Genomic DNA, 60,948 nt, shown 5'->3' with positions numbered 1-60,948 from the left:
AGCACCCTGGTCTAGTGAAGGTGTCCTTGCCCATGGCAGGGGTGGGACTGGATGGTCTTTAAGGTCCCCTACAAACCATTCTGGGATTCTGTAATTTTGTTCACAGCGTGCACAGGGTGACCCATGTGTTTCCAAATTTTGTGGAGCTTCTTTCTGCCACACTTGAGGGAGTGTCCATCCATCCACACTGGCTGGTGCGGTCCCTGAGCTCCTGCGGGTGGCAACCAGAGAACAAAAGAGGGCGACATTGGCTTGTGAAACAGCCCAGCCCTGCTCAGCACCAGCTGCTGCACCGATGGCTTTGGAGGGACCTGGTACCTGGGGGATTTAACTGCACATGGGTGTGACATGCCTGTAGTGGCACTGCCAGCATTGCTTTTGCAGAGCAGATGGCAGCCGTGCAGATGCTTTTGGATGTGCAAAGATACAAAGCTTTTCTGGAAATCTCATCTTGGGGCCCCTGTATTTTGTGTATGTTGTCATATAAGGCACAAATATCCCAGTAGAGAGGGGCACTTCCCTCTCTATACCACAGAGGCAACTCTCCTGATAATCTGAAACAATTCTCTAGGGCAGAGCTGCCAACTGTGCCCATTTCCCAAATACTTTGAGGTGGAGGATTCCTCTGGTAATCGAAGCTGCCTGAGTAATCTTTCCTAAGGGCTGAAGAGGAGGAGAGTGGTCAGAGCTGTGACTGAGTCGTGTCCTGCTTTCACAGAGCTCAAAGGGAGCAGAGATCCCACAGCCTTGAGAAGATCTGGACAAGTTATGCCATGGGGATCCATCCCCATTTTTCGCAGTGCTGGTCAGGTATCTGGCAGAGAGGACAAGTCCCTGCAGTTTATCATTAGCCAGAAAAGGTAAGGTCGACTCCTTCTGTGTCCCATCTGGTAAGAGAAGAGCTTGGCCTCTGCTCTTGTAGCAAGGAACATCTGGAACAAACTGGAAAAAGGGAAAAAGTGAGAATCTAGACTAAATTCATGAGCACAAATCCCCATTGTAGCATGATGCCTCTGGAGGTACAAAAATACGGTACTAAACCCTGCTGAGACAGGGGAGGATGATTTTACTGCTGGAGGAGCCATCAGTCCCTCACCACCAGACTTGCTTCCATGTTTGTCCCATGTGGGTGGGAACCACTGCACGATTTTAAGGTAATCAGTTGCCTTGTGTCAACATCACATCCTTGTCATCTGACCAGAGCCAGTACAGGCATGCAGGAGGCTTTTAACTAATCTGTTGGTTTCTAGAGATTTTTAGGTCTCCTCCAAGGAGAAAGACCTTAGATACCTAGCCTTACCTTCCTCTGTCCTAAGGCTTCCTTGCTGCTCAGGTGAACCCTGCTGGCTGTGGAGCCCAGGGTGGAGTTGAAGTCCTGGGTGTCACCTTTGTGCCCTAGGGAAGGGCCCAGGCAGTGTTTGAATGGAGCAGGGAGTGTTGCCAGCAGCAGGGACAAGCTCTCCAGGGAGATTTCAGGCTTTGGGAGTAACGGCAAAAGGACAGCTGGAGAGACTCCAGCTACAGAATCCAGACTTGACACCTCCCATGGCTCTGGGGTCAACGGAGTCTCTTCTGTGACCAGCTCAGAGCCCAAATTATCCACAATGGCTGTGCCCTCTGTAACAAGAAAGTGTTGGAAACCTCCCCTGGCTGCTGGCAGTCAGCGCAGAGAGACTTGCCAAAAAGAGATTATTAATAATAATAATAGTGACTCCTTTGCCTTTCACCCACTCCTTCCATCTCAGGATCTGAAGAAATGTAGCCACAATAATGCAGTGAAAATCCCTCCCCCCAGCAGGGTTGGATGCTGAGGCCAAGGAGGATTAAATTACCTTTCCATAGCCACTCATCACCCATCATCTCCTTCAATGCTCCACCAAGTGTACAGACACAGCCCCTTCTCCTGTGCCCCGCTGAGGGATGGCACTGCTGAGACACGACGAGTTCACACTGTGCCTCTCTGCCATGTGATGCAAAGCAAAAATTCAACCCAAGATTAAGGGGAGTGTGGAAATAGAGAGAATTTAAGCTGTGCTGAGTGCATAGCGTGTCCCACGCCAGAGTGACCCAAAGAGAGTTGCAGAGACCCAGCAGCCTCCCTGTGCTCCTGTTGCTGGGGTGCTGAAGGAGAGGCCAGGTAGGAGCAGAGAGCAAGGAGGGCAATGCCAGTCCCCTCCTGTGGTGTGTCCTGGGCTTCTTGCAGCTCCTCGCTGGCTAAGGGGATAGCTGGAATCTACAGTGTGGATGTCAACCATGTGCTGTGGGGGAAGGTGGAGTTAGTCAGTGGGGAGATAGCACAGAGTCATGGAATGGCTGGGGTTGGAAGGGACCTTAAAGACCATCTCATTCCACCCCCGGCCATGGGCAGGGACACCTTCCACTCTCCCAGGTTGCTCCAAGCCCCGCCCAACCTGACCTTGAACCCTTCCAGGGATGGGACAGCCTCAGTTTCTCTGGGCACCACCACCCTCACAGGGAAGAATTTCTCACAATATCCCATCTATCCCTGCCCTCTGACAGTGGGAAGCCATTCCCTGTGTCCTGTCCCTCCAGGCTCTTGTAAAAGAATCTCTCTCCACCTTTCCTGTCAGCTCCTTCAGATACTGCAAGGCCACGATTAGGTCATTCTGAAGCTTCTTTTCTCCAGGCTGAACAATGCCAATTCTCTCAGCAAATATGTTTGAGGAAGGGCAGCCCAAAATACAGCAACCTCAATTATTCTGTGATTTTGCGCTGAGGGAAATGCAGCATTTTGGCTTTTTGTTTTTAATTCCAGCTCTTTCTTCTCTTCTTCTCCAAATCTTAAGTTTTCTGCCCAGCAGATGCTCCAGATCCTGAACTATCCCGAAATGCCAATGTACTCACCATCCACAGCCATGTCCTTCAGTACCTCCTGGAGATTCTGTTCTGGAAAGTGGATTTCCCTTGAGAGTGTTGGGACTTCACCACTCCAACATTGACCTGCTTCCCTGAAATGAATGGGGAGATGTGCTTCATTGCAGAAAATTCCCTAGGGACCTAGAAAACCCAGTTCTGGGTTGTGAATCAGACGAAACACACCTTAAATCATCTTCTGTCTGCATCGGAAGTGCTTTGCTCATTGTTTGGGTTTATTAGCAGAAAACAGTTTACAAAAGGAGTTGATGGCATCCAAGGAAAGAGAGCACTTCAGCGCTTCCAGGAATTAAAGTAGGAGTAAAAATAATCGTGGACTTCAGTGTTGCTGTAGGAGCTGTGTTTGTGGGATGGGTTTCAGGGTGTCCCCACTCCCTGGAAACCTCCGTGGGGGAAATGTCCCTGTCCGATGCGGGAGATGATCATTAAGCAGCCCAGAAGGTGGAAAGCTTGGGCCGAGCACGTACAGACACCACCATCTAGTGGTGCCGGGCTCCAACAGCCTCCGTGCAGCACGGAATTGGCACGTTCCGCAGGGTTGGAGCTACTACCGCTCCCAAATGGCTTCTCCCAGGGAGCTGAGAGCAACCACGAAGTCCACGCCCTGCCCCAGGAGGGACCTCCGGCTGCTCACTCTCCTCTACTCCGGCCGGCACAGCGACACTGCCTTGATTTTGGGGAGAAGAAACTACTCCAGACTCCCAACAGCTGCTCCTTGTGGTCATGGGCTTGATCCTGCAAATAGCCATGTCCCCTGGCACCTAGGGGCAGCGAACTGGGATAAACTGGGGTCTCGTCTCATCCCACAGCTCCCTGGGAAATGGAAGTCTCATGCCTAAAAGGTGTATGTGGAATCGTTGGGGTTTCTCCAGTAGAAGCAGCCCCAGGCAGCCTGGGGGCCTCATCCTGCTTCTTCATGTTGCAGCCAGGCTCTGCCTTTGCCTTTCTCTTTCCCTCTTCCTCAGCTCACCGGCAGACAAAATGCTCCTCTGGGGCCAAACCCAGCTGGGCCCACCTCAGCCCAAGCCCAGATCCTGCCTGGGTGCTGCAATCACCCACTGAGCCCTGCCTGGCACAGCTGGGGACACCGAGCACTGCCCCAGGTGCCCGAATACATTGTGGGCTGGGGGCACCTGGTACCCCGGGATGTGTAGGGGGTGTCAGAGACCCAAGAAAACAGGATGTGGGGTGCTGGGGTTCACTCCACTTGCAAAGGAGTGAGGTGCTGCCAGTACCATAGTCTGCAGTGGGCTTTGGCCCACCCTGTGCCCCCCCCCAACTTGTTATTGACCCTGAGGAGGGAACCAGAAACAGAGCAGAGACCCCCGTGGGAGGCCCACAGCCCTGCTTGCCCCAGTTCTGCCATCCCTCAACCCATCTCATCTCAAACCAGCTTCCCTAGTTGTGCTGGGGTGTCAGGGGCTGCCCTCAGGGCAGAAGTCTGGGCACAGGCTGTGGACACTCGCACTGTTAGTAGTCTTGAGGTTTCTTTTTTTATTATTATTTTTATTTTTGTGATGTGAATCACTGACACTCTGGTGCTACCCATCCATCCCCGGCCCCCCTCCAGGGCTCAGCCCCAGATCCCACCCAGCACCAACCCCTGCCCCTGCTCCCACTCTGCGGGGACAGGCCAGCCAGGGAACAGGGACTTAGGGCCACCACCAGCTCAGTCAACAGCTGCTGGGGCCATTGGGGCCAACCCCACGCTGGGAACAAGGTCACTGCTGCTTTTGGAGCAACGGAGGGGAATTGAGCCGTTGTGCTCTGGCAGGGCAGGGACCAGGCAGCAGCACTGTTACAGCCCAGTACTGCCCCTAGGACAGCTCTTTGTTTTCCTCCACGGGTGACACACAGCCCAGGCAGCAGGACATAGCCTGAGCCCTGCCTGCTCTTCGGGAACCCCAAGCTACACAGAAGCCCAGGGGTGGTGCAGTTACACAGTCCAAAAAACAGAGGAAGGGGAGAGGGGTGGCCAGGCTCAAGGGATATCGGGTGTCATGACCCTCCCGAAGCAGCTGCTTGCACAACCATGTGTGCTGTGGCATGGGGACAGTGGAGGTGGACAGGAGGAACTCAGCACCAATACAGGGGCTGAGCCAGGCTGCAGCTGGGACCAGCACAGCTGATGCTACACAGAGTTGGCAGGTGGTATAAAGTGAATGCACTGGAGGGAGTGAGGGAGGGCACTGCCATGTGGGGCACAGCTTTTTACCACCCCGGGTCACAGTAGCACCAGTGACATATGGCTGCAAGAAGAAAGGAGCTGCTGGGCTGCTCGAGCAGTGTCCTGAACCCCCAAAGCCAGCGATGGCTCCTGCCTGCTGGCAGCTGCCCTGTCCCCAAGGAGAAGGTCCCTGTGCCCAGAGGGACCGAGGCCAGTGCAGAAGGAGACTCCAAGTGGGCAGAGCTTCACCAGCACAGGCTGTGGAGGAGAGCACAGCTCAGCATGTGGTTCAAGCAGCTGCTACTGAAATGCCCTTGGCCCGATGAGCACCGAAGAGTTCGCAGACTGACAGAGATCATCCCATTTCTCTGTGTTCAGTGTATGGGGGGCCACTGGCTCTGCGAGCGACCCGCTGAGGTAAGGACCGAGGTTTGCCATGGAAAGCACGTCCCTGCAGTTACAGTGGGGTGACAGACAACAGGGGTTGGAGGCAGTCAGGGACTTGTTAAATTACATGCAGTCATTCACACAGGCGGACACAAACAAGCTCTTCTGTAAACTGGGTTCCAGGAGATCCCATGGATCCTCAGCTGATCCCACGGCCAGTGCTGGATGTGGCATCCTTACATGTTCCCACGGTATGTGATGTTGGTGAAGGTAGATGTGGCCTCTTTATATAAAGGGTTGTGGGTCTGGAGGAAGGAGGAGGGTGAAAAAGAGCATCATCACTTTGTGCTTAGCATCAGCATTTTTTCTACTTAACATCCAGGGTAACTGAGGCACTGTCTCAGCATGGAGTGGTGGATCCCTTTCTCCACCCAAGGCTTTGGATGCCAGTTTCATGGCTCCCCATAAGGTTTCATGGGGGAGAATAGGGAAAAGCTGCTGTGGAGGAAAGGAGAAGCAGCAGGAGCTCAGGAGGAGAGAGACCTCTTGAAAGAACTCCCCATCCCATCCCACACCATCCCTTCACTTTGTAGGGGGTTGGGAGATGGAGGAGAGGTGGGGGAGAGGTACCAGTGCTGTCCCAGCCCCCTCCCTTGTGCTCTGGGTTCTTCAGTGCTTTCCAGCACCCTGTGGCAGGAGGGACCTTCTGCCTTACTCATGGGATGGAAACACTGATGTGAGCAGTGAGTAAGGGGGTCATGCTGCTGACAAGTGCTTGGGATATGCTGGAGGTGGGAAAATCATCTAGGACATTTCCTATCACCTGTGCACCCCTGGGACCACAGCGGGCTCCAGGAAGGGGTGTCCTGGCTGGCAGTGTCATCTTGAGTCCTGCCTGGGGCTCTGTCTCAGGCTTTAGAGAGGAATGGGACAAGCTGGTCCTTAAGGACCATGTCATGGGACCACAGAAAGCAGCTGGGCTCTCATGCTGGGAACACTGGGACCTGGATCCCTCAAGCCAGGGGCTGTGGGGTTTTGGGGCTCCTGCCCAGCACACCCAACCCACTGTTCCTCACCGTGTCCCACTTGGCCCTGGCCTTCTCCTCCTCGAAACGGGCGAATTCACGGCGGTCGTGGATGGTGATGAGGAGCTTCCAGATGAGCAGGGCAGCGAGGCCGATGAGCAGGATGGCACCTGTCACTGAGAGCAGGACCACCAGGACGTCTGGCCCCTTTGGACAGTCTGGAGCAGAGAGGAGGGCAGGGCTGAGGGGGGCTCAGCACCCCCAGGGCAACTAACAGCAGCTCTGGGGCTACCTGGCCATGGGCACATGGAGCTCCTTTGGTCTCAGGAGAGCATCATCCTCCTCTGCCAGCAAGCAGGAGCCTCCACCCAGAGCACAGCAGGCTCTGTGAAGGAGGATCCCATCCATGGGGCACCTGTGCCAAAATACTTGAGCACGTGTCTGTAGGGTGGGGGTCTGCACCCAAGCCTGGAGCCAGATCAGGGGCATCACAGGTCCCACCCACAGTGGGGGATGACAGCGGAGACCAAATCCTTGTGCTGGTGGAAGTTCGCCCCAAACCACCAGCCCACTTGACCCCCCACCCCGGCCTCGCCCTCTGGCCATGTGTCAACACTGAGTTGGCAAATGGGGGCAGCAAGATCCGCTGTGAGCCTCTGCAGCTCCTGCTCCCCCTGCACACTGCCCAGGGCTGTGTGGCCACTCCAGCCCTTGCCTGCCTCTTCTCTCCCCTCTGGCTGTGGGGCTGGGGAGTGTGGGCTGTACCCTGCCCATGGCAGACAGCTGCAGTGAGAGCTGGTGACTGCCTTCATGGCCCTGCTTCCAAGGGATCTGCAGCCACACAGCCCCAGGCTCAGCTGAGGTCAGTGGAGAACCCGGGGCTGCTGATGGGAGCCTCCTCCTATTTGCTTCCCAAGAAAAATCACCCCCACAAAGTCAGACACAGGATCGGGGCAGTGGGAAGGTTGAACCCCCATCCTTGGCCTCAGTGAGGGGTGAAATAACTTTGGAAACGTGATACTTGAGAGGCAGGAAATCACGGCCGTGGTGGCACTGAGCAGGGAACAAAGAAGTTCTTTAATCCCTCTCAGTCCCCAGCCATGGTGCCCTGTGAGCCTGGCTGGAGTGGGAGGTACAAAGAGCACTCAAAATTCCCCCTGTTCGGCACAGAAATCCAGCACAGCACATTCTGCAGCCCCCAGCCTGAGTGTGGCAGCTGGCTCTTACCAGGCTCCTCGATGATGTAGAGAATGGACTTGCCACTGGAGTCCTCGTAGTACTGGAACCTCATCACACAGTCATTCTCGTCCTTATAGGTGCAGTTCACGGCATCCTTGCCCCTGTCACCTGCCAGAGTGAGAGGCTCAGAGCCCCCATGCTGAGGGGTGCACACACAGAGGGAAAGCGTGTGGCATACACAACCCCCTGGATTTCCACGTGTTAGGGCAGGGGTTGGGTCTCCTCTTACTCAGCTCCTGCACCGTCTCGATCTCGTCACGGCACACGCGGCTGCAGGACTGCTGCTCCACTAGCTTTCCCCGCTCAAACTTCTTGCACTCCACGCAATCCCTGTGGAAGAGGGGGGAGGTACCATGAGCTTCTCCATGCTCTCCTCAGGGAACTGTCACACCTTTCAGTCTCAGGTTGTGGAAATCACCAGAGTCCCAACCCTACCAGGCTGCAGATAGTGAGAGCTCCTGCCACCAGTGCTGCCAGCTCCACGATGGGATATGACCCTTCCAAGCTCTCTGCCAGCCCCCAATGTGGTATGACCTGTCCCAGCCCTCTGCTCTCTCTCACTTTTTGATGGTGCAGGCGTCCGGGCAGGTGGGGCACTTCTCACAGGTGTCTCCGTAGGAGCCGGGCTGGGTGCACTCGCAGCGGCCGCACACACACGAGCCGTGGCCACTGCACACCAGCCCATTGCTGGACATGCAGGTGTCAGTGCGTGTGGTGCAGTTGCAGTAGTCGCCTGTCCAGTCTGAGTCGCACAGACAGTCCCCACAGCTGCACTGCCCGTGGCCTGGGGACAACCAGAAGGCATCTAAGTGTCTCCACAGATCCCGTCAGCAATTCCCCACATGGATGCCCATGACCCAGAGTGGCAGTTCACCCTCTGTGGGCACGGCAAGGCAGACCAGCCACCTAGGACAACTCCTTTGCACTGTCCTTGGGGTGGGACACAGAGCAGCTCACACCTTCACCATGTCCCCAACTCTCCTCTTATCCCACTCAAGCAAGAACAAACTCCCACATTTCAGGATGAGCTGCCCCAGCTCCAGCAGCAGCAATGGGAGATGCTCCATCAGACCTGTCTCTGAGAAAGTCAAGTTCTGGCTGTGGCTTTGAATTTCAGATTGAGTCAGGACATCTGGTCGAAGCTCCCAAGTCTCACTCCTTTCTCAGCCCTGGACCAGGCAGGGAAAGCTGACTGCTGGGAAAAGCCCAATGCATGCTCACCGAGACTGGTTTAATCAGACAGACAGACAGGCATGCTCAAATCCTGCCAAAGCCTGGAGCTATTTGGATTGTGGTTTGATTCCAGCTCAAAGATGAGACACAGTAAGTGGTGGAAACACTGCGGAGCTGCACGCACTGACCCGTCCTAAGCCCTGAGCACAGCGGAACATGTTGGGAATGCTGCTCCCGGCGGGGGATCGGCTGGGCACCGTCCCAGCCATGGCCTTGGAGGCACCAGCATGTGAAATAAATGTGTAACCCCGTTAATGAGGAACTAGGGCTGAGTCACAGGAAAATAGTGCCAGGCTGGGTGACAAGGCGTGGAAACAGATGGGTAGGCTGGGGAGGCTCAGTGGGATGGGATCGATGCCATCGGGGTCAGAGAGTTCAGGTTAATTAACAGCCCACCCTGGCTGGGGGCAGCTCTTCATCATTGCCCTTCACCCATCCTGGGGACCTGCAGCCCTTGTTCAAACAGACACAGGCTCCTTGAGGACACTGACTACTCAGGGTGGGGGAAACCCAGCGTTTCCACCTCCATTATCAGCAGGCTGTTAAGACAAAGGATCAGTCTGAGCAGCACAGAGGCAGTGTGAGCCATGAAGTTGGCCTGAGGGGCAGGTGGGGCCCCAAAAACTCCATTTGGGGACACCAGGGAGCAAGAATCGAGTGTCATCTGGCCCCAGGTTTCAGCTCACTCAGGCTGGGCTCCAGTGGAGTGGAATCAGCTTTGGCCACGGATGTTTTCCTGGGGATTTTTGGGATTTCAGCAGGAAAGTGGTGGCTTTTTCTGGCACTCTGTTAGCAGCTACCTATCCTGGGCTTACAGAGGGAGGCTGGGGCTACGAAAGGGGGTGGCTACTCCTCTCCCATTCCCCCCTTGAATCAGTTTTGGGGTGCTCTGATCCTGGAGAGGATGTGCCACAGTTTCATGTCACCTCTCTCACTTCCCTTAACTACAGGAGATGGGCAGAGCACTGCGATTCACTCAGACCTTCAGTGTTTACTGGAGATCTGGGTGGAAGGAACCTTAAATGAAGGTTCCTGGTGGGTAAGAGGCCCTGGCATATCAGGACATTTGGAACTGCTGTTGGGATGGGAGTTTTGCAAGAGGGCTTCTTCTGTGGGAGGAGAACCAGAGAACCCAAGGACCTGGTCCTCTCTTCCCAGTACTGAGAGGAGCTGGACTGGAGAGAGAGGGGGAGTCTGGGAGCACGTGGAAGAGATGAATATTCAGGAGGGGAGATGCTGTAAGGCCAGCGAGGAGGGAGGATTTACTTCCCCAACACTTTTGCCAACAGGAAGTCTTCCAGAACTGGGTGGAGGATAAAACCCACCTCTCCCATCCCCTCCCCTCCCCCTCCACCCTGGGGAGTACTGCAGAGCAGTACTTCTGATGTATTTGAGCTGTGGTTCGAGCGAAGTCCCTGGCCTGTGCACCCCAGAGCTGCTTTGTCTGGTCCCCACCAGCCCTACCAGGCCTTCTTTTTAACCTTCTAGCTCATCCCCGCTCCCAGCTCTCAGGCACAGGAGGTGATACCGGCGCCCAAAAAGGAAGTAATTCCCGTGGCATCACTTCAGACCTGGGCTGGTCCGTGGAAATCCATGGCTGAACAAGCCAGAGGTGGGGACAATACACAGGAAAAGTCCCAAAATGACTGGTGTCTCCCTTGCCCATGATCTCAGGCAGCCTAAACAGCCCCAAGCTGCCTCCCTGCCAAGTCCAGAACTCACCCGAGCACATCTGGCCCTTGAAGCGAACGCAGGAGAAGTCGTCGCACTCGCAGTACTTGCCCGTCACCTTCCCGAAGTCGCTGCTGTGGCACACGCACTGCCCGCAGATGCACTCGCCACGCTGGCTGCACAGGGGCTGGCCTGGCCGGGGGCTGCAGTTGTCCTGCTGTGAGGGGTTGTACTCCTCCTCCGAGCACTCGCAGTGCGAGCCCAGGCGCCCGGGGTTACAGCGGCACACGCCGCACTCCAGCGTGCCGTTGCCGCGGCTGCAGGACGGGCTATTGGCCTCGGCGTGGCTCTCACAGGAGCACTCGCAGTCGAAGTTCACCAGAACCATCAGGCTGTCCTTGAAGCCCACGGGTTTGATGGTGAAGGATTTCTGTTGCTCCTGGGGGCAGCCCCGCACTTTGGCCTCAATGCTGAAGCTCACCTGGAGGGCAAAGGTGTGTGTCTGGATGTCAGTACCTGCTCCAGTCCGTGCCCCAGCTTAAGGAGCTCAGGTCTCTTTGGGCTCATCAAAGCTTATCAAAGCTGTCCCAGCACAATGTGGGCCAGAGAATGTGCCTGCCACAGCAACCAGGGAAATTTTAGATTCAATATTAGGAAAAATTTCTTCACTGAAAGGTTTGTCAGTTACTGGCACAGGCTGCCCAGTGGAACCACCGTCCCTGGAAGTATTCAAAAAACCTGTAGATATGGTGCTTAGGGACATGGTTTAGTGGTGGACCTGTGAGAGATCAGTTAGTAGTTGGACTCGATGGTCTTAGAGGGCTTTTCCAACCCAAATGATTCCAGGTTCCCATGCCCTGTGGGCAGCAGCCCAGGCTGAGCTAGAGAGATCACAGAGTTTGCATCCAGCAGATTCAAAAAAGCATTTTCCTCCTTGCACCCACCCTGCTGGACCTCTCTCTCTTGTGCTGAGGTTCCAGGGTCTGTGTCACCTGGGAGGTCATGGGACAAGCAGATGGTGCTGGTGCAGAGCAACAGATGACCTGGCAGTGCTGCTACGTAGAGGGGAGAAAAGCCAAGCCCACGAGCAGGATCCTCACCGTGTCCCCGATCTTGAGCCCCACGCAAGACTTGAGCCCAGGGATGACCTCGTTGTTGAGGCACGTGGCATTGAAGGCCAGGGACAGCTCTTCAGGGAGGTCACGCACCTCCAGCTCCACTTTGGAGCGGATTTTCTAGGGGAGGAGAGAGGAGTGATGAAGACACAGCACACGCTGGACAGGGCTCAGCCCTGGGAGGGTCCTCCCCTGCCCCCAGCACCACAGTGATGCTCCCACACACATGGGAAAGGAGCCAAGTGCCCGGAGTCTTTCTCAAGACTCAGCTGTGTCATTCTCTACAGGGAAAAGTCTTCAAGATAGTCAGGGAGAGGCGGTGAACACCCCCGGGGTGCCTGCACACATGGGTGGAGGCAGATGCTCACAGCTGGTCCAGGGAGGATGCTCAGGGCGGGGGGAGCTCACAAATCTGTGGGGGTTGTTGGCAGTGGGAAGCAGTGGCTGTTTTGGGAGGGAGAGGGCTGCTGTGGGGCCATTACACTGCACACTCACCCCATAGGAGTCCACTATGAGCTGCAGAACATTGCTGGAGTCTCTGGACAAGGTGCCCACGGTTGTGCCTGGGATCAGCTCACTGTAGTTCTGGGAGAATATCATAAACAGGGTCTGTTTGTGATGGGTAAATGTGCCATGGCTGGGCCAAACCCCGTCCAGGCACACGGGAGCTTTGATAGGACAGGAGACCAACAAGCCATGTCCAGCCACCCATGGCCCACCAGCCCCTGAGGAAGGTGGCTCTGCACAGCAGCTGGTACCTGGTAGAGGCCAACAACTGTATCCGTCACAGCAAAGATCAAGTTGATGTTCTTCTGTGAGAGTTTCTCAGTCATCAGGCCCAGAGAGGGATAGTCCTGGGGAAGAGGAGAGGTATAGCCTAGGAACATGTACGCCCCCACCTTGGTCCCCATCGTGCTCTCCAACCATGGCTGGAACACCTGTCCCATCCCATGGGAACCCAACAGGAGCTCTGAGCCCCACAGCCCCATGCCTGGGTCAGGCTTTACCAGCGTGGTGGTGGCAGAGTAGAAATTATCCTTGTCGATGTGGCACTGGGCGTCATTGGGCTGCACGATGCCAGCCAGCCGCCCGTCCAGCGCGATGTGGGTCTTGGCGTCCGTGGTGAAGACGAGCAGGTGGGAAGCGTCATTCCTCCAGCCAATTTTTTCCTGCAGTGAAAGGCAGCTCCCAGTCATGTGTCAGCACATGCTGAGGGCAGCCCCGTGTGCCAGCACCCCATTGCTGCCTTTGTGCCGGGGGTCACGGCTTGGCCTTAGAGACCAACCTCTGCACAGGGAACCAAGGCAATTGCTCTCCCAGGGAAGTGCTGTGGGAGTGGGCTCTGGAAGGTGGGCATGGGATGCTTGTAGGTGGAAGATGAGTTTTAATTGGTTAGAGTGTTAATCAAGGGGCTAATGACTCAGGGATGCAACACCTCCAGCAAAAACAAGGTGCAGGCACAGGACGGTGTTGTCCCTTCTGGACTGGTCACTGTAGGGCTGACATGGGATTGTTCCCAAGCACCTGCTCCACTCTTCTCCCCTACCATGATCCCATGAGAGTCCTGCTCTTCCCTTGGCTATTGGGCTAGAAATGTTTCACTTGAATGTTCACCCTCTCCAGAAATGAGTCACACAACAGCTCAACAAGGCTTGTGATCACATCCTGGAGGGGTGGGTTGGTCCCTGCCAACCCACCTGGCCCAGCCTGATGACCCTGTCCTGACCCCAGCCAGGCCTTCCTGCCCCTTACATCACACACGGTGGCCTGGATGATGGCATCGAAGCCGCCCTCAGGTGCGTCGCGGTTCCGGGAGACATTCTGCTTCCGCACCTCCTCGTTGAAGCGAGTCACCTCATCCGTGAGCGACAGGACGTGTTTGTACCCAAACATGGGCAGGCAGGTCTCCCCGATCCTGCAGGAGGACAGCAGGGGAACAGGGCTCAGGGCTCACTGGCTCTTCCAGTTCCCATCCCTGCCCTACAGCCATCCCACATCCCATGGTCTGCCCAGGATATGCTGGAGGGACCCAATCCCCCCAAGAGCCTGAGTCCGGTGAAGGACCTTTTAAATACAATTCATGTTCTAGGGATGCTGGGCTCAGGTCAGCTCCCAGCCTCAGTCCTGCTGGGATTTTTAGGAGTAATTTTCTTCCAGCCTCAACATTTCTTTTGAAAAAATGATGCAAAATTTTTCCCTCAAGAGCTTTCCAGTGATAATTATATTTCTGGATTAGATCTGCTCCTCTTCCCTGTGCCAGCAGAACACAGGTTGCAGCAAGGTTTAAACCCTGTCCAGAATCATGCACCCACTTTCTCCACTTCCCTCCTTTCTTCCCAGGCTCAACTTCACTCCTGAATTCTCTGCCTACCCCCCTCCTAGGAGCACAGGGGAACAGGGAATGGGGGATGAATTCAGTTCCAACACCTCTGTCATTCCTTCCTCCTCACACTTTCCCTTCTCCAGCCTGTTGTCCTTCCCATGGGAGACAACCTTTCAAGAAGCTCTCAAACACAGGTCCTTTCTATGGGCTGCAGGTCTTCAGAAACTGATGTGGATTTCCAGCCACATTCCGGTGGTGTCCCATCAACTTCTAGCCCTTAGAGGACTCCCTCAACCTGGACTTACTCATAGCAAGGGTTCTTGACGGCTTCTGGAGGAGATATGTACATGTAGGGGGAAATGGGTTTGTCCACAAAGGCCCCGAAGCCGATGCGTAGGTTGCTGGTGAGCTTACGCATCTCACTGGCCAGCTTTGTGCCCAGGTTCTGGATGTTCCTCAGGTCGTCTTTCATTGAGTTGGACAGGTCCATCAGGTAGTAGATGTCCACGGGGTAATCTTCCACTTGACGCACTTGGACATGAAAGACCTGCGAGTCATCTGCAAAGTGACAGGGCAGTAGAGTGAGAGCTCCTCTCCTGGAAGGGGCAGGGGGCCTCACCACAGGGTTAGGGAGAAGAGGTCAGCATCAGCCCAAAGGGATGGTTAAAGCTTCTAGGAGGAGAACATCACCCTTAGACAAAGGGGCAAAGCCCTTAATCAGGTGCTTGCACAGGAGATGTGCTGTGCACCCCTTGGAAGTGTCCAAGGCCAAGTTGGATTGAACTTGGAGCAACCTGGGATAGTGGAAAGAGTCCCTGCCCATGGCAGGGAATGGAACTGCATCGTCTTCAAGGTCCCTTCCAACCCAAAAACCATTCTGGAATTCTCTGGCAGGTGGGGATTATGGCTCCTGTTCTCCTAACCTCTCAGTGCCAGGACATGAGCAGAGCTTCCTTTTCCAGGGCTGACCTCCCAAGATATCCTACAGGAACATCTGGATGGAGTGAGGGAAACCCTCAGCCCTCAAGCAGGTCTTACAGGGATCACCAGGCGTGCTGCAAGGCTGCTTTGGACTTCTCTGAGCTTCCAAGGACTCTGACCATTTTCTGTGCCCTCCCCCATCCCCATTACTTTCCTCTCTTCTTGGCTCTCCCAGCCCCTTCTGAGAAGATTTTGGTGAAACATTTTCCATTGAAACAAAAACCTCCTTAGAAAGAGCCTTCTGGGAAACAGCCCAGTTTTGATGACTTTTGCACTTAAAAAAAAAGGGCTGAAAACACTTTGAGTCGACCTTTTCTTTCCACCTTTTTAAGAGACATGGGTCCTTTTTTCTGATCTTTGAAATGGTTTCTTTGAAACATAAGCCAGGGCACAGCTGCAGCCTTGTCAGAACACCTCAAACGTTGAGAAAAAAGGCCTGAACTGAGCTTAAATTATTATTGTTTTCACATTTCCCTCCAAATCTGCATGCCACATTCTTTCAGGATGAAGAATGTTTTAAAATTTATGACAGCCCAAAAAGCTCCATCCCCTCTCCAGCTGTGCTGGGACCCGACCGTGGAGCCAGGGGTCCCATCTTTGTGCTCAGAGAACAGCTGTTTGTCCTCATTGAGCTAAAACCATGAGGATTCTGAGCTTGTGGGACATGAGCTGTGACCTGTCCTGCTTATATCCTTTGTGATTTGGTCTTGGTTCCTGAGTCAAGGCAGATGGCTTATGCCAAACCTTCTTGGTTCGGCAGAGATGGTCTCTCCTCTTTATTCCAAAGAACAGGGATTTACAGCACTCAGAGCAGCACACTCACCTGACTTCTGACAACTACTTTTAGACCTGAAGAGAACCTAAGTGCCACTTAGTGGCTCCATGTCCCCATTGCGTGAGGACACCTCTGCCTGCTGTCCTTCCAACGGGGCAGGACTCCTCCTGGCCATGCCCAGCGATGTGCATAGAGGCTGTGTGCCCGATAGTTTTGCCTCCTGCCTGGCATCCGTGAAACTCCTGGATGCTGGCAAAGGACCAGAGCAGTTAATTGGCTCCAGCCTGCCTGGCTGAGCAGAGCCTGGGAAATTACAGGGATCTGGTGGCAGCCCAACCCTGCCAGCTGCTCTGCGGCTCGTTAGATATGAGCTGACTTCCACCCAGGCATTCTGAGCACAGCAGCAGTACCTCAGGTGTGAATGGCTTTATAAATACCCCACGTGTTGTTGAAGTCCCATCCTGTCCTGCCCCTCAAATACCTCAGGACTGAGGCAAGAGAACGAACACAGTGACAGACAGCTTCCCACCAGAGATGTTCTGGAGGATTCTGTGCAGCCGCCAGCCTGGCCTTGCCCCTGAAGGACACGAGACCACCTTGGCCAGCAAGGCAGAGTGACGGCTCACTCAGTGCCTGAGCCCTTTGGGTTATTCCCACTGCATCCTCCCCTTCCTGCAGCAGTCTGGGGGCTCCTACCTGGCCGCAGGTTCAGCTGTATTTTCTGGGGGCTCATCTGGGTGGTGGCGGACCCCCCCGAGCCCTTGTTGCTGAGGGGCCGGTCCTCCAGGATGGTGACGCTGCTTCTGGGGGACTCGATGTGGTCCTGCCCACAGCCGCTGCGCAGGAGGTTGGCACGTAGGTCACAGCGAGGGGTCGACTGAGCCCAGACCTGCGGGGGAGGGATGCGGTCAGGAGCCTCCCAGGACTACGCTGGGAGAAGGAGAAGGGCCCCTCCCTTTTCCCTGGAGAGCTCCTGCTTTATCACACCTAACTCCAGACCAGGATCAGAGGCTTCTTGGGGCACATGGTCTCTGCCTGAGGAAGGCAGCAGACAGAGGGGATTTGGGATCAGCAAGTCCTGCTGGGGTTCAGACCAGGACCCCATCAGCCCTTGCCAAGGAACGATGGATAACACATCCCTGCCAGCCTCCTCCTGACTCCTGGCAGCCGGAGCCTTAGGTTTGGGTTTTGGCAGAACTAAAAGGAAATCCTGTCTCTCTGGGATGGCTAGAGGAGGGTGCGGCAGGATGTGAACATGGCAAGCTGGGTAGAGGCAGTGTGGGACTTTTAAAATTATTTATTACTTTGACAAAAGACAAATCAACTTTCCCTCCCATTTTTCCAACACAGGCCCTTAGAAATCCCGCCGTGAGCAAGGAGCATGTGCTCTGTGGTTGAGCTCATTGCACAGAGCAGTGCTCAGTTCCTGTCAGGAAGTGGATCAGACCTATCTCCAGCTCTCCAGCTTCCTAACGGATGGAGCTGACCAGGGAAAGGAGCACCAAAAAAGGAGTGAAAGAGTGCAAAGGCAGTGGGGCTGTGGGAGAAGCCTTGAAGAGCCTGTCCGGGGCAGGAAGCACCAAGTGTAGAGTCATGGTGAGCACCAGCCCTGTGCCTCCTTTCCTAGAAAGCTCCTGGCTCCTCATTCTTATCACAGAACATTCAGGAGGGTTCATATTCCTTTGGTTGCTTATGAAGACAAATATGGGAAGAATTTCTCTCCCAGCCCAACACTGCTGCGATCTGCTGCCACATGTTCCTGCTCAGGCAGCACCCACCCTCCCCTCCAAAAGGATTCTGCATCTCCCTCCCCCAGCCCAAATCTTTCTACATTGGAGTCCTCCAGCAGAGGACCAGCACAGCCTCTTCCTGCAGCAAAGGGAGGTGGCAGAAGTCCTGGTGGGGCTGGTCCAGTGTCCTCCCTGCTCCTGGGATGCTGGAATCCAATGCTGAGCCTTCCAGCACTGGAGAGATTCCCATGCAGGATATCAACTGCCCTGGGTTCAGGCTGGTTGAACTCAGGGATGAATTTGTATGTTTTATGCAAATGAGTAGAAAAACACAAATGGTGTCAGGAGGCCCTGGCTGGCCCACGGCCCTCTGGAGACAGTGGCCAAGCAATAGCCAAAAAATACATCAACAGGCCCTGCCCCTGCCTGGACAGTGTTCTGACAGAGAGGACGACGAGTCATCCCTCCAAATTAGCTCCCTCACACCCACCACCCACAAGCTCACTCCACGGGGCTCCCTGCTGCGGGAAGGGGTGGCTGGTTCACTCCAGATCCCATCAATCATCATGTATATTCCTGTCCCAGTCAGGGAAATCACTGGAAAAATATGTGGGTGAAAAGCAAGCTGGGCAGGTGGGTTTTAACCATGGTGCTTGGTGACACCTGGAGATCCTAGGGAGCTCCCAGGACCTCAGAGGCCTGATGGCGCCTTATGGGATTAGCAGCATCACTCCTGCTGTGAGATTTCCATGGAGAAGCTGTTTAACCCCGGGGCTGCATCCTTCCCCTTTCTCTGGAGCCCTAAATATAGTGACCGACTCACAGGAGCCTCCCCAACAACAAAAACTACCACAAAAGTGTGACATTTGGATACGAGGCCCTGGCAGCCCCTAGTCTGTTTCTGAGCCCAGGCTCTGCCACTTTGCAGACTCAACACCTGGGGCACAGCCCTAGTTAGGAGGGACTCAGAGGCAGCCCAAGCTTGCTGATGACAAACTCACAGCACAGGGATTTCATGCATGAGAAAACCATTCCCTGTCAGCACAGCCCTGATGGCATCAGCTCCCTACACGGAGGTGTGGGGAGACGTGTGCCCCCTCTCTATCCCAGCCATCCCACAGCCCTTCCCAGAGATGCTCTCCCTGCCCTCTGTCCCACTGCAGAGTGGACATCTGCTCATGCTCCCTTCAGAATGGGAAACCTGATGATTTTATCCCAATTGCTGCCTCCAGAGCTGATTAGTGAGGGCAGGGTCAGGCAGGGCTCTGTCAGGGCCAGTTCCATCCCTGAGCTCCCAGGGTGGGAGCCCGAGGGAATTTGCATATTCCCCAGGGCACCTCTGTTTTCATCTCGGTGCAGCATCACCTTCTCTGCAGGAGAGCTCCTGGGAGTGCTCAGAGCACAGATACCTCCACAAATTAAGCTAAAACCTTCCAGCAGCTTCTCTAAAATCCAAATCTGGTCCAGTGTGGCCTCCAAGAGTGGGTGGGTGACATTTTGGGTGGGTGAGACCCTGGAAGATCTGTCACAACGATTTCCAAAGGGAATTTAGAGATACATATCTGTGTTACAGCTTGGCTGGCTTTTTCTAAAAAAGCAGATGAGAACATCTGTTTGTTGCTAAGAGTGGTCAAGGTTTCTGAAAAATAAATAAAACTCAACTCTCCTCTGCATCAGTGCTCCGGGGGGGGGGGGGGGGGTCAGTGATCACAAGAAACCACAACGAAATCCTTCTCCAATCCCAAACCAGGATGGAGCAGGAATAACTCATCACCCCAGGCTCCTTGGGAAGGCAGCGTGAGCGGAAAAGGGCTGTAGTGGGAGCTGAAGGAGCACAAATATGGGCACTGTCCCTTTAAAAACGGGGATTGGGGGGGGGGGGGTGTGCAGTATCAGAGACCTCCCCCACTCCAGGGAAATTAAACAAACCCACAGAAAAAAAACCTCATTTGCTAAATTGAGACAATGTGGTCCAGATGTTGGAGGCAGAGTTGCTGAGCAGAGCGCACAGCCGGGCTCTCCGGGGGCCGGCTCTGGCAGCAGGACGGCTCCCTCGCTCTTGCCGTGTCTGCCCGGGAGCACAGCTCGGAGCAGCACTGGAAAGATTTCCTTTTTTGGAAACCTTTGCTGATCTGGAGGAAAAAAAGCCCATCACGGCTTCCACTGCAGTGTCAAGCCACCAGCGCAGCCCAGGATCGGTGGCTGGGAAGGAGGAGCCCAGCCCAGCACCATCCCCACCCCGAGAGGGGATGGAGAGGGAAGCCAGGCGCCTTATCAAGCTGCACGGTTCAGCCACTCCTTGCGGGAGATAAGACGGGCGCAAACGTCTTTATTCACACCACAAGCCAAGAGTCAGATCTGACAGGCACAGCAAGCCAGAGGCCTCCCCTCCGGGTATGCATTGATCCCAAAGCATCAGACCATGCTGGCATGATCCAACAGCGCATTTTCCAGCTTGGATCACTTTTCCCAGGTCATTTCCAAGTCCCAGTGGGCACTGTGGGCACAGTTGTAGCTGATAGAAGTGGGACTTCAAGGATAGAGAAGGAGAAAGCAAGGAAAGCCTTGAAGAAGGTTTCATCACCTCTCCCCATCCCAGCCTCACCTCCCCTGGCTCTGCCCTGGCACTCCTTTCTCATCCCCTTGGGAAACTCCCTCCTCTTACCCAATGGATTAACCTCCAGGGCAGCATTTTTGGAGGGGAATGTGGCAGATCTGCTTGGCTCTCACCTACCCAAACAGGGTGATTTGAGAGCCACAGCTCAGCACTCACGTCCACTTCAGCACCTTGCCTTCTTCTCCCCTTATTTCTAATGAAAAAAGGCTTTTAAACCCAGGCCTTAACTTCTAATGAGTATTTTCAGTTCCTCCTTCCAGGCCTTCCAGGCCCCCTTCCCTTTTCAGCCCTTCCAGGAATTAGGCTCGTTCAGCCAGAGCTTTACAACAGGTTTCCAAAAAGCAAACCAAAAGTAAACTAAGTTTTTAAATGTACATTATTTGAAAGATAAAGTGAATCCCTAGTGGAAACACTACTGTTTCCCATCCAGCTCAGTGTAGCTCCCACCAACACACCCAGATAAGGGGCATATTTCTGGAGCAGGGCAGCAGCAGTGCCCACTGACCAAGTGCCTTGAGCTGAGGTCTGAGCCAGGTGCCACCAAGGAATGTGTTTAGATACGGTGGGAACAGATGGAGACTGAGCTTGTGGCTGTGACCTGGACTCATCCCAAAGGTTCTTCCCTTCCTTTACATCCCCTGCCCTTCTCAGGGATGTGCTTCAGCCCTGCTTGGCCCCCAGCTCTTACCTCAGCAGAGCACCAGGTGCAGAGGGGACTGACAGCCAGGCACTGCTTGCAGGAGTTCACCCCACGGGTGGTGCAGATGTTGCCCCCTGAAACAGCAAAACAGAGCGATTACAGCCCACAGAACCCAAACTCACATGTGTGCTCAGCCACCAGCTTCTTGAGCAGCCAGAGCCCCACCAGGGCCCTTCTCTATCCCCTTTGCCACCTACAAACCCTGGATGTTGCCTCCGTGCTCTCCCCAGCCTGATATGGGCTGGGCTTCATCCTGCCCAAGGCTGAGCATCATTCCCTACCTGCCTGCTCCTCAAAGGGTCCTCTCAGCCCTGCAGCATCACATGGGTGTTGGAGCGAAGCCCCCACTGCTGGCAGAGGGTGCATCTACCCTTGTGCCTCCCTGCAGACACTTTGGGGCAGCAGGAGGGGAAGGGGTGAATTCCCAGGGGTGCAGGGTGGTACCCACAGCCCTGCCGGGGACCGGCTGCCTCTTCCCACCATCCCGACTCAGGGCGGTTGGTGTCACCTTGTGCAGACACTAAACTCAGTGGCTGGTCTTGGCTTGGCTTCAAATCCGGGGAAAGGAGGGGAGGGAAAGGGCACAAGTCCAGAAATGTGCTGGTGGTGGTTGGCACCAATGTCCCAAGCAAAGGTTGGGCTCTGTCAGTGGCCGTGGGGACTCTGGGAGACACACTCTGGCACCAGTCCTGAAGGTCAGAGGCCGGTGAGTCCATGGGGGGAATTAAAGGTCCACAAAATGCCTGTGGGGCCCAGGGGCAGGAGGAGCTCCTCGGGCACAGACCAGACTGGTTCCTGCGGTTCCTGCTCTTCCTGCTGCCAACGGCTGATGTGACAAGTGGCTGGGACATGGCTGCTGTGGTGCCACCCTTGGCTCTTCCTCCCTCCTGGGCACAAGCATATCAGCAGTTTTAGGATTCCCCAGGCAGAGCAAACTGCAGCCAAGTGCCCACTTGGTTGGGACACACTGCAGCTTGGGGAGCCTGGGAGATGCCGGCAGGGAGCAGGTGGCACTAGGGCCTCCCCTCTGCCCTGTGTGCCCCCATCCCTGCCCAGAGCTGTCCCAGCATGTCCCACAACCACAGGAAATGCAACACGAAGCAGAAAGAGGAAATGGTGAAACACCATCAGACCTTTGAGCAGAACCACAGCCACAGCACCGTGCACTCCTGCCTGGTGGCATGTAGCCAGGAAGTGAGTGTGCACACGTGTTAACACCTGTGTGAGTGTGTGTCTGCGTGTTTGTCTATTCAAGGGTGGTGTCACAGGCTGTGGGTGTCCCAAGGGCCAGTGGCTGCTTGGGGATATGCCCCAGGGTGTCCCCATGGCACCTCTGACACCTGCAGTTCCCACTTGTCCGAAACGAAACTAAAGGCTGAGCCAGCTTAGCACCAGCTTTGGGGTGGCACCCACACCCAGAGCTCTCATCATACCCTGAAATACCTGGCTCCGGGTGATTTTAAATGTAACATTGCCCAAAAGAGTGACAGGTTGGTCTCCTGTGCTTCCTGCACCTCAGCAATGTGCCAGCAGCAATACTGATCTTGGGTGGACCGGGCTGGGAAGAGGGGAGGCAAAGAGCTCTCTGAAAACAACTCTGCCAACACCACCTCCCATGTCTCACACCGGCTCCTGCTGTGTCCTTCAGCCGGACCGCGGGAGTGAAATTCCTCCTGCCCTGCCAAATGCCGGTGGCCACAGCCGTGGCACGTGCCATGGATTTGTGCTGTGCTGTGCAGCTGGGAGCCAGCTCAGCCCTCCAGGAAGGAGGCACTGCCCAGACAGCCCTCAGGGACAGGGACAGTCCTGGCAGGTGCTCCGGATTAAATGCTCAGAGCTGCCAAACCCAGGGCCACTTGCCTGAACATGGAAACAGCTTCCAAGCCTGCAGGTCCCTGGGGAGCCGTGGTGCTTTGATACCTGGACCAGGATGGTGGCCCCTCACTCAGGGATCGGGAGAGCTGCCACATGCCAGGGGTTTCCCTGCTTTCTACTCTCACGTTCCTCATGTAGTGGCCATGTCCAGCTGCTGGCTCACGGCTGTGGTGGCTCGGGCAGAGTTATAGCACCGAGTGCCACCAGCAACACTCCTGGTCCAGGCTCCTGTTCAATGCCAGGGTGGGGTTTGTCCCCTCATGGTGGGTTTTAGCTGGTTTAGTCACCTGGCTCTGCCCCAGCACCCACCTTGCTGGGGAAGGGCAGAGCTGACAAGAGCTCCACGAGGGCTCTGGGACATGAGACACACCAGTCCAAATCCTGCCTCAAACAGGTTTCCCTGTTTTGACCCAGTCCCTCAGCCACTCCCTGCCTCAGTTTCCCCTGTGCAGTGTTAAGCTGGTCTCAGTGACACCAGGTTCCGCTGAAACTCCATGTGGAGGATTCCAGGGTCACGTCTGCCGGATGCCTCCTCATGCCATGAAATCTGAGCTTGGGGCTAAGGAGCCCCAGGACTGTCCCTCTGAATTCACCTGCTCCTCACCATTTGCTACAAATTACCTCCTGCCTGTGTGCAGCCCCTGGACCCTGGTGGTTTCCTTTCCTCTCCTTCTGCTGCCACCCGAAAGCCCAGGGATCATTTATCTGGTGTCCCCCCTCTTCGCTGGGGATGTAAATCCAGTTTTCTGGTGGATTTTGGAATGAAGGCCACAGACCCAGGCAGAGCTGCACATAGGCTCAGGTGGGGCTGCAGCTGGCAAGTCCCTGTGGGAGGGATGCTGCCATTCCCAAGGCTGCTTTGGGGTCTGATGTCCCATCATGGCACCGTGCCATTGCTTGTGGCTTTGCCTGGGGAGTCCCTGGAGGCCTGTATCTGCCCCCAGACTCACACAGCCTGGTGGCCCCCATGGTGTCCATCACTCCATGACAAAGACACATTCCTGGGGATGGAGGGCCCTTCCCTTCCCTGGAACCAGTCTCCAGCACTGTTCAGGGCCATTTGTGGCTGCATTTCTATGGGGCTGGATGGAGCAGGGCCTGGGCAGTTATGACCATCCAAACAGGCTGGTCCTGCTGTGAGCAGGCAACTACACCCCCCACCATAGGGAAATGTCCCTTTTTTGGCATTCCCAGCACTGATTGCATGGCTGGATGCAGGGATGCAGCATTGGGAGGGTTTTGTGGGAGCAGGGACCTTGCGAGGATGTCAGAACAAAAGCACAGATGGGGAAAGTAGAGGATGTGGAGGAGGTGGAGGATGTGAAAGATAGGGAGGATGCTGCAGCTGGAATCCCCTCAGGTTTTGGCCCTGTGAGTGCTGGGCAGTCCTTCCCAGACTCGGACACTGCCTGGCTGTGAGCAGGTTAACACAGTTCCAGTACAGTCTATACTAACAAATTCTGTATTTTTTAAGTGACCTTTTTTTTTTTTTTTTTTCTTTGGAGCTTATTTTCCCAGCCATAAAAACTAATAAACCCAAGTACAAAACCTGCATTTTTAAACTATGTTAGCAGCTGCTCTCACACAATGAGCTGATCCTAAAGACTCCAGCTTTTGAAAAAAAGCAATCCTGAAATATAGGGAAATGGGAGACAAACTGTGCAGAATGATGGGAACCACCCAGCTGGGGCTGGGCAGTGCTGTGGCCCTGAGAGAGGTGAAAGCAGGGAATCCCAGCCTGGTTTGGGTTGGAAGTGACATTAAAGCCCACCCGGTGCCACCCCTTGCCATGGGCAGGGACATCTTCCACTATCCCAGGCTGCTCCAAGCCCCGTCCAACCTGGGATTGAATTTAGAGAAGTAATGCACTTGAAACACCCCAGACGTCTGTGGCTCAGCATCACCCTGTCCTGACTGGAGAAAATTACTCAGTCCCAGTCTGCACTCAGAGTAACCTCTGTGTAGTGCAGGAGCACCCACACACTTCGTTTTCCCCTCTGCCAATTTAAGCAAGAATGAGCACAGAGAAAACCTGATAAAAACATTTGAGGAAGCTTGATAAAGGTACAAACCACATCCTCTCCGGCCTTTCTGCTTGACTCAGTGATAAGGATCTGGGCTTTCTTGGCTGATCCCCACCCTACCATTCTGGGGGCGTTTCTTCTCTCGAGCCTCTCCCTTCCTGCCAGCATCTTCCTGGGAATGGGATGCCCCAAACTGAGCACAGGCACCAGAGATATCACCTGCACAGCCCCAAACTGCAGCTCTAGGAACTCAAACTCTTCCAGGGGTTATCCCATGTCCTGTACTGATGACAGCTCCATCCGGCAGCAGATCGGAGCCTCGGGCTGTTCCTGGGAATTCACCATTGTTTAGACAGAACAATGTTGCCCCAAACCCCCTGAGTCTGGCCTTGAAAACAATGTGATCAGTTTATAAATCACCATTGTGCAGTTTCAAGATTTACTTGAACTAGGAACACACCTGGGGAGGAGATAATGCTTTTCCAGGCTTTTCTGTACTTCTGACATGCGAAAACTTTTCAAAAATACAAACTACATTTGTCCCAAGATCATCTGATGCCAGAAATCAGTTTTCTTAAAGAAAAGCATCAAAATAACATGAGAAAAATAACACAGGACAGCAATGCTGACATAAATGCCCCCCCCTAAAACGCATGGTCACAGGGAGGGATTACCTGACCTGTGATTTCTCCCAGTGAATGTTCTGTTTCTATAGGAAAAGGATGGAGCCTTTTTCCAAAGGATGGAGCCCAAGGCACACCCCAGTCCTTCCATTACAAACCAGTACCCAGAGCCAAACACAGAGTAGGTAGAAATATAAACTCACCACACCCAGTAAGAATAACCCACCAAAGTATGTCTTGACCCTGTAACATCCTTGAGAACTTGCTGGCCCTGACCCAGCCCAAGCTCAGCCAGCCTAAGCTGCGCTTTGTATGTGGGAACACGCTGCAGTTCAGGCTGCCAGCTCCCCCTCCGAGTGATTTTCCCGTGAAATCACAGACTCTGGGAATGCAGAAAGTCCTGGGATTCGTAGAAATAACAGGCAACATCTTCACTAAATGGCTTTAAGCAGTGACAGAAGCGACCGAGTAAACCTACCCCGGCTGCCCGTAGCGCAGAGCAGGAGGATCCCGAGTGTCACGGAGAGTTGTCCCATCTTCTCTGAGCCCCAGGCTGGGGGGACTGCCTGGACCAGCCCCAGCACGAGTGATGGGCAGCGGCTCTGGGATAGCTGGAGGTTTTTAGCGGCCGAGGAGATGAATCATGGGGCTGGGTGAATGACACACATGGCGAGTGGGGCGGCCAGAGGAAACTCTGCTGCCTCGTCACTCCGCAGTCCGGAGTGTCCCCGCCCGCTCTGCCGCCAGCTCCTTCGGAGGTTTTCACTCTCTTGGCTTAAACAAGGACCTAATAAACCCTGGCAGAGAGTCCTCAGCACTGGTGACCTGCAGCCCAGGGGCTTGTAACAGGCTCTTTCCCATAGGCTCTTCCGCCTGGCTTTAATTCCTTACAAAATCTGGCTCACTCCTTCCTTTTATTAACTCTTGAAAGGCAGCTGTTTTTAAACCCTGTCTGAGCTGCTGGATTCAAGGATTTAAGGAGAAATAGAGCAAATACACACTAACATGAAAGTGTGGGTTCTCAGCTCCCTCACCAGAGAGGGAATATCCCTGCTAAAGCAGAGCTGGGGGCTGAGGGAGACCCAGCCAGGAACTGGACCTGGTGGAACCAGCAGTTTGGGTATAAACCCGGACATCTCAAAGGGAGGGAAGCTCAGCTTGGGGTCACATAATTTGGACCTGATTTTCTTCTCACTTGTATTGTTTTTGCCCCTCTGTGTCCTCAGGAACCGATCCCTCAGGATTGGGATCTGCATAGGGATTGTGCCCACTGAAACATGGGAACTGCCTGTGGGTGTCTCTTGAAAGGGTTTTAGAAACCTCTTGTTCCTCTGCAATATCAGGGTCCTAGTCAGAGCTGTGGAAACTGAGGCACTTGGAATACACCTTAGGAGCAAAAGGGAGAGGAGGGCTGGAGCCATTTCCCTGGGATGCTCTCTCCCACTGGGTGACAGGGGTTGGGGACAGTAATGACACAACCCTGGGTCAAGACAACCCAGCACTCAGTCCAATGCAAGACAACCCACAGAAATACCAAGCTGTGGAATACAAGTTTTGTGGGTGCCAAGAGCTGCAGCCACATCCTGGAGGTGATGGAGGCTACAGACTAGGTGCACAGAGCTGTACAAGAGCCACAGCCCCAGGGGCTTGGGAGATGGGGATAACAGCACTTGTCCCAGAGCTGGCAGCTGTCCACAAAAGATGATGTTTTTGTGAGGATGAGATAGAGATACGGACTCTGTCTTGGGACCTGGGGACTTTCCTTGGCTTTAAAGGAAGTTTTGGTGCCTCTCTGCTTCCCCACATAGCCCCACCAACCTTGGGGATGCTGCTGTCCTCCTCAGTGAGGATCACTGTCTGCCTGGGATTCAATTCCCTCCCCAGGGGTTGTTAATGAGGATTTCACAAAGGGGAGTAGGAGAAGCCCATCAACCCTCATGCAGTATCAAAAAGGGCTGTGCCTTGCCTGAGACATCAGTACAAACCCTGAACCTGTTTTTGGGCAGCTCCAGTCTTGCCCTGTTTCAGATCCCGGAGCCATGTCTCCCTGCAGACCCCATCAGCCAGTTTTAGGGCATCCAAATTCCTTATTTTCCTGCCTGGACATGCTGCCTACATGGCCTTTCCCATCATGTGGGGCTTTCAGCCCACACAGTTGCCTGTCCCCATGTGCTGTGCTGTGTCATCCCGCGACCGTGTCTGAATGTTTCATGGAAAGGAAGATTAGTCTTAACTGTCTAGAGAGGACTATGGGACCCTGTTTGGCTCTGCACACCTCCAGACCCAACCTGCCACCCATCTCCCAGGCCCTCTTCGCCATGGACTCATCCCGCTCAGCACCTGGCTCCCCAAACTGGCAAGTGCTGCTGCTCCCAAAGGACATGCAGCTGCGTGTGTCCTGGAAACCCCTGCCCAGTGTGGGCTGTGGTACTCCCAGCATGGTGCAAAAACTCTAAAGAAAAAGGAAAAAAGTAGCAAAATGAAGTATTTGACCTGCCTTCACTTTCCTGGACTGGTCCTGCCTGAGGACAAAGATGGCATGAACTCCAACATGTTTGGGTGGAACTTCTCTGCAAACTGCAAGAAGGCGCTGCTTGTCCTGAAAATATTGGTGGGATGTGAATGTCCCATCCCTGGGAGTGTTCAAGGTCAGTCTGGACAGGTCTAGCAGAAGGTGTCCTTGCCCATGACAGGGGGTTAGAATGACATGAGGTCCCTTCCAACCAAAACCATTCCAAGATGCCACAATGTTACCTCCAGGATGCTCCAGATCTTGGGTTCCCTGGTGGGATGAAGGCAGGAGCTGGCAGGGGAGTGTTTGGGAACCCTGGCTGCTCCATCACCACAGGCTGTGGCCCAGCGATGGGTGCAGCCCAAATCCATGCTGAGGAGTGCTGGGAGAAGAGCTGCTGGAGCTGGAGCCACCAGAGGGAGCAGAAACTCCTTCAGTCTGGGTGCATGCAGGGAGAGGAGCTCCCACCCGGGCTGGGGCACTGGCGATGCTCTGATTTCCTGTGGGATTTTTCCTGGCCCTCAGGTTAAACACAAGCAGATGCTCGTTGGATCAGGGTTTTCCCCTCCTTCCTGCACAACTTCTGCTGCAACTGCCATACCAAAGTGGGCAGAAACTCAGAGAGAAATGCCAAGTGCAGAACAAGGAGGAAAATGCAACAAGTAAACCCTGAGCTGAATGGTTCTGAGCCCCTAAAGTCACAGTAGCAGAGCAGGGGCACAGGTCCCAGCTGCCCAAAAGGAAGATCACTTGACACTGTCCCTACCAAGCTGCCCTCCACCCTCAGCCAGCCATGCTCCTACCTTTGGCTACAAATCATCAATCCTCATTTTTGTTTTATTAAAATCCCCTTGAGGGCTGGGCAAAGGAAACAAGCCAGTATGTACATGGATAAACCAGGACAAGGTCCTCACACTGTGCTTTGGGGGGATCTGCTGCTCTGGACCATCCAGACAGCAACTGGTGATGGTGCAGACTGCATCCATTTCCAGGCAAATGCCAACGGGCGAAGCTAGGAAGCTGGGACATGGCAGTCCCATGAGCAGAAGCAGAAGTAAGCCTGATATGCTTGCTGGGCACCCTGACTCCTGCTGTCACTTTGGGAGCTTATTCAGACACAGAGAGGGGAGCGATGGTGAAACTTCCCCTGGGATTGCCTTAGTGGGGCTGAGGGGCCTGTGATGCTCTGGGCCTGGATGCTGTGGTGATGCTGCTGTGGGACCCAGAGCTGGGGACAGGGCAGAGATCAGGGTGCAGCACTACAGAGCTCCCCTCTGAAGTGGGGAGGGGAGGAGAGGGAGACCATGTGCCCTGAGGAAGAAGCCCCCAGCCAGAGGAACAGGATGCAGAGAGGGGCTGGATCCAGCTTTTCTCTGGAGGCACAGGACAGGCATCACCAAGCAAAGCTGGGGGGGCACTGGCTGGATTGGGCCACGCTGCTCGGAGGAGTGGGTGGCACAGAGCAGCAAGCGGAGATCGGTGACAGCAGCACTGACCTGAGGCTTACAGGAGCCTTCGGGGGAACAGGGACCTGCCAGCAGCCCAGGATGAACAGTGACCATGCAGGATGCTTTTGGGAGCAGGTGGGAGGGCTGGAGGGAGGGATGAGTTAGGTACTGCTCTGCAGGGCCTTAGGGGTCAGCCCCCACCTGGGGGTGGCACAGGGGTGGGTGCAGGAACCTGTGGCAGGGCAGAGACGGGGTGCACAGCGTGGGGAAGGGGTGGGCAGCAGGGTGAACGTGGAGGAGGAGGAAGGCGGGCCTGGGGGGAGGCTGGAAGGGGGTGGAGTTGCTGTTTTTTCTTTGAACACGGTGAAGACTTTTAGCTTGTAACTTGCATTTGTGGAGCTCCCAGCCGGCAGGCACCAGCTCTCCCTCCCACGGGAGAACTCCCGGGATCTGGCAGCACTGCTCCGCTGCTTTGGGGGCAGGCTGGGAGGGCAGGGGGCATGGGGTGATCCCCAGCTGCCGTCCTCTCTCCCAAGTCCCTCTCTCTTTTTCTCTCTCTCTCTCCTTTTGCTTGTTTGGGGGCTCGTGCTAACGCTCTGCCAGGAGGGATCTGGGATCCAGCCATCCCTCAGCTGCATGGACTGGCTTCCCACCTGCATGAAGACTTGAGGAAGTTCTCTCTCCATCTTTCCTCTTCCAGAGGAAAGGCAGGAGGTGGCTTGGAGCTGCCGAGCCCTGGCCTGTGAAGGGCGGACAGGGGGACAACAAGCTCTCCTGTTACCTTTCCCGAAGATTTGGGGTCACACATAGACCATGAATGGATCCTTTTTCAACCAGACTCTCCTGGAGCAGGGAGCTGACCCCAACAGGACCCAGGGCTTGGGGATGCTCATGGCCTGCTGCAATGGGACCAGCGCGGTGCTGGCGACTGATGGTGGCTCCTTGGTGCTGGCACCTGACGAGAGGAGCCTTTTCATCACGAGGGTGGTGCAGATTGCTGTCCTCTGTGTCCTCTCCTTGACTGTGATGTTTGGCATCTTCTTTTTGGGCTGCAACTTGCTCATCAAATCAGAGAGCATGATTAACTTTCTGGTCAAGGACCGAAGACCTTCTAAGGACGTGGGCGCTGCAATCATGGGACTTTACTGAAGCCACTGGGCTCTTGTAGGCAAGTGAACTGTCTGGACCTGGTGTTGAGATGCACATTCCCATGTGTTTGGGGCAACTGGGGGGAGTGGGAAAGGGGGGAGGGGGGAGGGTCTGTGTCCATGGGAAAACAAACCTGTTCTTCCCAGTCAAGAAACTGTGGTAGTGAGTGGGGAAACCACCCCAGAGCTGTGTGAAGCACAATACATGACCAGCATCGTGTTGCATGCAGAAATGGCTTAAGTTTTGCATGAAACTTGCAGAAACAGTGATTATGTGGAGATCTGGATTCTTTACTGCTGTTACCTTGGATACCACTACCTGGGATTTAGGGCTAAGAAAAAAAAAAAAGTCATCACAAAAAGAAAACAAAAGAACAAACTAAAGAGAGAGCAAAATGCAGGGCACAGACCGCGTCTTTGAGAGGGGCAGGGGAAAGGAAGCACTGTGTGGGTCTTCATAAAACAAAGTCTGCATGCTACAAAATGTGTCAGTCTGTTGTGTTTTGGATGTCGAGCATGCATCTTCTGGTTGTTTTGTAACAGGGAAAGCATGTTCTTCCTTTTTTTCCTGATCTATCCTGTTAAATAAACTGGTACTTTCTTCTTTCACACTATGCTGGAGGAAGAAAAGGACCCAGATAAATACAAATCCCTCCCCACCCCTAAAACAAAAGCATGCTTGTTTTTGTACACATGAGCCTCTTTTTTCCAAGTGCTACATTGTTACAGTCCTTGAGGTTTTGTAATTTTTGAAACCCGGTGAACATTCAGGAAAAAAAACCAACCTGTTTCAACAGAATTTTGTGTTGTCTTTATTCTTTCTGTGTGTATGTGTAGTTCAGGAATTTCAATCCTAGTTCTAGATGTAATCATCTCACCTTGAAGTGAAGTGTAATTGGAGGTATTTCTTTAAAGCAGAAACCACCATCATTTTTCACAAGCGAGTATCACTTTCCACTAGCAAATAAATCCATCAAGAACTGTGTATTCCAGGCTTGTGTTAAATACCTGCAAAGTGCTGAAACAGAGACTCATAAAGATGCTCTGAGTGCCTCTTGCAAAGCAAGATTTCAGCCTTTGAGTTAAAACCTCCAGGTCCTCTGATCCCGATGAGCTGTCAAAACCGAATTATGTGAGAGGAGGAAGACTCCTGACCTTTGTTCTGTGATGGAATTACAGCTCTGGCTGTGGGTGTGAGGTAGAAATAATTTGTGTTTTGTTGCACCAACAATATTCCTGTGAGGTTCACTTCTGTAGTTGGAAAGTAATCCTGGATACTGGAGGAGCTGATGAACTGAGCTACTTGGATGTAAATCTAGAGGAACAGATCTTTGCCTTTCCCAGAGGGAAAAATGGGATTAGAGAATGTTTTGTAATTAATCACTATGTGCTGAGCACCTTCTCCAGGTTGCCACATGATGCAGAGCAGGACCAGTGTGGTGCTGTCTCTGGTTGCTCCCACTGACCTGTTGCCTGTGTCAGCCTTAGGAGCACACTGACAACATGGCAGCAGGGCCAGAATTTGGGGTTCAAAACTCTGAAATGCCCTGTTGGTGCCAGTGGAACTGCTGAAGAGGCAGTTTTTAGGAGCACGTGCAGGTCTGCAGACCTGAGCCACCTTCTCAGTGCAGAGGGTTTGCTGCCCTGCTGCCACATGTAAAGTGGCCTCACACAGCAGCCTGGATGGGGATTTTGGTCCCTGCTGCTGCAAGGGGTGTTGTGGCCATTGATCTCCTGGAACAGATCGCTCAGAGAACTGGCACAAGGTGCCCAGAGCAGCTGTGGCTGCCCCTGGATCCCTGGCAGTGCCCAAGGCCAGTCTGCACGGGGCTGGGAGCAGCCTGGGACAGTGGAAGGTGTCCCTGCCATGGCAGGGGTGGCACTGGAGGGGCTTTAAGATCTCTCCCAGCCCAAACCATTCCAGGATTCCATGATTCCGTGGTCTCTTTGCATGAGTGAAAACCACCCCTACTGTGGAAGCACAGCCTGGTCAGACGTGAGACATGAAAACCCCAAAGGAGACAATGACCCAGCTCAGCAAACACTTGGGCTGTACTTGTGTTTGTAACCTAAAGGTGTGTCTACATCTCCAGGCTGCTGTGCTGTCACACAGGATAACCCAGATGCACTCACTCAACTCCCAGCCCATCCTGCTTCCAGCTGCCATTTTGGTCCCTCTTGCCAGTCCATCCACCAGCTGTGACCCCAATGCAAAGGACAACTCAGAGGTGATGGAAGAAACCTTCCAATGTCAGCAAGGAGAGCAAGGCACAGGGAAAGCAGCTAATGCAGTTAAAGGATCAAATTTACATTTGCCCTGGAGCAATACCATGAGTGATGCAGCTGGTCACACATCTCAGCTGTCCCCACCTCTGCCAGGGCTGTGACAGCTGGTGTGTGTGTTGAGGGTCCTGCTATGTGTCCTTAGAGGCCACATCCAGGAATGGGGCATGGGGCTTTTCATCCCTTTTGTGCTGTGGAGTGTTCCAGAGGTAAGGAGAAACATCCTCCACAGAAGGCTCATGTACGCATGAGCTGGAGGAGCAATGAAACGCCCCAGAAAGCAGAGCTGGGCAGCTGCTGAGGCAGGTGGAGCTTGCTCAGGACTCAGCTGGGAGAGGGAACATTTTCCACACGGGTCCTTGGGGTAAGAGCCCAGCTTTACATTGGCTTGTCCATTCTCTGGTCATGCTGGGGCTCTTTCCTGGCATCAGGGATGTGTCTGCATTACCAGGTTGTAATGTCTGAGGAACCTCAGAGGAAGCAGTTGGCAGCACCATCCACATCTGCCATATTACAGCACGTGTCCCCGTATGCTTCTGCCTTCCTTGTGCTGGGGTTAAGATACTTAAGACACTTGCACACGTCCTCATACCATTAGATTCCTAATAAAAGGCTGATTACCCCACTGAGGAGGAGTTATTTGTGGAAAAGAAGGCTAGCACCATGAAGGAACCCCCTGGATCAGAAATTATGGGTCTAAAGACCATCTTGAGATGAAGTCATGGTTGCTTAAGGGAAGGTACTGAGGGCACCACGATGCTCCCCAGACCTCAGGGAAGAGCTGTGATCTCAGATTCTGAAAACCCAGCTGTCCTGCTCCAGAGACATGAGTTCTGCAGCTGGAGGATGAGGTTGTTACTGAAGGGCTTGTTGAAGAGAGCAGACCATAATGGCTTTCTGCTGCCTTTCCCCACAGGCTATGGTTTTTCATCTCACACCTACTCATTTAGCATAAGCTCACAAGTGGGTACCAGCTCCCAAGAAAATTCGAGCAATTTTTTTAAACTGTTATTTATTACTATGTTTTAAAATTTTTTTTAATTGTTGCTTGTAGCACGATAACTTCCAGAGTGCCACTGGGGTGCCAGGAGCTGTTCAAGCATGACTGAGAGACACTGCTGGAGGGACAGAGAGGGAAGGGATGTGCTTAGATGGATCATCATATCAGTGGCAGACTGAGGACCAGCCATTGAGTCTTCTAAAATCCCCTCCTAGCGCTGGAACACAAGATACCAGTGCAATCCTGTGGGACTGGTTACACCGGTCTGAGTCACTGGTCCATCTAGTCTGCATCCCTTCTTTGAAAACAACCGTGATTTTAGGCAGTACGTGGTCTTGGAGGTCTTTCCCAACTGTAACGATTCTATGGCTCTATGACTCTGTGGTCAGTCAAGTTGTCCTGCCCACCAAGAGCAACTCGCCCTGGGCCTTCACCATCCTCCTCCAGGCACAGCTCCCTGTCTCTGGGCTGGTCCCCACTTGCTGTGATTCTGCTGGAGTTGGAATTTCTTCTTTCTAGACAGGCACCAGGGAAACAGCAGAGAAAGGCAAGTGAGAGCATTTCCCACTGCTGAACAGCCTGCAAAGGGAAATCCTCTGCTTATGGAATCACTGGTTGTATGACTGAAATAAAACAGGTGGCTTGACCCACCTGGAAAATGCTGGTCATACAGATGTCCCTGTGGTGGGGAAAACACCAAAGTCCCAGATGATAGCCACCTTTTTCCCCTGCCTTGGCAGTCTGGACCGAGGGAATGGAAGAGTTAAACATGATGAGACAGATTGTGGGGGGAAGAAGGATCCCAACCTGAGCTTGGCACCAGATGTACTGGAGCACCTGCACCAAACATACACAGTATTTAATAATGCCTGAGAATCGCCATGGTAATAAAGCACAGAGTCAGGTTGTTATGGCAACAGGTTTTTTTTAGGCAGGGAGGCATTACTCGGGTTGTAACCTCAATCCAGACTGAACGCATTTCTGAGAGCCCAGAAAATAAAAAAGAAATAAAATGAAATCAAATTAGATAAGTAGCAGTTTCCTGTCTCTTGTCTGTCAGTCCTGGGTTTTTTCTGTAGAGAGGTGGAGGGAACCAGGTTGTTCTGGACAAATGTTTCCCTGGAAAGCCTGAGGAACAGCTGGAGTGGATCTCTGCAGGTTTAAACCGGGTGCTAGAGGGGGTGAATGGACCCACTCTCATGGGTGGGTCTGGGATGATGCTCTGCCACCAACTTTGTTCCTTGGCCACACCTCTGGCCTAGCTCCAGGTGTGTCCCCAGCTGGCTAAAGGGAAGGACACTCTTGTCTCTGCAGGTGTGCACACACGAGGGAGCAGTGATGGGCAACCCTTGATCCTAGCTGGGCCCACAGCAGGGTGCTGTAGTCCCAGGTCACAGCCTGCCCATGTCCCAAGTGATGGATGTCCCAAAGTTGGTCTCCAAGAAAAGACAGGAATTTAGGGGCTGGAAGGGGTAACAGACCACTTTTCCTAAATCTCCATGACAGACCTAAGAAGAGAACACATGTTTCCTGAGCTCTGGCAAGGTCTCCATACTGCTGTGGTCCCCAAAAGGGCATCCATCAAGCAAGATGGAAATTTCCTGTGTCTCCCTCCTGCCCTCCCAGCCATGGGCAAAAAGGCACTTCCACCTCCTCTCCCAAGCCATCCCCTCCAGCAAGTGTGTGAGGTCTGTTCAGCTGATACTCATATATAATTTTAATTCAATGCTGGCTAAAGCAGCAGCTTTGTGAGCCTGTTTTCTCCGGACGAAGCTGAGGCAGTGCGTGTTGGGTTCACTTAGCAGAGACATGGCTTGAAATCTGCAGTGCCATTACTCAGGGACATTGCTCCATAAATCCACCACCCTCAGCGTGGGTGTCTTGTATCGGCTGTGCAGGAGCCATTAGCCTCCAGATAAAGCCTCTGTTGTCCATTAGCTCTGCCAGAGAGGGACAAGTTGATGCCATCAGTCAGGGACTCAAGGGAGACCAAAGCCAAACAATGACAGAGTTCAGAGCCAGCTTTGCCGCGTTGGAGACTTTGCCTGCCAGTTTTTCTGTTTGAAAGGGAAATGTTTCCCTGTTTCTGGGTCTTCCAGCTGCTTTGCTGCTGAGGCTGATAGTGGCATTTTGGTGTGTAGCTCCTCAGACTCCCTGCCCTGCCCTGTCCCCATCCCTGAGCCTGACTGGAGCTGCCAGCCTGGCACTGGGCTTGCTCTCAACTCAGGTGTGCAGAGCACCTGGTACCCACCAAAATGGGTACCTGTGTAACAAATGGGTACCAAAAACCTGGGGCAAAGAAAGCTGGTCACTTCCAAAAAAAGTGATTTGTCCCTTTTTGCCAAACCAGAGCTGTTTTGGGATTGTGTGAGTATTTAAAGCCATCCTTGGAATAAAACGGATCTTACAGCCCCATCTGTGCCAAGGAGATGGAGAACACCAGGAACATTTGTGGGCACAGGAACTTAACCGATGATACTGTTAATGTGGGGGAATGGTTCAAACCTGTGCTGACAACCTGACCTGAACAGTCCCTGGGCAGTGGCAAAATGACAGAGGTGAAAGACCACAGAGGACTCGGGAACGTTGCTCTGGGCTTTGCTGTCTGTGCACAGGGAGTGTCTCATTAGATTTTGCAAGTGTAGGTGCCTTTAAAGCAGTTGCTTGGCTTCCTGAATCCAACTTAGTGTTTTTAAGTATGAATGAGGGATTGGAAACCTCATTTAATTTTAGTCCGGAGAATATGTCTTTGTAAAACAGTGAGCACAGGGAAGAACAAAACCTCAACAGCCTTGACAAGGCCTGATCCGGGGTGTTGGATACACCTTTGGCTTCACACTAGCTCTCCCATTAAGATGACTTAGCCAAGCATTTCCCCATCAGTCTGGCCAAATTTGTGCTCCTCTGATTTTAGAGACAGACAGTTTCTTGGACTTGTTTGTTCCATGAGCACGTGGTTATGGAAACTTGAGTTAAGAGAAAATCAGAACATTGCCAGCAATGAGTATGGTTTGGCACATCCCTGAAACTGTCACTGTCAACGTGCTGGGAAGTGGTGGAAGCACTGGCAACACTCAGAAACATAAACATGTATCTAAAGTGACTGTCTCCAATCTGAAAGATGCTGCTCATCTACATGTATTTCAGGTTGTAAGTGAAACACAAGTCTTGCTTCAGAGAGGCCTTTGCAGCTCTCTTCCCTGCCAGAAGCTCATTGGTGGGGATGACATTTTCATACCATTAATTTAAGGCAGGTTAATCAACAACAGAGCAAAAATGTCTTTCTGACAGATGGGTCTGCGTGGCAATCTTGGCTGTAGGTCACAGGTGCCTTCAAGGTGAAGGCAGCAGTTTTGTCACTCTTTGTCAGCCCACGGCATTCAGCTGGGACTGAGCATGGCAAAGTGTTCTCTGCTGGGGTGCAGTCAGGGACCAGCTATTAAATCAAATTAATATCCTGGTTTTGAATTAATAAGACCTGCCTGAACATGTCTTCTCAGAGAGGAATGGGGCTCTCCTGCCCCAGTGACAGCCTTTGAAGACACCACCTCTGCAGCTGGATTTTCTCCTAGCAGGGAGCTATGAGACCAGAGGACTCAGAACCAGAATCCCTGGTTGGATCTGCCTTTTCCTTCTATGTGGACTCACTGCTGCTTATGAATTTCAGCAGTACTAGGCGTGCCAGCTGACATGTGCTTTCAGTGAATACCACTACTTCTGGTTTCTGGAGTGACTCTAGAGGGAAAGGAGACAAGATCCAGCCTTCCTGTGATGCCCCACTTCTTCTGACAGGATCCAATACTGCGAGGACATGAGTTACCACCTCCATCTAACTGTGGGTGTGACACTGGCAATTATGGGCAAGACAATAATCAAGAAAAGCAGAAGAAAAATAAACAAGGAGAAACATCTACCCCTGTGGCATGAGTGGCCTTTCTGGAAAAGGGGTTGGAATTGCAGAATCAAAACCCTCTTGTTCTCCATGAAAGAGGCAGTTTTGTTGCCTTGGTGTGTGTTGGTTTTGGAGGCTAGTACACGTGGGTGTGAGCGTGGATGCAGGTGCTTGTGCATCTTCCAGGAAAACAAGGTGTGCATGAAGCAAGCCCAGGGCATTGTTCCCTTTCCATGGCAGCTGCCTGGCTGGTGCTGGATGCTGGCTCTCTGCCCTGGCATGGCTGGAGCTGTCACACATGTAGGGTTAAATCCAGAGTCATCCTTTCTGGCAAGCTCCACAAGTGTTCCCATCTTACAGGTTTCCAGGCAGCTGTGAGTGCTCCCCTCTTGCCTGCATCCCCAAATGCAGGTTTAATAGGACAAGACAGATGAAGAAGCAGTCAAAATGCAATTAGACTTTAATTAACTAAGTTCTTTCTCTCAGATAATTGAAAATCGGACTAATTGGTTGCAATGAATTCCCAGACCAGCCATCCATCCAGCTTGGTGTACGCTCTGCCAGCTGCCACGAGGACCAGCCTCGAAGTGGAGCGCTGCTCCCCACTGCTCTGCTGTGCTCTGCAGGGCCCAGCTCCTCAGCTCCAGAGAGGTGTTAAAGCCCCTAAACCTCACAGGCTGCAGCCAGGGAGGTTACTGACCCATGGACACAGCAAGGCTCATCCTGCCTCATCCCAGATTTCACAAACCAGGGAGCCAATGGGCCACTAAATCTCACACCCCCTGGCAGGACATGCCAACAGTCCTGCCTGACAGGACATATCCTTGGACATCTGCAGCAAGCCTGAGGATCACAGCTGGAAAGGAGAAGGGGTTTAATCTCCCCTTGCCCCTATCATGATCACAGTGTGCTGCAGCTGGCTGAGCTCAAAGTCTGGCTGTGTACAGTCAGTGCTGAACCAGCTGCTCATCCCTTCTGCTTCCTGTGCTGCTCACTCTGCTCAGCTGGGGGATGTTCCAGAAGCTCTGGTTCAAGGTCAGAGCTGCCCTGGACTGATGGAAACCTCTAGGCAAGCTGGAGTTGGCAGTGACACTTCTAGATCAGCCTTGGCAATGATTTCTGGTAGAAACCCACAGAATTGTTCAGACTGGAAAGAGCTCCAAGATCACCATGTTCAACCATCTACCAGTACCACCATCATGTTCACCACTAAACCATGTCCTCAAGTACCTCATCCACATGTTTTTTGAACACTTGCAGGCATAGTGACTCCACTGCCTTGGGCAGCCTGTTCCAATGCTTGGCAACCCTTTCCATGGAGAAATTTTCCCTAATCTCCAATATTTTCCCTAATTTTCCCCAATCTCCCTGCCACAACCTGGCTCTGATGGACCTCCCTTTTACATGAATGAAACTAAAGGTCTCCACCATAAATGTTGATTAGACAAAGTGAAGCAGTTTCTGGCTGAGGAGCTTCAGGAAATAGGTTGCTTTGCCCAGGTGCACACAATTTTTCTAGCAAGTCCCTTTGAGACTTCCACGTCCCTGTTTTGTGGAGCAAAGACTTGGTCTCTGGTACAGATGGCAATTCCCAGTGGCTGGGAATGGTTCAGGGAGGTTGCACAGGTAGGAAAAAACATCGTGATGTTCTTTTCATCGCAGCGCTTGCAAGATCATGCCTAGAAAAATGCTGGACTTGCTCTGCATCCTTGGCTCAAGTTTCCCTTCTCCCTTCCCTCTCAGCAGTGTGCTGTGTGCCAGGTGGCTGCATTTCATTACAGAGTTTATAAAGTTCCTGGGGAAACAAGGAATGGGGAGATGAAAAATCTGTACAGAAATGTGATGATCTCTGGGCTGGGCAAAGGTGCAGAAGGGAGGCACTGATCACATTTGCATTCCTGTAGCTCATGGCTTTTTGCACACTTCCTTCTGTCTGGGCTGCATCACTAGGGATATTTCTTGTGATTTGGGGTTAAAACAGTTTCTAGTTTTATGTGCTTCCCAGACGACTGGGAAGGAAAAAGAAAGAAGGCAGCTCTGCCATGTCAGGGAGCTCTGGATATTTCTATTTTCAAGTCAAGACATGACACCTGATTTTTTCCTTGGGTTGCAAAGCAAGTTCAAAGCACTCCCCTGCACTGACCACATTTCACAGAGGTAGAGGTGGCTCTGCCCACTCCATCCTCATGTGTTTGAGGTGCTGATTTCAAAGCACTTTGCTCTGGAGCTGAAGTCTCCAGCATGGCTGGATGAGCCACAACAAAAAGTGTTTGTATCAAAGATAGTGTGGCAACAGGACCAGGGCACTGATTGTTCCCCTGTTCTGGGCACTGCTGAGGTCACACCTCAAGTTCTGTGTCCAGTTCTGGGCCCCTCACGGTGACAGAGACATTGAGGGGCTGGAGTGTGTTCAGGGAAGGGAACGGAGCTGGGAAGGGACTGAAGCAGCTGAGGGAGCTGGAAAGGGGCTCAGCCTGGAGCAGAGGAGGCTCAGGGGGGACCTTGTGGCTCTGCACAACTCCCTGACAGGAGGGGGCAGCCGGGGGGGTTGGGCTCTGCTCCCAGGGAACAACAGAACAAGAGGAAATGGCTTCCAAGGGGGGTTTAGGTTGGACATCTGCTGCGGTCCGGCTTGGCGGTGCTGGATGCTGAGGTGCCGCGACCTTCCGAAAATGTCTCCAAGACGAAGCCACTCAGCAGAACCACCACACACTCACACATGTGTACACACACACACCACGGATAGCTCCTTAAAACGGGTTGACGACAAAGAGCCGAGAAGGGTCTTTGTATGGGGTTCCATGGGAGAGGTTTATTGCGGCCACTCATGTGAAGGGGTCCAGGGATGAAGACAAATAATATAGGAGGGTCCAGGGTTACATATGGGAGCTGAGGGACCGTCAGAGACCAATGATCAGAGGGCATGATGGTGGTACACAGGCGGGGCTAGGGTATGGGAGCCAGCAGGGAAACTCTGAGGGAGTGGCGATGGGGCAAGGGCCAACAGGGAAACAGGGAGTGGAGAACTTTCTAGGACATGGGACATACAAGCTACAAAGGGGAAGGGAGGCCAATGGGCCAACCGGGGAAGCAGAACTGGGGTATATTAACATAGTAGAACAGTACATCCTGGGGGGAAAGCCTTTTTGTCTCCATAACTTGAGGAGGATCTTTGGTACTAGGGGCTGTCCCACCAGTGGACTCTCTTTGTCCCTTGTACCACAGGCCCACCGGCCTCCACAGACATCAGGAAGAATTTTTTCATGGAAAGGGTGGCCAAGCTGTGGCAGGGGCTGCCCACGGAGGTTTGAAGCCCCCATCCCTGGAGGTGTCCCAGGAAGGTCTGGACGTGGCACTCAGTGCTCTGGTCCAGGTAACAAGGTGGGGATTGGGCACAGGTTGGACTCAATGCATCTGGAGGTCTCTTCCAACCTGCATGTTTCTGCGATTCTCTGAAAGCCAGCTCCTTCTCCTCAGCTCAGCAAAGGCTCATGGGAGAGAGAAGTTAGTAAGAACCTCATCCGCATAGGAATTTCCACAGGCACACTTGCTTTAAGTGGCTCAGGCTCTGCCTGCAGGTGCCTTATTTCAGGGCTTTGGGATGACTAACAGCTCCAATTATTTCCTGCCAGGTATTTACTGGGTTACTCTTTAACAGACAGGAGGGAACAATGCCTGGCACCAAGACACAAAGAAACCCAGCCGGCCACTGTATGCAGTGGGCCAAAGGCCCTTTTATAGCTCCCTCCTCATGTGAGGAGGTTTGTGAGATGAAGAAATAGAAGAGCAGCGATACCAAAGCTCAGCCTCAGCACTGCCCTCCATGTTGTGATGGGAATGCCCAGCACTTGCGGACATTTCTAGAAGAGGGGATAGTTTAGGACTGGGCTTTCACCTGCTAAAGCTCACGGCATGAACAGCTTAGAGCATCCCCAGCTTCCTGCATCCTTGCTGCCATCCTGGCAATCCCACACAAAGGGGAGCAATGCTGTGATCCAGATTAGGGAACCTGGAAAAAACCCAACATAGTAAACTAACACTAAACATCATTTCCATGTTGGTCAGGTCATTCCCTGGTTCACCAAGCAGCCCACAGGCATCACTACTGGCACAAGGAACAGGAACCTCTGGCCGCTTAGGGATTTGCCACACGCACAGTTAATTTAAATGTCTCAGGCCTTCTGCCTGCTGTAGGGAAGAGGAAGGAAAGACTACAACCTTGTGAAAAGTATTTCTCAAGCTCCCCAAAAGACAGCTTTAGAAGAATTCTCCTTGAGGTTGGATCCACTAAAACCCCAGGACCATACCTGTGCCTAGCTCGCTGTTCCCCACTCACACTTCATGGAGCTGATGACCACGGCAGGTTTGCACAGCTCTGCCTTTGCTCCCAGAGAACGCCATTCCAGGGCTAATTCAGGGCCATTTCTGGGCTATTTCCCTGTTTTTCTGGTCTCCTTTCAAACTCTCATCCTGTCTCTCGTCTTGTCTTGCATTTCTCACACCTCTCCTCCCAGTGTGGGGGGTGTGCAAACATATTACACATCCTGGAGCAGATGAACCCCCTGTGGTCCCTCCCAACCTTACACAGTCTGTGATTTTGTGATTCTGCTCTCCTTTTCCCAAACCATCAAACTGTCCTTGTACAGAAGCCCCTTGAATTCTGGCAGCTTCTCTCTTGCTTTTCTTTTCTGGGTGCGATGAGGTGCTATTGGGAAGCACAGGCAGCATGGCACAAATCTGCCACCTTCAAGTCAAAAATGCCTTGCCCAAAGTACCTTCCATGGGACCTGTTGCTCCCTTACTCAAAGCCCAGTCTTCAGTGTAGCTCACCTCACTGCACTGGATCTGGGAAGTCTCACTCCCACTTTGAATTTGGATGACAATGCAGAGATGGTGGAAGGATGTGGCATTGGTTTCCTGCTGATGGGTTATTTTGGAGCTTGGGAAATAAACAGAAAGAGACAAAACATTAAATTCTCATGATAAAACTTGCCTTCCTTTGCCTTAGTCCAGCTGCCTACATGGTGTTGCCATTTCTCAGGCTTTTTCTTCTTTCTTTTAGTCCCCATTTGTTGCAATGTGACAAGAAAATAACTTTCTATTACAGAATTGGCCCTTGTCACTTTGTCCATGTCAAAATGCTCTTTTTCCCCTGACCTCATGTTTTTTCCCCATTTTCCTTCAAATTTACTCCTTTTGTCCCTGGGACAGTCTTCCTGTGAATCCAGACAACTTCAAGGGAATGATTCCACTTAAAAATATCCTAGAGGAACGAATTCTAAGCCTTTTTTGTCATAGATTGTTTTGTGTGGGTCTTCTGCAAGTTATTCCAAACTCAACAGAAAAGAATTACCTGTCTCATTCCCTGAGGAATAATTTCAGGCAGGTAATGAATTGCTTGGGAAATGACTCTGGAAGGTGCCGAAGGCCTCCAACAGAACAGCCTCCAGCTCTGTGCTATTAATGCTCCTCCTGAAATGTGTCAAAACTCTGCCAGCCCTCACTGTGTCTGCTCCGGGGACACTGCCTTGTGACCAGGAAAATGTGAAGGCATTGTGGAAAGACTGCCCAGATCAGGGCTCAAGGAAAACATCTCCCAAAGGCCAGGGAGCTCTGGCAGAGCTGCTGGGCTCACACAGGGAGCCCTCTGTGCTGTGCTGGGGTGACAGTGGCCCTCAGCACCTCAGGCTGTGTCTGTGGAACCCACCAGGCTGTGTGCCATAGTCCGTGGGGCAAAGACCCACTCAGCTGCATCAGCCCCTGTAGTGACTGTGGGCTCAGCCAGCTGGAATCCCAGAGTCATCCCCTGGAGTGATCCCTCTGAACTGGGCACTGCTGAGGCAACCCAAATCCTGTGGTCAGTTCTGGGCACCTTGTGACATTACAGACATTGAGGGGCTGGAGTGTGTCTGGGGAAGGGAACTGAGACGGAGAAGGGACTGGAGCCCCAGGAGCGGCTGAGGGAGCTGGAAAGGGGCTCAGCCTGGAGCAAAGGAGGCTCAGGGGGAACCTTGTGGCTCTGCACAAGTCCCTGACAGGAGGGGGCAGCCGGGGGTGGGAATCAGGCTCTGCTCCCAGGGAACAGGGACAGGAGAAGTGGAAACAGCTTCAAGTTGCACCAGGGAGGTTTAGGTTGGATATTAGGGAAAATTTCTTCACCCAAAGGGTTGTCCTGGCACAGGCTGCCCAGGGCAGTGGTGGAATCACTGTCCCTGAAGTGTTCACAAAATATGTGGATGTGGCACTTGGGAGTATGGTTCAGGGGTGGATCTGGCAGTGCTGGCTTAATGGTGGGACTCATTAGTCTTAGAGGACCTTTCCAACCTGAACAATTCTGTGATTCATGATCCCACACTGGTGCAGGCAGTGGGTTTCCTTCTCCCATCCTCTCTCCTTTGTCCATCAATGAGGCAGATCTGGCTGAATAGTGAGGGTTTTTTTCTCCTTAGCTCTCTGGATCTGCTCCCTCCCTGACTCACAGAGAGGATCCACTTGCTGCCAGATCCATCACAGGGGAGACAAGTGGGAACATGGGATCCTCCTCTGGCAGTGCCCAGCATCTCCCTGCCCACAGAACCAAGATCATAGTCAAACCTTGAAAAACAAACCAGCTTTCCACCATGAGGGTCAGTGAGGCAGAAGAGGAGCCCTACAGCTGCAGGTGCTGAACATGGAGCAGCAGAATCCCAGAACCACAGAATTAGCTGAGTTGGAAGGGACCCACAAGGATCGTGTATTCCAACTCCTGCTGGTGGGCACTGCAGCAGTGACTGAACCCCAGGGTGGCTTGAGGTGCATGGGGCACCTGCATCCTGTGTCCTGTCCCACTGATGAAGCTGGTGGTCCCAGTGCACTGAACAGCACCGTACTCTGTGGGATCTGCTCCTGCTGGATGCTGCTGAACCAAAATAACTCCCTGTTTTTCCCAGCCAGTGCTGAGCTGGGATGTATTTGGGAAGGCAGCAGAGACACTGTGACAGATGGCCAAGAAAGCAAATGCTGTTTTTTATGTCACCTCCATGTTTCCTCCTCTGCTGTCTCCTGCGCTGGAGGCGGTGTTTGGGGATGGGATGTGCTGCCAGCACACGCCAGAGCTGAGGAGACAGCAGAAGGTGGAGCAAGGTGCTGGCCACCTCACACACATTTCTCCCCTAGGTTTCTTATGCTTTGTGACCTTCATCAAAGCCTTCACCTACAGAAATTCGTGCCAAAGAAGGGGCTCGGAAGTGGGCTGATGCTTGAGCGGAGTGTTTGCTCTTGCAGAGCTCCCTGGTTGTGAGCCCTGCTCAGAACCTCCTGCAGTGGCACTGGCCCAGGTTGTTTGCTCTGCTCCAAAGAGCTAGATAGGCCAGGAGAACTTGGCCCGGGGATCCTCCTGCCAGCTGGTGACCAGTCCTGGCTCTTCTCCTATGGGCTCAATGCCAGCTGCATGTAGAGGACCCTGAGCAAGCCAGAGCTTTGATAAAAGTCTGTTTCTGAAACAAGGCTGTGTTGGACAGGGCCTAGAGCAACCTGGTCTAGTGGAAGGTGACCCTACCGATGGCAGGGGCTGGAACTGGATGGCCTTTCAGGTGCCTTCCCACCCAAATCATCCCATGATTCCATGAAACTCTTCGATGTGCTGCAGCCTCTCCTCCCCCTTTGCACATGTCACTCAGGATCTTTGGACAAGAGACCTCTCTCCTCCCCTCCTGGGGCACAAACATCATGGCAGTGTTATGGAGGGCTGGACTAGTGAGAGATGAAGCCCCGGATCCCTGACATCCAGTAAGAATTGAGCAGGAAGGGCACACTCAGCAAGAGAAGAGGAGCACAGGGAAGCTGGTGACTGTGAACTGCTGTCCCTTGGGTTGTACCTTGGAGGAAGCAGGAGCAGCCTTGCACAGGGACACAGGCATGAACCCACCAGCCTGCGTGGGTGGCTGCTGCCCCACCCTTGGGCTCTGTTGCCCGGCAGGAGGAGACGCTTCTGCCGCCATCTCAGCTGTCAGGATCCAGCTCCTTTCTCAACCTGCCTGGTGCAGAAGGAGTGACTGACACTGCTGTTGGCACGGCCTCTATCTGCCTCCTGTTCTGCCATGTTGCATTTGGCAATTCTCCCCCTTCTCCCTCTGTTTTTCCACGAGGAGAGCTCACAGTCCTCTGCCTTGGCAGCAGGTAGACAGACAAGAAGGGCTGGACAGATACATGGTCTCAGAGGCTCTCCTGTCTCTCCCTGCCTGTGATGGACAGAGCCTCCCTGAGTTCAGGGATCCCTGAATTCAGATCCCTGAATTCAAGGTCATGGCATTGAGCAGCGGGGATCACTGGTGTTTGAGGCACTTTTCCTAAGATAAGAGAAACCAAATTCTGAGAGGCTGGTGAAAAATCAACAAAAAAAAAAAAAAAAAAATCAAAAGGTGACAGTTATGAACTGGTCTCATTTCCATTGTGTGCTGGGAGCCCTCGTAGACTTAGGGAGCCCCAAAGGGCTCAGCATAGCAGCTTCCAGGTTCCCAGCCCTGAGGAGCAGGAGACCACAAGTGAAGGGTGAGCAGCTCTGCTTTGGACTGGTGTGCTGGGCTCTGCTCCCTGCCTCCTCAAAGCCCTCCAGGAGTAACTCAAGCCCCATTTAGAGATAGTTCAGGAGAGTAAAGCAATAGAGACAGCTGTGGGCAGATAGGGAGGTGACACAGGACAGAAGTAATGACAGGAAAATTCTGTGGAGAAGCCGCCCAAAGTAGGGAGAGGCAGAGAGGAGCTGGTCTGCACCCACACACCCAGGCCCAGTCTGGAGCAGGAGCATTGAAATGGAAATTACTTTCTATTTACAGTTCCAACATCCTCCCTGCTCCCCCCAGGAGCAAGATTGGGGCCTTCCCTGCCTGTCTTGGGTGACTCTGTGGAGGGAGCAGAAGGATGCTGGCACTCTGTGCCACAGACAGGTGTGTGGGGGGAACAGGGATGCTCTGAGGCTTTCGGGAGCACGCTCAGCTTTCTCATCCTCTCCAGACAGCACAGACCTGTAACAGTGAGCAGCCTGCTCATAGTTAAACACACACTCTGCCGTTGCCACCTCCCTGGGCCACTCCACAGTCATCCAGGGGCTCAGGAACAAGGACACATAGGGGTGGGCAGATCCACAGCTTCCTCCAAGTGGCACAAGAGGCCAGGAAGGTATTTCAGACCTCCCTAGAAAAGCCTGGTCATTATTCTGCAGCATTATTCTGCTGTGCAGGGAGACATATGTGGGAGTGCATAAAAGCAATGCCAACCCATGTCCAGGCTTCTTTTACCCACAGAGGCAGCACTGGCAGCAGAAAAGAAACTCATTCCTGTGTTGTACCTGCCTGGCCCCAGGGGAATAACTCAGTGCTATAAGAGCCAGGCCCCAGCATCTGCAGCAGGTGCCAGGGAGCAGGAGCTGAGGCTCTGTGCCAGGAGCCAAAACCCTCCCTTGAGCTGCTCAGTGGGCCCTGGAGCTCAGCCTCCTGGACACAGAGCATGGAGCAGTATCAGGGATCACAGGGATGTGCCCCCGGGTGATGGGTCCTTTGAGAGCAGGGCTGTGAGGACACAGAGCTTGGGGACAGCACCCAGATCTTCATCTTTCTCCATGCTGGCACACACAAAGGACAACAGCCCCAGTCCTAGAAGAGGTACATACCACTTGTGCTTCACTCTTCAAGGATGTCATGGTTTCGCATAGTTTGGGCTTTTAGTTAAAGAGGGCTCCATCAGCCATGGAAGTGATTCTCTTGCAAAGAGGTGCTTACAGATTCCTCTAGACCCGACAGAACCAATCAAGTGGCTGGTTTGAATATTGGCAACTTTGTTAAGCCACTTAAGAAGCTTGACACGCCTCTGTGATCCACATTCAAGAACGAACAAAGCCCGGGAAAGCTCTCTTGTTTCTGGCTTTCAGATAGATAACTGGGGGCCCGCAGCGCGGCCCACAGGGCTGGGCTGGGCCCTGCTCGGCATGGCTTGGCTGAGATCTCAGCCGCTTCTGCTCGCTGGTGAATCGTGCCACAGCCGGGCCAGGAGACACTTGAGAGACAGAGAAGTGGGTATTTGCTTTATTTGGCGCGCCGGCTGTGTGGGGATCGCTCCTCCAAACACACACACCTGGTGCTCTCTACAACACAGTATTATGGGCTAAATTATGAATATTCATCACATTCCTTGGGACAGGTGTGGTTATACAACTTCTTTATCGGAAGTCATTAGCATCTGGGCCACACATGCGCTGTGTGTCCTGGTGGTCGCGCTGAGGAAGACCTCTCCTCTTCCTCGGGGGTCTTCTCTGAGGAAGGCCAGTAGTCATCCTCTCATGAACTTTTCACCTTTCTCCCTGGGCATGCGTAGTCCTTTGAGGAATGATTCAGCGGTCTCGGAGATGATCCTTGTCCCCTCTATCTTGACAAGATGAGGGTGAATTTGGCTTCTTAGGCTTTGTAATTAACATCTTCTGTCTGAACTAACATTTGCTGTCTCCTAATAGTTAACTTGTGCTTCCATGAGTTAGTTATTGACTGCCCCTTCTTCAATCCCCCCTTTTCTTTGGTTATTTGTAATTCTTTACAAATCTTGCATGTCTTTAAAGTAAGAACCCTTCTCTATTTTATTTCTAAGTTTATGCTTTTGTCATTGAGCATAAGCATCGCGATTCTAAGTACATAAGATCATACAACAGTAACTACTAATACAAACAGTAAGTAAGAATGCAATAACACAAATAGCTATTCCAAACAATTGTTTAAGCCAGGATAAGTTGGGTAAGCATGATGTAAGTTTGTTTCATACCTCTTTAAGCCTTCAAGAAGTCTCATCTAAGGTGATTTGATGCAATGTTCACTTTGGATAAATAATTTTAACAGTTTTCTGGGTATGACTGTGAGACCTTTTTATCTTAGCCCACCCATCTGTGCTCATTTTTTTTAAATTTTGTATCTAATTTAAATCATAATTAGAGTTAGGGCTTGGATCTGAACTCTACTGGCCACTGCCTTTGCTGTTTTGTCTGCCATAGCATTTCCCAGTTCAGGGATAGTGTTACCCTGGGAGTGTCCCTTACAATGCATTATAGCCACTTTGGAAGGTTTTACCACTGCTTCCAGTAACTGCATGATTGCAGTAGCATGCTTGATTTCTTTCTTCTGTATAGCCCCGTGAGCATGTACCAACCCAAAAGCATACCTTGAATCAGTCCAAATGTTGATAGGTTTTCCTTTGGCTAACGCCAAGGCTCAAGTTAGGGCTGTTATTTCAGCCTTTTGAGCTGATGTCCCCACAGGTAACGGTTTTGCCTCAATGACAGCGTCTGTGGTTGTAACTGCATACCCAGCGAGCCGCTTACCATCCTTGACATAACTGCTTTCATCAGTGAACCAGTTGTCTGCATTTTCTAGCGGAGAGTCCTTTAGGTCCAGGCGGCCAGAGTCAACTGCCTCCATGGTTTCAATGCAGTCATGCTGTACAGGCTCCTCAGCAGCCTTGCCCTGGAGGTAGGCTGCTGGGTTTAAAACGTTGGTTACTTGGCTACTCACATCCTCCGATTCTGCTAGGACAGCTTGGTGTTTGAGAAAGCGAGATGGGCTTAACCAGTGATTTCCTTTCTGTGTGAGCACTGCTGACACTGTGTGAGAGACAAAAACAGTTCTCTGCTGGCCCAGTGTGAACTTGAGGGCTTCCTCTATGTTCAGGGTCCCAGCTGCCACTGCACGCAGGCAGGTGGGCTCTCCTTGGCTGACCACGTCCAGCTGCTTGGAGAAATAAGCCACTGGCCTTTTGTGTGGTCCCAGCTTCTGTGCCAAAAGTTCCAGCACCAGTCCTTGTCTCTCATGTGAGAACAACAGAAAAGGTTTAGTGACATCTGCTATGCCCAATGCTGGAGCTTGCATTAACTCACGTTTCAGAGTTATCAATGCATTATTAGTCTCTGGTGTCCAGCATAGGTGAGTTCCCCCAGTCTCTTTTAGAAAGAGTTGGTATAAAGGTTTCACAATGAGTCCATAGTTGTAAATCTAGAATCTACACCATCCTGTCATTCCTAGAAAGGTTCTCAGTTCTTTGGTTGTGGTTGGCCTGGGCATTTGACAAATTGCCTCTTTCCTGTTGTCTCCCGAGGCTCTCTCCCCTCTTGCTAGTTTATACCTTCGATATGTAACATTCTGGAGGACTAGCTGAGCCTTTTCAGGGGAGACTCTATATCCACTTAGTCCCAGAAAATTTAGAAGACTTACAGTCTAGTTCTTGCAGTCTTCACGGGTCCTTGTTGCTATCAGCAGATCATCGACGTACTGCAGAAATGTACCTTCTCTAAGTGGCGGTGTCCAGGCTTCTAGTTCCTTGGCTAATTGATTTCCAGATCTCATGGCTCTTGAATCCTTGTGGCAATACAGTCCATGTGAGCTGACTTTTTCTCCCTGTTCTGGGGTTTTTCCATTCAAAGGCAAAAATTTCCTGACTGCTTTCAGCTAATGGCAGACAAAAGAGAGCATCTTTTAAATGTAAAACTGAAAATCACACTCAGTCACTTTGTAATTTTGTGAGTAAAGTGTCCTCAGGTCCTGAACTAATCAATCACTTTCATTTGGCTTTCGTACTGGTAGAATTGGGGTACTGCAGGAAGATCTACACTCTCTCAACAACCTCTGATTAATCAATTCAGTAATTATTGGTTCTATTCTTACTCATGGTCCATGCCTTAGTGTATATTGTTTCATTGACACTGGTTGTGCCCCTTCCAGTAGTTCAATAATCACTGGGGGAGGCCGTTTTGATCTCTCTGGAATTTCAACATCTTCTACTAATGGGATCACTTGATTTGTTATTTTACTATCTATGGGTATTTCTCTTTCCTTTATCTAATCTTCGTGGTTTAACTTACACTTTTAAAGTCCTAGTCAGGTATCTTCAGGAGGCTTCTTTGGTTGTAGCTTCTTTCTACAGTTTTTGTTAAAATAATATTCTTACTCTGCTGTATAATTCTATACATTATGAAGGATTAGTTTTTATGATACAAAACTAACACACAAAACATTTTCATACAAAGTGTTCTCATGCAAACATATCTTTACATTAGGGCTATGCTCTGTTTTCCAGGAGCCAGATTATAGCACTCTTGTCATTTAATCTTGACACAAACTACAAACTGTGGCTTTATTTTTGGTGGGATTAAAAATGAAATGAATTCTCTTTCAAATGTAGGGGGTTTTTTTGTTTTTTTTTTTTTTTTTTTGGTGAATAAATTGCTTTCATTCCATTCTGCACCTACAACTGAGATTGCAGAATGTGCTATAAATAGGAGGGGTGAGGAAAAGTTAAAACATCTTCTTAAGACATATGGCATGAGATTGAACAGCACTTTAGTTTGAGAGCTGGTAGAAGGCTTTTCTATATCCCTCTTGGTTTAGGAAGGGGGATTCAATCATTTCTCATGTAGCATTTGCTTGTGATTTGTCAAGATTTTTTAATTCGCTAATTAGAAAATCCAAAAAATTTAGCCAGATTATAATAATTTTGAAGCCTTCTGAGGCAGAACTGGGAAGGTTAGTCCATATTGGTAGGATTTCAAATATGTGTAAATTCTTATACCAACTCTCAGGATAATATTGGTTGAGACAAATTATACATCTATAAGACCTTAACCACACCATTTTTCAGTAAAAAGACAAAACAAGTTAGACAAAAATTAAACTCAAGAATATGTAGAATGCTTTCACTACTATTTGATCTTTCACTAAGTCACTTGCAATGAAAACACAAACAAATTACAAACATTAACCAACTGACAATGCGAGCAATTATGGTGACACTTTAAATGTCATTGGTTTTCACACAGCTCCATCTCATGTGTTGGTAGATTCCTAGAAAAGAAAAGTGAAAATTTGGCCCACTAGACTGATTATTAAGAAGTAAAACTTTTTGGGGCTAACACAAAGTGACAGTGAAGCAATGATCATCACACATTTAGGTGTGATTTTGCTGCTTGCAGTTTCCTTGCTCTCAAACTGCTTTCTTTATCTTTGATGTCGGGACATTTGACATTCCTAGAAAAGAGAAAAGAAACAAACTTCCCCCCCCCCCCAAAAAAAAATGAAAAATATGTTTGAGTGAAACAAGAGTTTAATTGCATTAACTTATTCAAGTGGAGTTTTAGTTTTTATTCTATGAAGTGCTTGTGTCACCACTTTGATTGTCTCCCACAGGTTTTCAGTGGGGTTTCTTCCAATTGATTCTTCAGTGGAGGGAGTGAGACTGCTTTTAAAAGTTTTGCAAGAGTTGCAGGCTGTGAATCAGGCATTTGGATTGCCTTTTTTTTTTTTTTTTTTTTCTTTCTCCTCAGGGTTTTAGTAGGCTTCTGCTTTTCGCCCTGGAGCAGTTGGCCTTATCAGTTTGCTCCTTTTGTTCTAGTGATTTTCCTTTTGGACAAGATCAAGTTCGGCAGCAAGCAATGCTACTGCCTAAAACCCCCTTCTCTCTCTCTTTTTTTTTTTTTTTCCTTTCTTCAGGGTTTCTCTACAGCCCCTGCAGATGAGGCTGCATGACAAATACCTGGGCCTGCACAGGGACAACACTATCCCCACAAGGCTGCAGGATTAGAATCTGCCAATTCTAGTTCTCCACAATAATCCACAGACTGGTGGCGAGGCTCCCTACAAGCTAGGAGCTCGTCTCAGAACTGAAACCTGCCAATTTTGGCTTTTCACAACAAAACCTGCCAATGGCACAGGGGCACGGGTCCCCTCCAAACAGGAGCCTTTCAGCTCTGCACAAGCACCACATAACAGGAGCCTTACAGCTCCGCACAAAATACCAAGCAGAAAAGGGAACTAAACACCCAAACCTATTAATCACAATGTCTACAATTCTTACAACTTCTGCCATCACCTTTGCCATTGCTTTCGCCTTTTCCTCATCTCTTCTTACATACACTTGCTGTACTTTTCTAACCAGTTCCTCTCAAATTTCTCACTATTCTCTGCCATTCTCCCCTTCCTCTAACATTATCTGCACTTTCCTTCTCTTTCTAGTCTGATACCAAGCTCTCTCCTCTGGCAGCTGGGACACCACCCACTCCATCTAGCAGAAGTACAATACCACTTTCTAATACATGGACACAAATACAAGCTTCACAACTGTTTTCATACACTAAACACGGGATTTCAGAAGGGAAATCAGATGGAGCTACGTTAGAAAGGTGTTGGGGGTCTGGATGTTTTCAATTCAATAGCTAAAATTTTTTCTCCTCTAAAATCCACCCCACTTCGGACAGGAAGGTTGAATTCCAAAGCAACGCTTGATATGATTTCTCCTCATTCACTCTTTGCCAAACGCTTCGCTTTTCTCTGGCCGAGCCCGTCGCCGGGGTACGGAACCGCAGATAGAGCTCCTCACTCGCTCCGCACTTTGACAGCACGTCTCATCCACTCTCACTCGCACAGCAGCAGAATAGCAACAGACAAAACACAAAGAGCCGTACAATAGCGCCTAACAGCGGGGTCCAACCCCTTAAAGGTACCTTTCACAGTGGGGTCCAACCCCGGGGGGTCCAACCCCTTTAAAAGTCAGGGTCCAACCCCTTAAAAGTACTTTTCCTCTTGCCCAGGACTAATTTTGGGAGACCCAGTCTTCCTCGGGACTTTCAACCCACCCTCAGGGACTCGAACCCTGGACCTGCAGGTATTTTGTGTTTCAAAGGAGCAGCAAATCCCTTAATTTGGTGCAGATGGTCCTTGTCTGCCCCCGCCGTGAGCCAAAGGACAGCTGAGCTCCCCCTGAAAATTCAGGGTCGCGACTGGGAGGTCCGCTTACCCCTGGATCCGGCAGCCGGGCAGAGAGGGTCCCATCTCGGGGTGCCAGATGAATCATGCCACAACCGGGCCAGGAGACACTTGAGAGACAGAGTCAGAGAAGTGGGTATTTGCTTTATTCGGCGCGCCGGCTGTGTGGGGATCGCTCCTCCAAACACACACACCCGGTGCTCTCTACAACACAGTATTATGGGCTAAATTATGAATATTCATCACATTCCTTGGGACAGGTGTGGTTATACAAATTATTTATCGGAAGTCATTAACATATGGGTCACGCATGTGCTATGTGTCTTGGTGGTCGCACAGGAGGAAGGCCTCTCCTCTTCCTCGGGGGTCTTCTCTGATGAAGGCCAGTAGTCATCCTCTCATGAACTTTTCACCTTTCTCCCATGGCATGCGTAGTCCTTTGAGGAATGATTCAGCAGTCTCTGAGATGATCCTTCTCCCCTCTATCTTGACAAGATGAGGGTGAATTCGGCTTCTCAGGCTTTGTAATTAACATCTTCTGTCTGAACTAACATTTGCTGTCTCCTAATAGTTAACTTGCGCTTATATGAGTTAGTTACCCTGTTCCATCTGCGGCCCTGCTTGGCCCAGCTGGCCCTTGCCTAGTGCGGCTGAAATTCATCTGAGGCCGCTGCCCAGCAAAGATTATGTGACCAACAGCGATAAGAGAATTCCAGCTGCAAGGCCCGGGTGAGATGTACCCTTTTAGTGCTGTAAGATTCCTCCAGAGCAGATGAAGCCTGCAGACATCAATCTTCTCCCAAGTCAGAGGAGAAGGAAAAGTGAGGACACGTAAAGAAAACACCATAGGGACACCGAAGTCAGTGAAGAAGGAAAAGCCAAAGCCCAGAGAGAGGAGAAAGAGGAGATGCTTTGAACCTAGAAGCTGAAACTCTTTTGTAAGGCTATGGTGATGGACTATGATACATCAGAGTACCTGTTGTAATTTCATGAAGCATAGCGGGGTGGAGCGTTCAAATTGCAATTGTGAGCAAAAGTACCTGTGCTGAAATGAGCAAATGTTGAAGTAGCTGTAATTTGATGAGAAGCTTGAACAGAGAGATATGAAAGTGATGAGGACCCTTGCTCCCAGGGAAGGAGAAAACCTCTGTTCCTAGAGATGAAGATGCTCCCAGAGATGGGTGAAGAGAACCTTTGCTTCTGAACAGCTCATCCTTAAAATGGTACCCCAGTAGCTCAAGACTGAACCCTCAAAAGCAGTTGTGGGGAAAGCTGTAAGTCAAGGGAAGTCGAAGTGCGAGCAGAGAACCAACCCGGGCAGCTGTCTTGCTGTAACATTGAAGCCATGAGAGAACTTTTTCTTGTGGAGATGTCTCCATAGCATGAGCAAGAGAGACTCCTCTCCCTAAGTGAGCTGAAGAAAGACTAGTATAGAGGTGGTAAACTGACTGGAAAAATCCCAAGTTTTGTCTCTTTACATTGTCAGTGGGAGAAGAGAAGAGAGGTGGGGGGAAGAGAAGTGTTCTGAAGGTTTAGTCTGATTTTTTTCTTTTAGTTCTGCTAATAAACTTCTTTATATTCTTTAAAGTTTTGTGCCTGCTTTGCTTTCTTTTAATTCTTACAGAAGGAAAGTAAGTAAGTAATGGATTTTGAACCAAACCACTACAAAGGACTAGAAAGGTGGAACTGAAAAGAGATGATGAATCAGCAGGTGTGACAGGGTCAGTACTTTTGCACCCTTCAGTATCTATGCCTCTTTGTGGAACCAAAGCCATTGACAGGCTCCATGTAGGGTGAGAAGCCCTCACTAAGATCTCCTCATCAGCATTTTTCAGCTGCAGAACAATCCCTGATCTGCTTTTCCTGCTGAAGGAACTTGTACAAGCAGAGCTGGGCCATCCATCTCTGCCCTGTTACTCATGTGCTTCAAGAAGCAGCAGTGCCACAGGCAGTGCCAAGCCCCAAACCCTTCAGTTGGACCCAGTGTGCCTGTTCTCACCCCTAGGTGCTCAGCCTTGTGGTGAGGAAGAAGAGGCAAATTCCACACCTGTCTGCCCACTTTGGTTGGTGCAGGGCAGGCTCTGTTGTATTTCAGGGCAAGATTTCCCTGAATAATTCTCCTTGTCTGCCAAAATAGAATTAAAATTTGCTGCCAACCATCATGAGTCCTCTCCCCCTTCTTCCTCCCTCTCCTCTGTTTTTTTTTGACAATTTTCTGTATTAAGATAAATGAGTGATAATATCAAATTGTGCATTAAACACTGGTCCTTGCAGTCTGTGAAACAAAGAGCATGAGGGGATAGAGATTCCAGCTGTTGCTAGTTCATTCACATTTGGGTAGGTCAGCTTTTAAAGAATCTTCTCAGAACAATTCTTTCAGATTTCCTAAGGAGCCTATAACATGGAATTTTGTGAGAAAGCACTATCACAGAATCACACTATCATAGGACGGTTTGGGTTGGAAGGGATCTTACAGATCATCCCATTTTACCCCCTGCCATGGTCAGGGACACCTTCCACTATCCCAGGCTGCTCCAAGCCCCATCCAACTTGGCCTTGGACACTTCCAGGGATCCAGGGGCAGCCACAGCTGCTCTGGGCAACTCTGCCAGGGCCTCACCACTCTTATGGTAAAAATTTCTTCCACATATCAGTCTAAACCTACCCTCCTTCAGCTTAAGGCCATTTCCCTGTGTCCTGTGTTCCAGGCCCTTGTCCAAAGTCCCTCTCCAGCTCTCCTGGGTGCCCTGTGCTGTGGAAGGGGCTGTAAGGCCTCTCCAGAGCAGGCTGAATTACCTGTGCCAGTGAGGTCAAATTTAGAAATAGATCCTCTGAGAGAAGGCAGGTCACAACCACCCCTCACCCACCAGGTTCGGGAAAAAATAAATTTTCCTCAAAGGAAAGTGAAAGAGATAAAAACTATTTATTTACCAAACACATGGGAAAAGGATAATAATGCTAAATAATAAAACCCCTCGCCCTGCTGAGAGAAACCTGGGAAAATTTCAGAGTCCTTCCGTAGATCTCTCTCCCCTTCCTCGGAGCTGGGTCGTGGTGGGCCCACCTCCAGGGCCAAGGCCTCAGTGGAAAGTCCTCCCTATGTATTCTGACGTTGAAACTGTCCAGCAGAGAGAAAAGGGGAAAAAAACGAAGTCCCAGGAAAACAAAAGTTCAACTCTCTGAAGGAAAAAGAGCTGAGGAAAAAAAACCTGCTGAAAGCTGTCTGGAAAGAAAAGCAAGCTGGGTGCTTCCCTTCCCTCCCGCTCTCCTGCTGCAGCTGAAAAAAAGTCTCTATATCTATGTGACCTTGTGTCTTGATTTGAAAGACAGGTGTCTGCTTCGGAAGGCAGGAGCCTCCCTTGGAATGGCAGATGCAACCCCCCTCCCCTCCGAGTTGTTATAATTTTGAGATCAAGGGGCTTTCAGGCAAAGATGTGGGAAATAGGAATAACAGTTCTTTACTATATATATATATATATATATGTATATAACCAGTCCAACAAAACAGCAATAACTCTGGCAGTAACAGCAATCACAAACCCAGTCCCAGCCTTCTCGGCTGTCAGGCCCTTTCCCCTCGGGTGCAGTTCCGCTCGCAGCCGGCAGGGGCGCTGGCGGCTCCCGGTGAGCAGGGCAGGTGCGATGGTTCCCCCGCGGCTGCAGGGGGCGCTCCGGAGCGAGCTCGGGAAACACGCGGCACCGGTGCCCCGGGATCCCGGGGAGGGATGGAACAAAGGCTTCACAAACCCCTGGGCAGCCGATCACGGTGTCCGGCCGGACCCTCAGAAACAGCAGGCTGGAACGGCAGGGACGAGCACAAATCCCAGCTGGCAGACGAGATGTATCCAAACTCAAGAGCTGCGGTGGGAACCCCCAGGAGGTTTGGGCAGGCAGGGCATGAGGGGCTACAACGTAGCGAAGGCTCAAAGCAACGGCAGGGGCAGGGCAGCCGCAGCCTGGCTCTCAGCGGGGCAGGGAAGGCCGGCTTGGGATCCCGGGGTTTCTCTGGTAGGAGGAAAGCAGCTGAAGAAGCAGCCTCCCTCTCTGTCCAAACGCCGGGGACTGACTGTCCACACACCCAGGTGAAACAAAAGAGTAGCCAGATGCACCCCACCCTCAATGGCCAGGTCTTTTGTTTTTCTGAAGTACTCAGCAATTTTTCCCCCTAGCAACATGTATGGGGAACAATTCCTTTAACAGAAAAAAAACCCAGGAGAACTCCTAAAACCCCAACACCTTGAACAAGCTGCAAACTGCTTAAAAAAAGTTTTGCTCAGTTTTTCCTTCCTCCTCTCAGGCTCAGTTTAAAGGCATAGAAAGGTACAAAAATTAATTTCTGGGCATAGGGCAGCGATATGGGATACACATCATAAAGTCACCCCAAGACATTCCATCCCTTATCCCATATTGTTGGCTCAATGCCCAAACTAAGATATTCTAATTCTACATACACATTAATACATATACATATATATACACAGCTATATACGAACAGTGACAGTGACAATCAGCAAGCAGTGGTACACAGGCATTCCACATTACAGTGGTTTTCACTCAACAATCAGATCTCCCTGCAGTACACAATGTGTTGTTCCATCTTTCTGCATTACCCACCATGTGCAACCAGGTCCCTGAGCAAAGACAACCCCACGGATGGGTTTGTCTGTACTCGAGGCAGAATTTATCCACACAGTCTTTCCTATCAGACCTCTGACATGCACTACTGGGACCTTATCTCCATCTGCTATATGCAGGGATTCAGATTGGGCTGGACCAGCTCTTTTGGTGGAACCTCGGGTGTTAACTAACCAGGTGGCCTTTGCCAGATGCTGGTCCCAATTTTTGAAAGTTCCCCCACCTAGTGCCTTCAAAGTGGTTTTCAACAATCCACTGCACCGTTCCACTTTGCCTGCAGCTGGTGCATGGTAAGGGATGTGGTACACCCACTCAGTGCCATGTTCCCTAGCCCAGGTGTTTACAAGGCTGTTTTTGAAATGAGTCCCATTGTCAGACTCAATTCTCTCAGAGGTACCATGCCTCCAAAGGACTTGCTTTTCCAGGCCCAGGATGGTGTTATGGGCAGTAGCGTGAGGCACAGGGTAGGTCTCCAGCCATCCAGTGGTGGCTTCTACCATTGTGAGCACACAGCGCTTGCCTTGGCGGGTTTGAGGCAGTGTGATGTAATCAATCTGCCAGGCCTCCCCATACTTGTATTTGGACCATCGCCCACCGTACCACAGAGGCTTCACCCGCTTGGCCTGCTTGATCGCAGCGCATGTCTCACAGTCATGGATCACTTGGGAGATACTGTCCATGGTTAGATCCACCCCTTGGTCTCGTGTCCACTTATAGGTGGCATCTCTGCCTTGATGACCTGAGGCATCATGGGCCCATTGAGCTAGGAACAACTCTCCCTTGTGTTTCCAGTCCAAGTCTACCTGTGACACTTCTATCTTTGCAGCCTGATCTACCTGCTTGTTGGTAGATCAGGCTGCAATGTCTGATGGTAGATCAGGCTTCTCATCAGCCCTACTCTTGGGGACATGGGCATCTACGTGGCGGACTTTCACAACCAGCTTTCTTACTCGGGCAGTGATGTCTTTCCACTCTTCAGCAGCCGAGATTGGTTTTCCCCTACACTGCCAATTAGTTTTTTCCCACTTTTCCAGCCATCCCCACAGAGCATTGGCTACCATCTATGAATTAGTGCAGAGGTAGAGCTTTGGCCACTTCTCTCTTTCAGCAATGTCTAGGGCTAGTTGAACAGCTTTGAGTTCAACGAGTTGGCTTGATCCACCTTCTCCTTCAGTAGCTTCTGCAGCCCGTCATGTGGGACTCCATACAGCTGCTTTCCACTTTCATTTCATCCCTACGATTTGACAAGAACCATCGGTGAAAAGAGCACAGCGTATGTCTTCTGATGGCAGCTGGTTGTATGGTGGAGCTTCTTCAGCACGTATCACTTGTTCTTGTTCTGCTCATCAGTGAGGCAAAAGTTTTCACCTTCAGGCCAATTTGTGATTATTTCTAAAATCCCAGGGTGATTCAGGTTTCAGATACGGGCGCACTGTGTGATGAGAGCAATCCATTTGCTCCATGTGGCATTGGTGGCATGGTGGGTAGAGGGAACCTTTCCTTTGAACATCTACCCCAGCACCGGTAGTCGGGGTGCCAGGAGGAGTTGTGCTTCAGTGCCGATTACCTCAGAGGCAGCTCGGATTCCTTCATAGGCTGCCAAGATTTCCTTCTCTGTTGGAGTGTAGTTGGCTTCAGACCCTCTGTAGCTTTGACTCCAAAATCACAGTGGTCGACCTCGAGTCTCACCAGGCACCTTCTGCCAAAGGCTCCAGGACAGACCATTGTTCCCGGCTGCAGAGTAGAGCATGTTCTTCACCTCGGGTCCTGTCCTGACTGGGCCAAGGGCTACCGCATGAGCAATTTCCTGTTTGATCTGGGCAAAAGCTTGTTGCTGTTCAGGACCCCAATGGAAATCGTTTTTCTTGCGGGTAACCAGGTAGAGAGGGCTCACAATCTGGCTGTACACAGGAATATGCATCCTCCAAAAGCCTATGGCACCTAGGAAAGCTTGTGTCTCCTTCTTGTTGCTTGGTGGAGACATTGCTGTGATCTTATTGATGACCTCAGTGGGAATCTGACGTCGTCCATCTTGCCACTTTACTCCCAGCAACTGGATCTCTTGGGCAGGTCCCTTGACTTTGCTCTTCTTGATGGCAAAACCGGCTTCCAGGAGAATCTGGATGATTTTCTCTCCTTTCTCAAACACTTCGGTTGCGGTGTTCCCCCACACAATGATGTCATCAATGTACTGCAAATGTTCTGGAGCCTCACCCTTTTCTAGTGCAGTCTGGATCAGTCCATGGCAGATGGTGGGACTGTGCTTCCACCCCTGGGGCAGTCGGTTCCAGGTGTACTGCACGCCCCTCCAGGTGAAGGCAAACTGAGGCCTGCACTCTGCTGCCAGAGGAATGGAGAAAAAAGCATTGGCAATGTCAATAGTGGCGTACCACTTCGCTGCTTTGGACTCCAGCTCGTACTGGAGCTCCAACATGTCCAGCACAGCAGCGCTCAACGGTGGAGTCACTTCATTCAAGGCACGATAGTCCACAGTCAATCTCCATTCTCCTTCAGATTTGCGCACAGGCCAGATGGGGCTGTTGAAGGGTGAGTGGGTCTTGCTGACCACCCCTTGGCTCTCCAGCTCATGGATCATCTTGTGGATGGGAATCACAGCATCTCGATTTGTCCGGTACTGTCAGCGATGCACTGTCGAGGTAGCAATTGGTACTCTTTGTTCTTCCCTCTTCAGAAGGCCTACTGCAGATGGGTTCTCTGATAGTCCAGGCAGGGTTTTCAATTGCTTAATGCCCTCTGTCTCCACAGCAGCTATTCCAAAAGCCCACTTGAGTCCCTTTGTGTCTCTGAAATACCCGCTTCGGAGGAAGTCTATGCCCAAAATGCACGGGGCCTCTGGGCCAGTCACAATGAGATGTTTCCTCC

General features: G+C 51.7%; 2 protein-coding genes across 3 annotated transcripts; one reads left to right on the top strand and one right to left on the bottom strand.

The window, feature by feature from the left end:
• Positions 1 to 4,792: 4,792 nt before the first annotated feature.
• On the bottom strand, positions 4,793 to 26,221 carry ITGB3 (integrin subunit beta 3). 2 transcript variants are annotated; one of them, XM_010413872.4, is made up of 15 exons: positions 25,859 to 26,219; positions 20,847 to 20,932; positions 16,508 to 16,700; positions 14,361 to 14,613; positions 13,485 to 13,647; positions 12,740 to 12,901; positions 12,491 to 12,586; positions 12,228 to 12,317; positions 11,718 to 11,852; positions 10,669 to 11,098; positions 8,275 to 8,497; positions 7,943 to 8,043; positions 7,702 to 7,821; positions 6,526 to 6,692; positions 4,793 to 5,754 (listed from the first exon to the last, which is right to left on the bottom strand). In XM_010413872.4, exons 1-15 carry the CDS (start codon positions 25,914 to 25,916, stop codon positions 5,686 to 5,688), a joined length of 2,346 nt encoding a protein of 781 aa, XP_010412174.3. In that variant the 5' UTR covers positions 25,917 to 26,219; the 3' UTR covers positions 4,793 to 5,685. The 2 variants fall into 2 exon arrangements, with proteins under 2 accessions (XP_010412174.3, XP_019135487.3); XM_019279942.3 differs by lacking the exons at positions 4,793 to 5,754; positions 6,526 to 6,692 and adding an exon at positions 6,699 to 6,889 and having other exon boundaries at positions 25,859 to 26,221.
• A 3,155-nt stretch (positions 26,222 to 29,376) lies between these two features.
• Positions 29,377 to 31,287, top strand: RPRML (reprimo like). The gene is made up of 2 exons (XM_010413873.3): positions 29,377 to 29,475; positions 29,944 to 31,287. The coding sequence occupies exon 2, from the start codon at positions 30,154 to 30,156 to the stop codon at positions 30,487 to 30,489; it is 336 nt and encodes a 111-aa protein (XP_010412175.1). The 5' UTR covers positions 29,377 to 29,475; positions 29,944 to 30,153; the 3' UTR covers positions 30,490 to 31,287.
• The last annotated feature ends 29,661 nt before the right edge of the window (positions 31,288 to 60,948 follow it).

Source organism: Corvus cornix, chromosome 27 (assembly GCF_000738735.6).
Source record: "Corvus cornix cornix isolate S_Up_H32 chromosome 27, ASM73873v5, whole genome shotgun sequence".
Taxonomy (NCBI): Eukaryota; Metazoa; Chordata; class Aves; order Passeriformes; family Corvidae; genus Corvus; species Corvus cornix.
The sequence above is the reverse complement of the archived record's forward strand: the minus strand, read 5'-3'. Positions and strand labels throughout refer to the sequence as shown.

Bases quoted from the DNA above. Each gene is read 5' to 3' on its own strand.
- ITGB3 (XM_010413872.4), bottom strand. From the start codon at position 25,916: ATGGGACAACTCTCCGTGACACTCGGGATCCTCCTGCTCTGCGCTACG. The intron at 11,099-11,717 runs GTGAGGATCCTG...TTTGCCCTCCAG, and splicing joins GGCTCAAGATCGGGGACACG to GTGAGCTTCAGCATTGAGGC. The intron at 5,755-6,525 runs GTGAGGAACAGT...TCCTTCCTCCAG, and splicing joins CCAGGGCCAAGTGGGACACG to ACCCACAACCCTTTATATAA.
- RPRML (XM_010413873.3), top strand. From the start codon at position 30,154: ATGAATGGATCCTTTTTCAACCAGACTCTCCTGGAGCAGGGAGCTGAC.